The sequence below is a fragment of the Stenella coeruleoalba genome, assembly GCF_951394435.1.
Source record: "Stenella coeruleoalba genome assembly, chromosome: 12".
Lineage (NCBI taxonomy): Eukaryota > Metazoa > Chordata > Mammalia > Artiodactyla > Delphinidae > Stenella > Stenella coeruleoalba.
The window spans coordinates 74,567,160-74,626,880 of NC_137158.1; the positions used below are offsets into that span (position 1 = coordinate 74,567,160).

General features: G+C 39.3%; 2 protein-coding genes across 2 annotated transcripts; one reads left to right on the forward strand and one right to left on the reverse strand.

Moving 5' to 3' along the window:
* Window positions 1-3,053: 3,053 nt before the first annotated feature.
* On the forward strand, window positions 3,054-22,469 carry GINM1 (glycosylated integral membrane protein 1). Its single transcript, XM_079939889.1, has 8 exons — window positions 3,054-3,292; window positions 7,688-7,747; window positions 7,918-8,014; window positions 13,308-13,459; window positions 14,009-14,165; window positions 14,709-14,842; window positions 16,209-16,372; window positions 21,547-22,469. The coding sequence occupies exons 1-8, from the start codon at window positions 3,173-3,175 to the stop codon at window positions 21,656-21,658; spliced, it is 996 nt and encodes a 331-aa protein (XP_079796015.1). The 5' UTR covers window positions 3,054-3,172; the 3' UTR covers window positions 21,659-22,469.
* A 1,610-nt stretch (window positions 22,470-24,079) lies between these two features.
* On the reverse strand, window positions 24,080-59,113 carry KATNA1 (katanin catalytic subunit A1). The gene is made up of 11 exons (XM_079939129.1): window positions 58,975-59,113; window positions 52,943-53,117; window positions 51,425-51,582; window positions 45,456-45,636; window positions 33,913-34,034; window positions 32,163-32,268; window positions 30,793-30,951; window positions 25,867-25,993; window positions 25,221-25,355; window positions 24,720-24,846; window positions 24,080-24,280 (listed from the first exon to the last, which is right to left on the reverse strand). The coding sequence occupies exons 2-11, from the start codon at window positions 53,102-53,104 to the stop codon at window positions 24,082-24,084; spliced, it is 1,476 nt and encodes a 491-aa protein (XP_079795255.1). The 5' UTR covers window positions 53,105-53,117; window positions 58,975-59,113; the 3' UTR covers window positions 24,080-24,081.
* Between the last annotated feature and the right edge of the window lie 608 nt (window positions 59,114-59,721).

Genomic DNA, 59,721 nt, shown 5'->3' on the forward strand with positions numbered 1-59,721 from the left:
GAAAATAAAGACGTATTTTTTATACCTCATATAGTTATCTATGTATCAAATTTTTTAAACAATATCTTCTGCTATACGAAAGATTATCTTCAAGAAACATAAAGCAGGGGGCTTCCCTGGTGGCGCAGTGGTTGGGAGTCCGCCTGCCGATGCAAGGGACGCGGGTTCGTGCCCCCGTCTGGGAGGATCCCACCTGCCGCGGAGCGGCTGGGCCCGTGAGCCACGGTCGCTGAGCCTGCGCGTCTGGAGCCTGCGCGTCTGGAGCCTGTGCTCCGCAGCGGGAGAGGCCACAGCAGTGAGAGGCCTGCATACCGCAAAAAGAAAAAAAGAAATGTCTTTTTTTTAAAAAAAAGAAAGAAACATAAAGCATGTAATGCACACAGAAATACATTGGGTTTCTATAGGCAAACTGAACTCTTCTGGAGACGAACAAGTGTAAGAATAATGGATGGTCAGAAAAAGGGGAGGGCTCTGTGAGTGACATACAGACTATGTCACTCACCTTCCCCAACTACTCTTTCTTTCAAATGTATTTTGGAAACTTATACATATATTACTAATTCAAATTACACAGATCCACATATGTCATATGTTCTGACCATTAGATTCGATTTGGTTATTTATTTATTTATTTTGGCTGCACCAGGTCTTAGTTGTGGCATGCATGTGGGATCTAGTTCCACGACCAGGGATCGAACCCTGGCCCCCTGCATTGGGAGCACAGAAACTTACCCACTGGACTACCAGGGAAGTCCCAGATTCGATTTGTTTTTAATCCCAGAGGTCTGAAACAATGAAAAGGCCAGTGGTTGCAGTTGAAACCCACCAGTGGGTGAGGCTTCATTGCAGAAACCACTTGCCAGTTAATAATGTTGTTGGGTATCTCATCGTAGGCAAGAAATCAGTTGAATGACTGTAGTTTACCATACAACAATTTTGACCAAAGATTTTGTAGTTTACTCTAGCTAAAAACGCAGGCATGGGGGGAGGGGTTGATAAAAGAGGAAGAGGAGCTAAGAGAGAAACAGATTTCTTTTTCTTGTCAAAAGTTTTATTTTTTTTTTACTATTTTTTTTCAAAAGTTTTATTTTAAAGAAAGACTGTTTCTTACTCGCCCTGAATGGCAACATCTCCAAGTTCTTCTCAATCAATATGCAATCCTGTTAACCTGAAATATCTGAATTCTTGGCATTTTCTGTGTTAACCTTAAAAATAAGCCAGTTATTTTACCAGCAAAATGAGTCTATTCAGGACTAGCAGAGCAACTGCAGTAAGGGACATGAAAACTAGATGAACCATAGGTTAAGTTGGAGGACAAAGGAGAGGGACTTGCTCTTATAGAGAAAAGGGGGGAGGTTAAGAGGGACTGTTTTGAGTAGAAATCCATTGGAAGAGGGCAGACGTTCAAACTTCTCATTGGCTGAATGTGGCAGTTTCTCATTGGCAGGCTACTGCTGGGTAAAGATAAAATCTTCCTTCTGCTGGAGTATTTCAGTAAGCCTCTTCCTTCTGGACATGCATGGTACCTCTCTCTTTCTGTCTGGGGTCTGCAGACCAAGGAGTGATCATGCATGAGAGCTCCTCCAGTCCTTCCAGATTTCATTTTATTTTTAACTTTTTAATTTAATTTTGTCATTTTTCTTCCAATTTTATTGAGATATCATTGACATACAACACTGTATAAGTTTAAGGTATACAGCATACTGATCTGACTTACATACATCATGAAGTGATTATCACAATAAGTTTAATGAATATCCATCATCTCATATGTATACAAAATTAAAGAAATAGAAAAAAATTTTTCTTGTAATGAGAACTCCTCGGATTTACTCTCTTAACAACTTTCGTATATAACAGACAGCAGTGTTGCCTATATTTATCATGTTTTACATTACATCCCTAGTACTTATTTACCTTATAACTGGATGTTGTACCTTTTAACTGCCTACATCCTATTCTCCCTCCCTCCATCTCCCAGACTTTATTTTTCTTTTTTTAAAAAATTAATTTATTTTATTTATTTAATTTTGGCTGCGATGGGTCTTCGTTGCTGTGCGCATGCTTTCTCTAGTTGCAGCGAGCGGGGTCTACTCTTCGGAGCACGGGCTCTAGGCACGCGGGCTTCAGTAGTTGTGGCATGTGGGCTTCTAGCCTACTCTAGAGCGCAGGCTCAGTAGTTGTGGTGCACGGGCTTAGTTGCTCCGCGGCATGTGGGATCTTCCCGGACCAGGGCTCAAACCCATGTCCCCTGCATTGGCAGGCGGATTCTTAACCAGTGCGCCAGCAGGGACGCCCCAGACTTTATTTTAAATGGGGTTTCTTTCATTTCATTTCACATTTGCTTTAGAGGGTTTCATCAAAAAGAAAATTTTTTTTTACTCTTAAAGAGGGAAGAAAATCTATCATCTTCAATTTATAGATTTTAATAAGCTCACTAGAAAAGTCCTGAGAGCCCAGGTGGCCTGGCTTCCAGTGGAGTGTTGTTCCCTCGCGTCTCCAGCGATCCGCTGAGTGTTGAACTTAATGTGGGGTTGATCCTCAACCTTGTCACAGTAAATCACTGGGGAACTTTAAAAACTACCAGTGCCCAAGTAGCTGCCCAAAGTAAATCAGAAACTCAGGTGTCCCAGAAGATACCAGAATCAGTAATTTTTAAAAGTGCTCAGGCAATTACCAAGTGCAACCATGGTGAGAAGTACCGATTTAATAAATCTGCCCCTCTAAACGTGATATACCTTATTTTCTTGTACAACAGCGTTCTGATACATTACCACTATTTTCACTTTGTAGATATATGTAAATATATACACACAGAGACATACCTATGTACACATACAGTATATACTGATTCAAAAGTAATGGCAATGAAAATGTTTACACTCTTTTAGGTGAGGAAACTCTCTCCAAATCAGAGTGCCGGTCTAATGACGGAATCAGACCTTCTGTTGACTTGATTCCGCCCCGGAACGTTGCTCCGCGGCCCGGAGGCCTAGACCTCCGCAGCTCTCGGAGCCTTCCGGGTCCCGCCCCACCTTCTCCCCGCCCCCGCCCCGCCCCTCCAATCCCCTCCCCTCGTAAAGGCCCCGCCCCTCGGGCCAGCTTGGCCCTTGCCTCCCAGCCGCCCCCGAACCGCCCCCAACGCCAGCCGCCAGCCGCCGGCCTGTCCAAGATGGAGGGCGCTCCGCGGGCGCCGCTCGCCCTCCGGCTGCTCATCGTCGCGGCGCTGCCAGTCACCGGCTGGCTGACGACGGGCACCTTTGAGCCGACGCTGTTGCCCCGAGCCCCGAAGGTAGGTCACGGCGGACGCGGCTCTGCCGGGATCCTCAGGAGAAGCCGGGACCGGGGACGTGGGACTGCGGCGTCCCCATCGACGCCTCCCACCTCCGGCGGGCAGGCCGTGGTCTGGGGGCCGGGCCCCCAAAGCGGGAGTGGGGAGAAGCAGCCAAGGAAATGGAGGCGGCAGGGGATGGGGGAGGCGAGAGCGCAAAAGAGGCTCTTCAGTTTGAGGTTCAGCGCGGCGCAGCGAACCCGATTGTTGCGGCAGTCCAGGCAGTTGCAGTCCTGATGGGGGTGTGCCGTCGAAAGTAGCGGATCACTAGTGATCTCAGCCTTTTGTAATGGCGCCTAAAGAGCCGGGCTCTGGGGCGAGGCAGTGTTGAAGTGCTGGGGAAACGTGGAAGTTGCTCAGTTGAGAGCGAGCGCGAGCGTTTCCGGGCCACCTGTCTGCCCCGGCCGGCGGCGGGAAGGAATGCCTGCCTTCCCCCGGCGTGCAGGGCTCCGGGTGCACGCCAGCCGGGTCGCTGGGCCGGAGAGGGAGGGAGGCTGCAGGCCAACGCTGACCCCGACGTCGTCCCTTTGGCGGGAGTTGTTAGAGGAGTTGATCTTCGAGCGCGGTGGAACCAGCCGCACCAGCATCCCCTGGGAACCTGGCAGAAACGCGCTAATCAGAAGCTCTAGGGTGGGGACCCAGCGGTCTGTTGCAGCAAGCCCTCCAGGTGATCCCGAGGTCGGCTAAAGTTTAGGGACCACTGCATGCTTGTCCTGAAGGGTGGCTGGTTCTTACTGCTTTGGCCGGGTGGAATTAACCAGTATTTGCCTTTCATTAATTCAATGTGTGGTAGGGAAGCGTCTGAAGACTTTAAAATGCGATTTTCCCAGAATGAAAAGAAACGACATAGGTGCGCCTTTTCTTACTATATCAAGACTTGAATGCTCAAAATTCAGGGGTGAGGGTTACGACGTTACCCTTCCTGGGTAGAATAATAGCATATCATAGTTTCAGTTCTCTTGGGACATTCCAAGAAGCCACAGCATCCCAAGCTCTAAGAACCACTTATATCTGAAGTATGTGGACCACAGTTGCAGCTGTTCAGAAATATGGTTGTGAGATCAAGAGACCAAATAAAAATGAAATAATTCCTAGAGTTCTGGAAATAGAGACATTGTTTTTCCCTTTTCCAGATTTTAAAGATTCATCATAGTTATTTATGAACCCGAAAGACATTTGAGTCTGTTCCTATAATATGAAAAAAAATGCATTTAGACTGCAAGCTGAAAATACACCACACCGTGGGGCTCGTAGTGAGTTCATCATTTCAGTTCTCCTTATGACTTCTTTCTACTTTTGGAAGGTCCAGATCTACACTCAGAATTTCATAGGTTAAATGAATGGTGTGCAACTAGAAGGAGAATCTCATTCCTTGGAAAGGTGTATATGGGAAACTGAGGCCTCTTGATCTCACAAAGTTTTACTGTGAAAAATTTTTAATGTACAGAACATTTGAAAGAATTTTACAGTGGTCATGCATATTTGATAGGAGCTGTCCAGTTGACCTTTGTGCAGTGATGGTGTATGTCTGCTCTCCCCATTACAGTAGCCACTAGACTACTGTGGTTACTGAGTATTTGAAATGTGGCCAGTGTGATTGAGGAACTGAGTTTTTAAAATGTTATTTAGTTTTAATTAACTTAAACGTAAATAGCCACATGTGGTTAGTGGATACCGTATTGAATAATGCCAACTTAAACTACCATTTATGTTTTACTACACACATCTGTTCATTTGTTCATCTTTGTATCCAGCCTGACCTAACTGTAAGAAAACTGGTTGAAGTCAGAAAAATTCTCCTTGTATCTCTTCAGTGACTCATATTTATTGTGTTATAAGCATTTTTCTGTTGTGTTTTTTTTAAAATAAATTTATTTATTTATTTTTGGCTGCATTGGGTCTTCGTTGCTGAGCGCGGGCTTTCTCTTGTTGCGGTGAGCCGGGACTACTCTTCGTTGCAGTGCACGGGCTTTGCATTGCAGTGGCTTTTCTTGTTGTGGAGCACGGGCTCTAGGCACGCGGGCTTCAGTAGCTGTGGCACGCAGGGTCAGTAGTTGTGGCTCTCAGGCTCTAGAGTGCAGGCTCAGTAGTTGTGGTACATGGGCTTAGTTGCTCCGCAGCATGTGGGATCTTCCCAGACCAGGGCTCGAACCCGTGTCCCCTGCATTGGCAGGTGAATTCTTAACTACTGCGACGCCAGGGAAGTCCCGCATTTTATGTTTTGTTTACACATGTAGTTGTCAGAAGTTGAGGTTACACAGATTGTGAAATTTTAAAAAATTTGGGGAAAAGTTGTTACAAAGATTGTGAAATAAAAAAAAATTTACAGTACATTCTTCTAGTATTAAAATGACTTGGTCCCCAAAGAGAGGGAGGCATCCAGAGGACACTTATTTTCTTATATGTGTAAGTATTTCATGTATTTCCCTCAGACTTATTTTAAACCAGGTATCTATTACCTTTGTCCTTAGGAAGCCATTTTGTTCCAGATGGGCACTTGTGAGTGAAGGAATTAGAGGAGAATTGAAAATGAGTGGGGAGAAACTTCAGTTCTGCCACTCACTTTCTAAGCATACACTGCCCTGGCTGACAAGCCTGAACTTTCAGTTCAGTCAGAGGCTCTCAGGAAGAACAAGAAATATGCTGGCTCTGAACTTTGGGTCAGGAGGCAGTAAGGGATGAGAGTTTCCCCTGATATGAAATCATTCAAGAGGGTCAAAAGGAATTTAATTGAAGTTAGTTTTCTGGAAAATATAGTGCGCTATACAGTCTGCTAATTGTCTTTTACAAACCGCATATTTCTACTGGGCAAATGATGTATGTAAGTGCAATAAATTACTCACAATATAGTGTATGTTCTCTACTTGAAAGGCAGAAGCTATAAAAAGGTTTCTCATAACACCATGAGTGGACGGTTATCTCTGGGCTATTAGAAGAGCACTATAGTCTACAGTTTTCAAACAGATCCTCTAGTTTGAAAAGAGGAATGAATTCTTGGCTGGAATTTGGGCATAAAACAATATAGCCACCAACTTGATGATTTATTGAATGTTAGTTTGTTCTAGAGATGAGTTTATTTGTTCTAGCCCACACTTAATTCTAGATAAGCGTGGGCCAGGAGAAAGCCAGGCTGGATCTGAGGAATCACTAGTCCTAAAGCTTCCTGGGCTCCTATGGGAGTTGGGAAGTGTACCAAAGTCATCCTGAATAAATGGTATGAATTTACATGTTAGAATCCTGTTCCTCAGGTTGTCCCAGGAATCAAGCCAATCTCATAAAATCACTCAGTCTTGGTCTCTCATTTGTTAGAAATATATAAAGTATTGGAGTTGCGCACAGTGCCAAGAAATACACTTGTATATTGGTTTGATGTTTAGAATAATTTTTGTCTTTTCAAAATTAAGAATACCCTCACAAAAAAAGTATTTAAGAGGAGTCTTGTTTTCATTCTATGATAACAATGTCTGTCTGTGAATACATTTAGGAAAGAATTTGATTTACAGATAACAAATCATAGTTCCTGTGACCCTGATTACTTAGAATAATGCTTTCTTGTCTGTAGTAAGCATGTCATGAGTAAACTTAAATATTTGAGCAGAGTGCTTTTGAGCATACCTTGAGAGGCACTGAAGCTGTGCACTGAAAGACCTTGTCCTTGGGCACTAGGGGACACATGTAAGAAGGGTTAGAGAAACTTTGTATATGAAAACAATAGAGTTGGAAACATTTCAAATGTCCACTGACAGGGGACAGTTAAGTAAATCGGTAACAATTTGATGGCATATTACACAATGCTGTAAATAAATGTCTACAGCTGCATACATAACAGTTTTAAATGAAAGAAGTTCCAGAAGAATACATTATATTATTCCACTCATATAAACAACAATATGTTGTTTAGAGAGAGATAATACAGCTAGTTAAACTATAAAGAAAAGCAAGAAATGTTAACATAGAAGACAATATAGGGATTCCTTCTGAGGGGCATGAGGGGAATGTGACAGAAAAGGTCATGCAGGGGACTTCTAAGGTGTGGATGACATTCTAGTTTTTAAGCTAGGTAGTAAGTATGTGAGTGTTAATCTTTTCTTTTAAACTCTATATTTGCATTTTATATGCTCAGATATGTGATATATTTCACAATTAAGTGGAAAAGTATATAGTTTATAAAAAATTGGAATTGTGAAGGGTATTTAAAAGGCTGTAAGGATGAAATTGATGAGTTTTTAAAAGTGGTCTTTTAATGTTGCCTTAAGTGATCATACAATAAGTATAACTGAGGGGAGAAGAAAAAGAACTGAGTTATTCTCAGTTTGTGAAGCGCATACCTGCCCAATTTGTATATTTGTTTTGCAGGACAGCATCAGAATTAATGTAACTACCCTGAAAGATGATGGGGAGGTATCTAAAGAACAGGTTTGTCTCTTTTGGTTATGTTTTTATTATATCACTTAGCTAAGTATCATGCAGCCTATTTTATTTTTTATCTATATATCCAATTTAGTTAGATAATGTATTTTTGACATGAAGAGTTTGTCATCATTTGTAAACCATTGGAATTAATGTATATGCTGCTTTATTTTAAGGTTGTTCTTAACATAACCTATGAGAGTGGACAGGTATATGTAAATGACTTCCCTGTAAATAGTGGTGTAACCCGAATAAGCTGTCAGACTTTGATAGGTAAGTACTGCTAAATTACTTCCGTAATTGTTCTATTTTTAATAATACTAAATTAGTGAAACACAATTCTTTGATGTTAAATATTTCCATTTCAAATTAATACTACACATCATTACTAGAGTATATAATAACACTTGTGTGTACTCTTTTCCTACTTTATATTTATATTTCTGGCATATTCACATTTTCTCTGTCATGCGATTGGCATTGCTTGGAACTTCATGTCTGGTAGGTTGATAACAATGTAAGAATGTGCCTGGAGGTAGTAAACGGAGATTTACAAGCAAGAGACAAAATCTTCAGAGGAGTGCTTATCACAGTTGTAAAAAATAAAGAGAAAAGTGATTTGTCTTTCTGATTCTTCCACCTTTATGTCCATATAATGTTTTCCTTTTTAACCTTTTAAAATCTTGAGTTGTTTAAAAACAAGCAAATATGTTACATTGGAATGTGCCATTATTTGAATGAAATAAAGGATATGAAAAATTTGTATAGTATTCCTATTACCTGTTTTAATATATGCATTTGAGGCAGTAAATGTTTCTCTGAGCAGTTGTATCCCATACTTAATTCATTATATATCTTTATTATCATTCCATTCATGGTGTTTTCTAATTATTTGCTGTGATATTTCCTTATCCTGTGGGTCATTTTGAAGTATATTGCTTAATTTTCAAACATTTTGGGATTTTTTTTTTTTTTTTTTACTGATTCCACCTCTATCATCAGAGATATAATCTGTATAATTTTAACCCTTTGAAGTTAGAGACTTGCTGTATGGCTTAGCAGATGGTCAGTTTTAGTAAATGTTGTTTTCTGTGTGTACTTGAAAAAAAGTTAATTATGTAATTAGTTGGATATGATGTTCTATATATGTCAGGTCAGATTTGTTAATCGTGTTCAATCCTTTATGGAATTACTGATTCTTTTGTTTATTTCTTTCCTTGCCCTATCAGTTACTGAGAATGGTATGTTAAATCTCCACTATGTATATTTGTCTGTTCTTTCAGTTTTGTCAGTGTTTACTTTATATATTGTGACACAATATTACTAAATCCATACATATTTAGAGCTGTTATGTCTTCCTGGTGAATCCACTCATTTATCATTATAATATGTCCTTATTTATCTCTAGTGATGTTCTTGCCTTAAAATCAGCTTTATCTGTATTATTTTACTAATCACTGCTTTTTGGCCAGGCATGGGGGAGGGACGTGGATTGCTTTGTGGTATCTTTCCATCTTCTTGGAGTCTTCCTGGGTCCTTATAATTGAGGTGAATGTCTTACAAGCAGCATATACTTGTGGTTTCTTTCTTTTTTTTTTTTTAATCCAGGCTGTCAATCTGTCTTTAGTTGGAATTTTAATTTATTTACATTAATGTAGTAACTAATGTATTTGGATTTAGATCTTCTCTCTTAATTATTTGTTTCCTATTTGTGTCTCACCTGTTCTGTTTCTTTTTCTTCTCCTTTTTTGCCCTCTTCTGGGTTATTTACTTTTTGTTTCATCGTTCCCCTCTATCTTGTTGGTTTTTATATTATTTTACTATTCTTTTAATGGTTACCCTTGAGATCAGTAAACTAGTACTTTTATCATTTCCCAACCAATGTAGGACCCTTAGAAAATGTAAAGTCCATTGATTCCCTTTATGCTTTTTTAAATTTTATTTTTATTTTTTTGGCTGCGCCACGTGGCTTGCAAGATCTTAGTTCCCCGACCAGGAATTGAACCCAGGCCATGGCAGTGAAAGCACTGAATCCTAACCACTGGACCTCCAGGGAATTACCCCCTTTTTGCTTTTGTGTTGCTATTGTCATGCATTTTAACTCTTTGGGTTCTTAAGCACTAAGCAACATAATTATACTTAATGGTTTTCTGTAGTCCAGTATTCATTTATGTTCACCCTCACAGTTACCCTTTCCATTGTTCTTCATTCCTTCCTGAATATCAGTGCTCCCCTCTGGGGTTATTTTCCCTCTGCCTAAAGAATTCCCCTTAGTATTTTTTTAGTGCAGATTTGAGTGTCTGTTTGTGTGTTTATCTTTTTACATGTTTTCTAGTGGTTCTCAGTGAGAGACTTGGTGTGCTACAAGCTAGTCCATCATAGCTAGGAGAGGAAGAGCCATTCCTGGCTTGAAGAATATTCCACTGATGCTATATTTATTAGGAAGTTGCCGTGGAGTGCAGTCTGGCTGCTTTATTCGTTATAGTCATCTTTCTAGTCATCCCAGTTGCACAGGGTTTGTTTCCTTGAAAGTGGAAGTAAAAGCCTATCTTATCAGTTACAAGAATCTTTAAAACATTAAATGCAACTACAACAAAAAGTCTTCTATGCTTAATTCTTTAAAAAAAATTTCTTCTTTGTAGATACATTAGTTATACTGCTGTGTAACAATTTCACCCCCAAGTTAGTAGTCTTTGTCAGTATTATCTCCTAGTTCTTGCAGGGCAAGAATCTGAGCTTGGCCTAGCCGGGCTCTCTGGCTCTGGCACGACTGGCGAGGCCCGCTTCCTAGCGCACTCACATGGTTGTTGACAGGATGTAGTTGCTTGTGAACTGTTGGACTGAGGCCTCCGTTCCTCACAAGATGTTAGCTGGAGGCCTCCCCCATTTCCATGCCACATGGCCTCTCTGTAGAGTATCTCACAACATGGCAGCTGGCTTTATCAGTGAGAGTACGAGAGACAGTGTCAGGGAGAGAGCACCGGCAAGACACAAGTCAGAGTCTTTTATAATCTAATCACACAGGTGACGTTCCAGCACTTTTGCTGTATTCTGTTTGTTAGAAACAAGTTACTAGGTCCAGCCCACACTCGGCAGGGGGCAGTTACACAGGGGCGTGAACGTCAGAAGGCAAGGGTCATTGAGAGCCCTTTGGGAAAGCTGTCTACCTCAGTAGGGAAAGTCAGAATATGGAGGGCTTTTGTTCTTATTAGTTTTATTCTACGGCAGCAGTACCAGCTTTGGAGTCTGAAGGGTCCCTGCTTTGATGTATTTATATGACTGCATTTTCTCATGCATTGAATCTGTGTCCTCGTGCACTGGCCTTTGGGCATACAACTAGGCTGACGAGGAGCCCACTGTTCCATGAGGGAGGCTGATGGGTAAACAGTGAAAACACTGACATGGACCACGAGAGAAGGGACGTTTTCCAGTTAGGAGCCTCAGATGATGTGAGGGAAGTTAGGCAGACTAGAGAGAGGGCACACTGTAACGAGCCTGAAGAAGGAGGACCAGGCAGAGAACCACTAAAGAGGTCACGGGGGCGCTGCTGAAGGCGTTTGCACAAGGAGACTATAATCAAAACCATGTCATGGTAAGATTAATCTGGTGCTGTGGTGTGAATGGTTTGAAGGGGGGAGGGGTTACAGAAGGGGAGAATAGGTAAGTATCATAATAGTAAGTAGCTAATGAACTAGACATTGGGTGGGGAGGTAGGTGGAGATGGAAAGGACAAATATAGGAGATACTTTGGAATGGTCCAAAGGAAGCAACTGACTGGATACAGAGGATGAGGGTGAAGAAGTCAAAGGTAACCTAGTAATTCCTGTCCTTGGTAGGTTGGAGAAGGGTGGGTTTATTAACAGAAATAGAGAAGTCAAGGAAGATTGAGACCAAGGGTTAGGCCACTTGTTTCTCAATAAAAATATCTGTACCTGTTTAAAAAATTACAAATGTTAGTCTATACCCCCCAGAGATTTTGATTTATTAAGATTAGAGTGAGGCTCTGGCATCTATACTGTTCCCTGGTGATTCTGATGCATAGTTAGGATTTAGAACCACTCAACCAGGTGTCTGAACATTATTGACAATTTATGATAGGATATTTACTTTAAATTATGTATTTATAATTCTGGGTGGTATCACTGATTCACAAAGGCTGTAGAACAATAAACTTCATGCATTCTCTCAAAGAACTCAGCCTAGTTGAGGAGACAGGTTTCTAAACTAAGAGCTACACTACGAGAAAGTTAGTGCTTAAAAAAAAAGGCATGAACTCAGCATTGTAGGGATACGGTATCTAGAACTACCCAAGTAGGAGTTTATTAAAAATGTATGGGAGGAGAGTGAATAATGGAGAGCATTCTATAACATTTTTTAAAACTTTATTTAATTTATTTATTTATGTTTGGCTGTGTTGGGTCTTAGTTGCTGCGCGCGGGCTTCTCTCTAGTTGCGGTGAGCGGGGGCTCCTCTTGATTGCGGTGCGCGGGCTTCGCACTGCGGTGGTTTCTCTTGTTGCAGAGCACGGGCTGTAGGCGCCTGGGCTTCAGGAGTTGTGGCTCGTGGGCTCTGGAACGCAGGCTCAGTAGTTGTGGTGCACGGGCTTACTTGCTCCGCAGCATGTTGGATCTTCCCGGACCAGGGCTCGAACCCGTGTTCCCTGCATTGGCAGGCGGATTCTTAACCACTGCGCCACCAGGGAAGCCCATGGAGAGCATTCTAGATCAAGGGAACAGCTCTGCAAAGGCACAGCATCACTTTAAATAGCTGGATATGCATGCAGAATTTCCATCTGGGTTCCTTTCTGGCAAGTAATTCTCAGACAATAACATTTGAGGAACAGAAGCAAAATGCTTCTTTTGCGGCAGTTTCGTTGGTTTCTATTGATTTATCTTTTTCTATCTCTTTCACTTTCTTGGCTTTATAAGCCAGCTGCAACTGCTACACCCCGTCACTGCCAGGGTGGGGCGGGGATTCTGAGCTAGAGAGGAGCAGGGCCGGTAGCTGATCCTACCCCATCGTCCATTGGTGGAGAGTCATTAAGGGCTCTCCCACCCTCTTCCCCATTCCTGACCTCTCCAACAGTAACGAGTCGCTTACTGGAGACAGGATTGAGAAAAGCCTCAAGTGTCCTTACTGCTTGGGCCCCTTCTATCACTGGATTTTGTGAACGAATGACTGGATGGATGAACGTGCTCACTTTGCTAAAACATCGGATTGTCTGTGTCTTCTGGCCTGCTTTGTAAATAGTTAACGCCTTGTCGGTTCCTCATTGACAGTGTATATAAAAGAATAGGAAGGACGTGGCTAGTGTGGAGTTCGGTACAAAACCTAAAGGCCATCAAGCATTTTCCCCTTTTCAAATGAGTATAAAGATTGTAAGGATTTGTCAAGTTGTCTTTGTTTTCATAGATCTGAAGCATCAATATGAGGTCAGAGATGAAGAAAGGCAAAGATATTGGTATACAACCATCTCGTTCCATGTAAATGTCATCAAAATAATCAAATGCAGCAACTGACTTGGTGGCAACTTTTGTTCAGAGCTGTCACTACTTTTTTTTTATAGTGAAGAATGAAAATCTGGAAAATTTGGAGGAAAAAGGATATTTTGGAATTGTCAGTGTAAGGATTTTAGTTCATGAGTGGCCTATGACATCTGGTTCCAGTTTGCAACTAATTGTCGTTCAAGAAGAGGTAGTAGAGATTGATGGAAAACAAGTAAGATAGTATGCTTACTAATTGAGAATTAAATTATAAAGATTTGTGCTCGGTGTTATGCATGTGTTCAGTTATTTTACTATTTATTTCTGACTTAATAAGGAACAAAGTTACGTTAGTGTTGCGTGTATCCAGTCACTCAGAATTTTTTACTTGTTTAGCATTTGAAGTCTTAATTTTAAAAAAGATCATATTCATACATGTTTATTCATACATGTTTATATCACTTTAAAATATAGTAAATATCATTAAACAGAGCAAGTAAGTGAAGAGATTGAATTTGGTTCGTAGCTCTGCTGCCATTTCCTCTGGCTAAGTCTCTCTAAGTCAATGAAATGGAACTGAGAGCGAGCCTCTAATAGTGAGCACACAGGAGTGTGATTAAAGTTGCAAATTAAATGCCTTAAAGTGGGGGGGGGAAGAAAGAGGAATTGTGTGTGACTAGGACAAGGTTTTTAGTTTCAGAAATCAGGGAGGAAAATTCAGTCTTAGTTTCTTACCAGCTTGTGCCATTATTTAAAGTAAAGAGTTGCTTATATTTTCTCATAGGCTCAACAGAAGGACGTTACTGAAATAGATATTTTAGTTAAGAATCAGGGAATACTCAGACGTTCAAACTACACCCTGCCTTTGGAAGAAAGCATGCTGTACTCGATTTCCCGAGACAGTGACATTTTATTTACCCTTCCCAACCTCTCCAAAAAAGGTACTTTAGAATACCATTATTTAAAGTGTTAAGGTAATTATTTCTTTAGTTGGTAACTTTTTAATCATAATTAATATGTTTCGAAGTAAGCTTCTCTTAAAAATGCTTTGTAACATGTATTGCTTTATATATCCATTTGAGGACTTTGCAGAATGTGATCAATGCTGATTACAGAGTGACATTTTGCTGTAATCATCTATCTACTCTTACTCTGGGTAATCATCACAAAATACATAATAAGAATGTCATTCATTTAAGTTCATTTAGAGGAGGAAGTATCCATTTTTCCCACTGAAACACAGAACTTGAAAAAATTTGACTTTCTATGTGACAGAATCATAACTGCTGTAGCTCCCTGTTAACTGTCTAAATTTGGGGTTCCTTTCTGGCATTTAAAGCTAAACAATCAAATGTTTGTTTTTCTCCCCTGGAAAAATGTGTGTTCTTGCTATCTGAAATGTTACTGGTGTAGTAGTCTTAGGACTGGTGGGAGGGACACCAGCATATGCCTAGCATTTTGGTAACCTGGCTCTTCCTCCTCAGGAGAAAGTGTTAGTTCATTGCAGACCACCAGCCAGTATCTTATCAGGAATGTGGAAACCACTGTAAATGAAGATGCTTTACCTGGCAAATTACCTGAAACTCCTCTCAGAGCAGAGCCTCCGTCTTCGTATAAGGTAAATCGGGCGTTTGGGGTTCTCTTTATACATACTACAAGCATTTATGATTATGGTAAAGAAAATAAATGTCAGCATTTAAAATGAGGTGGAAACCATGAGGATTGGATCCATGGGATGTTGTTAATAATGAACTCAGCACTGTTTTACTGTGGTATTTTTAGGTATTCCTGTCTTCCTTTTCAAGTTTCACTTAGTAATGTAGTCAGATAATGATGATTAAGGCATTAGATTTCATTTTGTTTGGGATCTTCCGTTTCAGAGGCTTTCTCATGTCCCCATTTGTCTGTTAGTATTCTGTGACTTCTAACACAAACACACATGCATGGTCCCCTCAGGACCGTGTGCAGTGACTAAGCACACTTGGTTAAGAGTGTACTTTCTGGAATCAGACTGCCTAGGTTTGAATCCTGCTTCTGCCACTCACTAGTTGTGTCATCTTGGACAAGTTCCTAGCCTCTCTAACCTTTTCCTTTATCCGTACAACAAAGGTCCGTAAAGTGATGCCTTTCTCGTCAGGTTGTTGTGAGGACTGAAATAGGATGGGTGCAAATGTAAGTACGCGCTGGCACCGTTAGGGACTTGTATATTCTTAGTGACCTTATACTGCTGACTGGGAAGATATTCTGGGTTCAGAGAGAGTATCCTGGAATCTCTATGTTAGCTAGGCCCCTCACTCGGAATAATCTACATTTAAATGAGCAGGATCTGTGGTTAGTCAAAATGATTCTTTGAAGAGATTCTCACTGAAGGTTAGGAGTGCTTACGTGGGGTCACTTTGTGCTGCCTGAACTCTAGCGCCCTCACTGTCTGCCCCATCTCCTTCAGAGCAAGGAAGCCCAAGAACAGACTCTTCAAAGCCCATGCCGTCAAAGCACACCTGAGTTTCTTCTGTCACTGTTTAAGTACAGAAATAGGTTTTGTGCACAGTGAATGCCCCGTCTGTTTCAAAAGCGACTGATATGTTTCTCTGTCTCTCCGTCTCTTGTCCTCCAAATATTGGAAACACATAGATGACGGGTCCATTTTATGTAAGTGGACTAGCCTTCTTCTTGTCAATTAGCAATTATTTTCACTTGGTTTACAGTTAGACAGCAGTGTAAATAATTGTAAAGTATAGCAACATTTCTGTGCCTGTTTTGCATAATTGTTTAAATTGTAAATAACTGAGGTACATTTAAAAATAAAATGCACCCACTTAAAATGTACAGTTAGATAAGTTTTGACAGGTGTAGACGCCCATGTAACCACCACCACAGTCAAGGTATATAATGTTATCATCACCCAAAACTAGAACATAATTTTTAAAGTTTCTTAGAGCTCAAATGAAACTTGCATATCTAATCAAAACCCTTTTTTTTTAAAGGTGATGTGTCAGTGGATGGAAAAGTTCAGAAAAGATCTGTGCAGGTTCTGGTGTAGTGTTTTCCCAGTATTCTTTATGTTTTTGAATGTCATGGTGGTTGGAATTATAGGAGCAGTTATAGTAATAACCATCTTAAAGGTGCTTTTCCCAGTTTGTGAATACAAGTAAGTATTTCTTATTTTGGATCAATTTCAGTATTTTTAATGATTAAAAAGTAGTTGTATTTACTCTATTTCAGAGTGGAAAATATAAACATTAGGAAGGATAAGAGAATTGGGAGGGAAAATAACATCGTTTTTTGTTCTAGCCCATCTTTCAACGTTAGCAAAATTAAAAGACATTTATTAGATACCTATTATGGTCAAGACACTTGTCTTGGGAATTCATATGTGGATAGGACAAACTCTGCTGTGTAAGAACTTAGTTTATTAGAGAGAGAAAGGAAACAAATCTCTATAATGGAAAATGGCAATGTGTATAATAAGAAAGAAATGAAACGAGGGCTTCACTATTTTCAACCCCAAAGTATCAATTTAAAATGAAGTAAATTTTTGAAGACTAACAGGATATTCACGGCAGCACTGCTTGTAACAAAAAACAAAAGCAAAAGAGGAAACCTCTGAACTGTTTATAGGTGGAGGTTGATAGCTAATGGTTCACACATGCAGTGGGATTCTGTGTGGCTTATAAAAGGAAGAAGTCCAGGCTTCCCTGGTGGCGCAGTGGTTGAGAGTCCGCCTGCCGATGCAGGGGACACGAGTTCGTGTCCGGGAAGATCCCACATGCTGCGGAGCGGCTGGGCCTGTGAGCCATGGCCGCTGAGCCTGCACGTCCGGAGCCTGTGCTCCACAACGGGAGAGGCCACAGCAGTGAGAGGCCCGCGTACCGCAAATAAATAAATAAATAAAAGGAAGAAGTCCAAGATGTATTAGATGGGGAAAAAAGTTGCCTAATGGTATCATCCAATTTGGGTAAAAAAAAAGTACGTGTATATGTATATAAATGCACAGAAGATTTCCAGAATGACAAGGGAGATGTTATGTCTAATAAGTGAGAATGAGAGCAGGAGTGGAGAGAACCTTCCCTTTTTCCCCTTCTGTACAGCTTGATTTTTTTTTAACTGTAAGAAATTATTTTATGAATTTATTGTTGGCATTTTTACAAGTTAAATAGTCATTTTAGTCTTACTAGAAGTAAATCTCAATAGAGATGACAATTTTTTTTTAAATTTTTATTTATTTTATTTTTGGCTGCACTGGGTCTTCCTTGCTGCGCGCGAGCTGTTCTCTGGTTGCAGCGAGCGGGGGCCACTCCTTATTGCGGTGCGCAGCCTTCTCATTGCAGTGGCTTCTCTTGTTGCGGAGCACGGGCTCTAGGTGCGCGGTCTTCAGTAGTTGTGGCACACGGGTTCAGTAGTTGTGGCTTGCAGGCTCTAGAGCCCAGGCTCAGTAGTTGTGGCGCACGGGCTTATTTGTTCCGCGGCATGTGGGATCTTCCCGGACCAGTTATCGAACCCATGTCCCCTGCATTGGCAGGTGGATTCTTAACCACTACACCACCAGGGAAGCTTGATGACCACAATTTTTGGCTTAGCTAAATTACATTGGACTATGTGGAGAAGACCATAGGATTTATTTTTTTAAAAAAATAGACCCAGGGCTTCCCTGGTGGCGCAGTGGTTGAGAGTCCGCCTACTGATGCAGGGGACGCGGGTTCGTGCCCTGGTCCGGGAAGATCCCACGTGCCGCGGAGCAGCTGGGCTCCTGAGCCATGGCCGCTGAGCCTGCGCGTCCGGAGCCTGTGCTCCGCAACAGGAGAGGCCACAACAGTGAGAGGCCCGCGTACCGCAAAAAAAAAAAAAAAAAAAAAATAGACCCAATTTAAACATTTGCTTTTTTTCCACTTGCTTGTCAAGAGGTCTTCAAAATTTCCATTTCTTCATGTGTAACACTGAACTAATGCCTCCCTTAAAGGATTGTTAGAGGTCAAAGTCATAATACAAACAGAGCAAATGAGAGTAAAGAAATATTAGTGCCCCTCCCACCTTTTAGTTTGTGTTTCCCCTGGAGAATTCCCATTTCCCATTTCTTCCTGATAATGAAAATTCTATAACTTAATAGTTTCTTCCTTTTTCCTTTGACTGCCAGGAAGCTCAGGACTTTTTTTTTTATCTTTATTATGCAAATCTACATAGAAAACAGTGTTGTAAATTTTTAAATGGTTCTTTTACCAAATGTTTTATTTATCATGGGCTCCTCTGTGTGAAAAAATGCAATGTAAAATTAAAAACTAATTTTCAGTATACTCTATCATTGGCAATTGTACTGAGGATTCTTTCTGGTAGTAGAAATTTTATCAATACAGAAAGTTAAAAGTACCTTTTCACTTCCCTGTTCTTTAATTCTTGTATCTAGAGGTCGTAATTGTTAACTGTTTGGGTATGCATCTTTTATCCAAATTCTGTGTATTGATGTAATTGTATACTAGATACTTATAATTGTTTATCAATCTAGACTCTTAACTGTCCCACAAATTGTATTACTCACTTATAACAGAGGTTCCCAAACTTTCTTGGTTCATAGCACTCAAGTGTGCCAGGAATTTTTTCTTGGTGCCCTTAGCTAGGCCAGAAATAAAATTGAAAGAAAAAATATTTTTTGTTTCTTAACTTACCAATGGGATTGTGTACCTACAGGGCACTACACAATACTCATATCTTAGAATCAGATTGGACACTGCCACCCTCATTTCCCATTCAACATTAGTTTTTTTGTACTGTATTTGCTTTTTATCACAATAACTGTCCAAAATCCAGCTTTGCAAAGATGGGACCTCATTGAAAAAAGAATGTGTAGTACAATGTAATGTTAAAATCGTGAACTACCATCAAGCTAGTATTACACATAAAGTCTAGAATTTTCTTTTTTTTTCTTTTTTTTTTTTTTTTTTTGCGGTATGCGGGCCTCTCACTGTCGTGGCCTCGCCTGTTGCAGAGCACAGGCTCCGGACGCACAGGCCCAGCGACCATGGCTCACGGGCCCAGCCGCTCCGCGGCATGTGGGATCCTCCTAGACCGGGGCACGAACCTGTGTCCCCTGCATCGGCAGGCGGACTCTCAACCACTGCGCCACCAGGGAAGCCCTTGAATTTTTTTAACTTTTTTTTTTATATTGGAGTATAGCCGATTAACAATGTTGTGGTAGTTTCAGGTGCACAGCAAAGTGACTCAGCCATACATATACAGGTATCCATTCTCCCCAGACTCCCCTCCCATCCAGGCTGCCACATAGCATTGAGCAGAGTTCCCTGTGCTATACAGTAGGTCCTTGTTGGTTATTCTTTTTAAATATAGCCGTGTGTACATGTCAATCCCAAACTCCCTAACTGTGCCTTCCCTCCACCCTTCCCCTCCGGTAAGCATAAGTTCATTCTCTAAGTCTGTGAGTCCGTTTCTGTTTTGTAAATACGATCATTTGTATCATTTCTTTTAAGATTCTGCATATAAGCAATATCATACGATATTTCTCTTTCTCTGTTTGAAGAAGTCTTGAAATTTTTAAATATTCTGTAGCACCTCTGTGAGCCGTGCCAGGGGTCTCAGTGCAGTTTGGTAACCATGGGCTTAAGATCTTTTCCTATCAATACATATATGGACTTACTTTTTATTGCTGCATAGTGTTCACAGTATGGGTATGCCATAATATAACCATTCCTCCATTAGACATTTAGGTAATTTCCAATTTCATGTTACTTCCAATAATGCTCTAGTGTATATTCTTAAATGTTCATATGTCTCTTTGCACATGTATATTTATGTAGGATAGAGTCCTAAAAGGTGAAATTACTGGGTCAGAGTACATGTATTTAACATCTTCTCAACACCTGATAGCAATCTTTTTTGCTTTTTATACTGTGGACAAAAATCTCATTTTAATTTCCATTTTCTTCTTACTACCATCTTTACTAGTCTAGGTCTAGCTAAGTCTAGCATCTTTGTGATGCTTAGCTGTATATATTTCTCCTGTGACATGCCTGTTTAGAACCTTTGCCCATTTTTCAGTTGTATTGCCTTTTGTAATCATTAACATGTAGGACTCCTTTGTCTGTTATACATACATAATATGTATTGCAGATATATGTATATGTATATTTTTATTATTTTTTTTTTGCGGTACGCGGGCCTCTCACCGCCGCGGCCCCTCCCATTGCAGAGCACAGGCTCCGGACGTGCAGGCTCAGCAGCCATGGCTTATGGGCCCAGCCGCTCCGCGGCATGTGGGATCCTCCCGGACCGGGGCACGAACCCATGTCCCCTGCATCGGCAGGCAGACTCTCAACCACTGCGCCACCAGGGAAACTTTATGTATATTTTTAAATCCCAGACTATGATTTGTCTTTTGCTTTTATTTATGGTATTCCGTGTCATACAGAAATTTTAAATTTGGGGTCAGGGCAATTCATGTTTTCCCTTTATGGCTTCTAGGATTTAATTTTTTCTCAAATAGACCTTTCCCATCTTAAAATTACATTGTTTTCTTAAAACTTAGTTTTTACCATCACTTTTGTGTATTGTTTGAGCTAGTTGATTTTGCTTCCCAGAGAGGCCATTGTTCTATTGCCCATTGACTTGGAATATTACCTTATTATGAACTAAATTCCCATGTTTCTGGACTCTCTTCTTCCAATGATCTAGTCTATTCCTGTGCCAGTAGCATAGTTTTTTTTTTTTTTTTCAGTAGCATGGTATGGTTTTAATTTAATAAAGTGTTTTAATAAATTCTCTGCTAGCTGGTTAGGGCAACTGTCTCTTCTCTGCATTGTTCTTTTTAAAAAAAATGTGACAGCTATTCTTGCAGTTTCTCCCTTGTGAACTTCAGAATCAGCTTGTTCAGGTCTATAAACAACTTCTGTTTACATTCTAATTAGGGTAATACTGAGCTTGCAATACAGGGTTTTGGATCCAATCCAAAGATCTCCCTGGTCAGGTATTTTAGTAACAGAAGGAGAAATGCTGTCTAAAGATCTAAGGTTGCGTTCCACTGGAGTACTGGTTAGAAAGATGCTTGGGCCTAGTCTTTTTGCCCAACTTGTGCAAATCTAGGACTCTGTTTGCCTTGGAGATCTGTAACTTACCCTGTCATCTCCTACAGTACCAGGTAAAGAACTTCCTCTTATTCCTTTCTGTTCCCTCAATCAGTTTGGTTAAAGTGAACTTTGGACTTAGGATTTATATAACCATCATAAACTAAATGAAGCAAAATTACCTAACATCAGGTATATATTTAATTATAACCTCGAAGTAACCCTATCTTACTTTAATTTTAATTTTTTATTTCAGAGGAATTCTTCAGTTGGATAAAGTGAATGTTATGCCTGTGACAGCTGTCAACTTATATCCAGATGGTACTGAGAAAACAGCAGAAAACCCTGAAGATAAAACATGTGTTTAATACACCATCTCAAATCATGGACTCAGAATTAGTCTATTGGTTCAAATTTGCCACTCGAATATAATTTTCTTTAAATCGTTAGGAATCAGTTTGTACAGTAAAGAAATTGCTAAACTCCTAAAACTGCCTAAAACTTGACCTTTAAAGTGATAGTTAAAGTTCACCTTATTAATGGGGCTGGCTGTTCAGATGGTGAGTTATTAAAGAAAATTTAAATGAAATGGAAGAGAAGATGTGAAGAAACTTTGAAACTACCAAAAAAAAAAAAAAAGGCAAGACAAAATGCCATGTGCCAATACTTTTCAAGGTGCCTTTGTTAATGAAATTATATACACTTAATTGCTATAATATATAAGACTTTATGAAAAGCACTTTATGAAATTCTAATTTAAAAGCTCAAGAACTTAACACTTATTTTTTTATTGAGTACAATGTGCCTTAATATTAAGTATGTGACTCAGTATAAAATCACTGAAGTATATCATGATTTAATTGTATCCTGTACCAAGACTACTTACCTTGAATGAACCAGGATTTTAAAACAGTGACATGTTCTCACTCTAAAAATAAATTTTTTTGAAGAAAAAAGTACAATCTTTTTGGAATAAAAATTTTGCTCACGTGCGAGTTACTTATATATAATAGCTGCTTTCACATAACACTGGCTGAAACCAAGGCTCACATCAGTTAATGAGTCCATCAATATCAGGGAATTACAACATGCCTTTGCTCTTGTGGTTCTAAATATAATCTTATTTACCCTACAATAGTGTTTAACCATCACCCAAATTGACGTATATTTTACAATGTGATCTAGGACATATAATACTTATTAAAATTCTTCTTTTGATTGCAACCCATCATTTAAAACACATTACTCAAAAAAGAAATGACTCGTTTTTAAGACCAACCACCTTAGATTTTGGCTAAATGGAAGTATGTGTGGAGGAAAGATGAAGGCAGTAAAGGAGTGATGTTTCATTCTGCCTGTTTTTTTTTTTTTTAATATTTATTTTTGGCTGGGTTGGGTCTTCGTTGCCGCACGCAGGCTTTCTCTAGTTGCGGTCAGCGGGGGCTACTCTTCGTTGCGGGCTTCTCATTGTGGTGGCTTCTCTTGTTGCAGAGCATAGGCTCTAGGCGTGCGGGCAGTAATTATGGCACAGGGCTGCTGCTCCACAGCACGTGGGATCTTCCCAGACCAGGGCTCGAACCCGTGTCCCCTGCATTGGCAGGCGGATTCTTAACCACTGTGCCACCAGGCAAGTCCTGCCTAGGTGCTTTTAATAAGGAATAACAGCCCTGTAATGTGCTATCTACATATTATAGGCGAATAAATCATAGTATGCGGTTTACAATTTGATCCTCAAGTCACCCAGCTGGTAACACTTTATTTTTTTATGTCCTCCTCACTCTCTCAGTTGCTAGAAATCACCAGTTCTAACTTTAAGTGATGACAGGGTCTTATTTCATCCATTAAGCATAAGCTTGAAGATTGTAGTGAGGAGAACAATGTAGGAGGCTTTTGTTGGAGAGTGCAGACTTTGCAGTCAGCAATTCCCATCCTGACTTCTCTCCTTACCTGTGAGGCTTGGGACCACGGCAAGACACTCAGTCCTCTTGAGGCTCTGTTTTCTATGGTTGGGATGCCACAGTGTTTTTTACAAGTAATTATAAACAAAAATCTTACCTAAAATTTTATACCATTAACCTTTATTTCATTTATTAACTTTTACTTCCACCATTAACTATTACGTATTTTATTTATGCTTTGTGTCCATGAGTGATGGGTTAATGCGTTTCACTGGAATACAGTGAGCAGCACGGGCTGAAAAGTATCTACTCGCCTACAGTGCAGCCTCTTACACAGGCAGAATAAAGTCAGGCAGGCAAGGTTTTATATAGATGTATATATTTTTTCCTTTTAAATGCACAGTAAAATGAAGGGCCTTTAAAGCTCTCTCAGGACGAGGAGGGAAGTTACCATAACACCACGCAGGAAGGAAAGCACACTGGGTGTGGTCCATGCATCAAATGGCTACTTGTATAAAAATGTTCAGGAATTTTCAGCTATCCACTGGCACCTGTGGAGCTAGAGCCAGTCTTATTCTTTAGAAGGAACAGCAGCCGCAGGCAGTGGAAGAGAAGATAGTATACTTAGATGTACATATAAGACAGTTTTCCAAGCTAAGTAATGGCATCTGTGCCGCAACATTTGTTGTCAGTGAAAGAGAAATACAGTAATGCTAAAGTAAAACATATTTGCTTGTAACTTTTAAAAATTTCCTTTATTCAGAATCATACTTTTTTTTCACTCTTACCATTATGAAAATTTAAAAAAATATAGCGCTTGGTGCAATGACATACTACTTTTAATTATTATTCAAACACTTAATGCAGGTTTCTCACAGTTTACATGTGAGAATTTAGCATGATCCAAACTCAAATATCCACTTCTCATATCTTTCAATGTCTGCAGCAGATACTGACTTAGAAACCTTTTTTAAAGCCATTTCAAAATCCTCCATAGTTGTAGGCATGTGCATTTCTTCTCTTGAAAGATTTCTGATTTCTTCTGGGGTCAAGCCTTCAATACGCCTTCTCATTGCCATCAAGGATGCATCCCTAGGTTTTAAAAACGTGTAAACAAAAAAATGTTTCAGTGCATATGTTATTCTGTAATTATCTTATTACATATACATATGTAGTACTGCATAGAATCCAGTACTGGACTATAAGGCCTGTTTTTGACTTGTTTTTTTAGCAGTTGAATCTGAGCAAAAAGCCCAAGAAGAATTAAAAGGATATAATAAGATAGCAATTCAATTTTATTAAAAGTGTACCATAATATAAAGAATAAGCATCACAGAGACAGGAGAGAGGCTGTTAGCTAACACTAACGTAATACCAAAACTTGTGTCTCTGACTAGATTATAATGTGGGTCTTTATTCTTCATCTGTCTTAATTCAGCATAAAAACTTCATAATAGAAGCTTATACCCACAAAAACCTATGCTTCAAAAAAAAAGAAAAAAAACACCTATGCTTCCAAAATAATTCATACCTGCACACGTTGGTAATGTCCGCACCTGAATAACCTTCCATGTTTTCTGCTATACTTGCAAGGTCAACATCATCAGCCAATTCCAGCTCACGTAGACTTATTCGTAATAGCTCCTCCCTGCCTTTTGCTATTGGTAGAAACAAATTTAAAAATGTAAGCCTTCAACATAAACAATGTTTTATTTTTCTCCAGTCTACTTTGAGAAGTTGTTTTCCAATTCTTCGAGCTCATTTGCTTAAAAAATTTAAGACCTATTCCTTACTGAATTTACTGCATTTATTTTAAAATTTTAATTAATTTTTATTTTTTAAAATTGAAGTATTTCATTGAATTTTAAATTTCCTAGTATCAAGGCTTTAGGCTCCAAATATAGCCAAACCAGTTAAAATAAGGAAAGACATCCTACGTTTGTCTTGGAAAGTTAATTAATACGAAATTTTAAAATTTCTAAGCAAAACTACCTAAGAGTTAACATGACCTTTCTGATTCAAATAAAGATACCTGATGGCAATGGAATATAGATTCTTTTTTCAAGACGTCGTCTTAAAGCCTCATCAATATCCCAGGGAAAATTAGTAGCTGCCAGAACCATAACCATTTTGGAAGGGTCGTCATTTTCAGAAGCACCTCCAACACCTTTAGGAAGGATAAGAACACAGTAAAAAAATAAAAAGCAAAGCTCAACTACTTAAAGATCATCAGATACTTAGCACAACATTAAAAGCAGGGTAATCGTCAAGCCTCCCTAAGACTTACAAAGCTAACTGGTATGTATGTGAATTTGTGGTGCAAGAAAAATGAGTTTTTGCAGTGTGCAAAAAATAGGACTCAAAATAGATTTGATCAAAAGACTAGTTCAGCACAACTACATAGCAATTTAGAAATTCTTCAAAACCATACATATCCCTCTCTAAGGCCAATTAATCGGCATTTGTTTCAGTTTCATGGCTAAAAATGAGATCAGTGTGTATGACAGAGGGTGTCCTGTGAATAAACAGCCATAATTGCTGGTGTGTCGCCACTGTCAGTGCACCCAGTTTACCGCTGGCGATCTCCAGGACCGACTGGCCAGCCCCGCGTCCCTGGGGCTGTGTGGGTCAGCACTATGAGTGGGGCTTGCTCAGCTCACGCAGAGACACAGGCATACCGTCCATCTGAATCAGCAGCTCGGCTTTCACCCTTCTGCTTGCCTCGTGCTCTTCGGAAGTCCCTCTGCGGCTACAAATGGAATCTATCTCATCAATAAATATGGTGGCTGGAGAGTAAAATCGAGCCTGAAGGGAGAAAGCGTGCAACACCAGGTTTTTATTTCATTGAAAAGTCATCCATAGTTTAGCAATTAGAAAAGAGCTGTGGAGCCTGCCACCCTGTGCATCTCTCCCTCTTTGCCTAATACTGGGGAGAGAGGATAGAACTGGAACAGCTAAAATACAGCTTCTAATATAGACCTATCATATACTTAAATCTTACATGGCCATTTTTTATACTATTCAATACTATAACTGATTATCTTCAACATGTATTTGTTTATGAGTCATATAAATACAGGATTATCCTGTACACTACAATAAAATGGACAACAATGGTGGGAAGACATTTACAGATACTGACGTGTTCTAAAGTTCTAGAAAAATTTTTGTTAAAGAGAACCATTACCTTAAATAAAATCACATAGATTCCCTCTAAGGGATTCTAATTTAATTGCCATTTTTCATTTGACTAATACAAGTACACCTGACCCTTGAACAACTCGGGTTTGAACTGCATGGGTCCACTCATATGTGGATAGTTTTCCATAGTAAATACTACGGTACTACACAGTCTGCGGTTGGTTGAACCAAAGGATGTGGAAGAACCGTGGATACAGAGGGCTCACTATAAGTTATATGCAGATTAACCTTCACGTTGTTCAAGGGTCAACTGATTTTTATCCTCTTAAGTTGTCAATTAGAGGTCAATTTAAATGGCCTTAGTTTTTTTTTTTTGAGATAAAATTCATATACCATAAAATTCACCATTTAAACCATTTTAAAGTGACAATTCAGTATTTAGTATATTAACAATGTTGTGCAACCATCATCACTATCAAATTCCAGAACATTTTCACTGCCTCCAAAAATAACATACTTCCCTGCCCCTAGCCCCTGGTAATCACAAATCTATTTTCTGTCTTTCTGCATTTACCTATTCTGGACATTTCAAATAAATGGGATCATACAATATGTGGCCCTTTGTGTCTGCCTTCTTTCATTTAGCATGTTTTCAATGTTTATCTATATTGTAGCATGTACAGTACTTCACTCTTTTTTTTGTCTGCATTGGGTCTTCGTTGCTGTGTGCAGGCTTTCTCTAGTTGCGGACAGCGGGGTCTATTCTTCGTTGCGGTGTGCGGGCTTCTCATTGCAGTCGCTTCTCTTGTTGCAGAGCATGGGCTCTAGGCACGCAGGTTTCAGTAGTTGTGGCATGCAGGCTCAGTAGTTGTGGCGCACGGGCTTAGTTGCTCCATGGCATGTGGGATCTTCCCGGACCAGGGATCAAACCCGTGTCCCCTGCATTGGCAGGCGGATTCTTAACCACTGAGCCACCAGGAAGTCTCAGCACTTCATTCTTTTTTATGACTGAATAATATCCCCCAAGTTTATTTTTGTACCTTAAATGCATTTCTTCCCCAAACCAAAGAACAGGGAAGATTGATCCCTTAACTAATAGATCTAGTCAAGTATTATCTAGTAAACAGCTGTGTAAGACTCAATAGTATCACCTGTTTCTTAAGGAGACTGAAGAGGCATTTAATTTTATTTACTTATTTTTTTTTGTTTTTAGTAGACTTTTTAAAATTGGAGTATAGTTGATAAGAAGCATTTTATTATAGTAACTAATGTTTATCGTTAATCATTTTTTAAACAAAATATCCAAACTTACAGAATCACTGCACAAGAAAGCTTGAACGTAAAATGCAAGTCCACAATGGCAAGTGAACATTACAGATTTGAACACGCAATTGTACTGGGTTCATCAATTCTTTGGACCATGAGGTTATAATTCAGTATCCTCTAAGAGGCGATTGTGTTGAAAGCACAGTGCTTCCAAAGTATAGATTTAGTTTTAGTCTGTTCACTTGGGAAATCCTAATAGTTAAATCTCACTTTCTTTTCTAGTTAAAAACTTGAATTCTAAGTCATCTACTGCCTCCAAAGGGATAGTAAGATAATAATAATAATTTTAAATTTTATTTATTTATTTTTGGCTGTGTTTGGTCTTTGTTGCAGTGTGCGGGCTTATTGTGGTGGCTTCTCTTGTTGCAGAGCACGGGATCTAGGCACACAGCCTTCATTAGTTGTGGCATGCAGGCTCAGTAGTTGTGGCTCGCAGGCTCTAGAGTGCAGGCTCAGTAGTTGTGGCGCAAGGGCTTAGTTGCTCCGTGGCATGTGGGATCCTTCCGGACCAGGGATTGAACCCGTGTCCCCTGCACTGGCAGGCAGATTCTTAACCAAGAGCCCTAATAATACATTTTTAATAAGGTATCCTTACTTGGATCTTAGGTACTGTGTACAAACATTTTTGTACTTTCTTTTCAAGAAACAGAGGGAGAAAAATAAACTGGATGGAGGGAAAGAAAGAAAAAAGCAAACATGCAAGAAAATTTATAATTGAAATTCTAGCTAGCAACCATCTACCAACAGAACCAACAACAAAAATTAAATTTCAAGCAAAAATTACTAGATTGAGTCTTCCCAAATACTGAGGGTGTGCAGAAAGGTCTGACTTAAAGCAGAGGCTATGTGGCACATTTAAAATTGGCTTTGGATGACCTGAGAAAGTAATGTAGAGAGACTTGGAGAGGAAACCAATTGTTTCTGCCCGCACAGCATGGCTCCTTATGATAAGAGAAGCTCTCTTTCTCATTTGTAAATCATCTCTCTCTCATTCTTATTCCATTACTTCAAGAGAGGCCAACTCTGCTGGAGTCCCAGGAGGGTCCAGGCATACGCATGTGACTGAAAAGAGACCAAACATTAATCTCTGGAATTTTGCTGCAACAACTGAGATTGTTGTTCACTTGATTAGGTTTCTGACACTTGAAAATGAAAGTTCCTGACAATACAACAAAAACTATACAATTAAGTTTTTATATGTGTTTGTTACCATGTCATGTGAAAAACCCTGGACAGACTTTTATAATATTTAAGTGGCCTTATTCAAAATACAGGCCCTGAGGAATGCTCACTTTGAGAGGTCCAGGGGGAGGGGCACTCAAGAGAGAGGCAGTCATCTGTAGAGCAGTCAAAACCAAAATATGAGAGGCAGTACAATTTTACTCGAGAGAGTCCATATGAACAGAAGCAAATCAAGGTGGTTTCAAATGAGCCCTAACCGAAATGCAGAAAGGCAGAAGCTCCCATCTGCAGGCACTGGTTTGTGACTGAGCCCCTGCTCAAGTGGGCAACTCAAAGTAGCTCGCTCCAGATAAGCAAGGACTTGTTTAAAGATGGTTAAGATTCTCCTGGGCAATACCAGGGAAGCAGTAAAAAATAAGTTGTTTGATATGTCTTTATAAACCGCAGTATACAAAAATATTGCAAATTACTACTTTGTAAGAGGCTTTCCCTCATAGAAGAAAATAGTCCTTTTTCCTTAATATAAAACCCTACATTAAAAAAAAATCAGATAACTCTTAAACAGTAACAGTTAATATTTATGAGTCCTTATGAGTCAGGCTCTGTATTAAGCAGTTTACATGTATTGGCTGATTTCACCCTCCAAACATTACAGAGGTAGGTCCTAAATTACTGTCCTCCTCTTATAGATAAAGCAACTGAGGGACAGGAGAGGAATTTTCCCACAGTTAGCCATCTAGGAAAGTGACAGAAGTGGGGTCTTAACCCAGGCCACTGGACTCTAAAGACGCCACACTTAGCCATTCACCCTATTTACTTTTTTTTTTTTCTTTTTTGGCATGCGGGATATCTTAGTTCCCCAACCAGAGTTTGAACCTGTGCACCCCGCAGTGGGAGCGTGGAGTCTTAACCACTGGACCACCAGGGAAGTCCCCTAGCTTACATTTTTAAAAGGCCTAGTTATTCTGGAATACTGACAATATAATTTTTCCCCTGAAGCAAATAGCAAGCTAATTTTTCAAAAGGATCTAAGAGGTTCTCCATTAGATTCCTATTGTGGGATGGACTATTAATAATCCATAAGAACTTGTCAGAATTTACATCCTGCCTTATGAATTATCGAAGTTGAAGGAGAAAGAAAATGGGAACCGAAACAGGAAGAAGCCTTTACAGAAAACAGATAACATGAAATTGTGAGGGTTTTGTTTGTTTATTCTCAGCCTAGGAAGGAAGATCTGGTATAATATTAGCATGGTCATCTAAGGTTTTGTCCACCACGACCAGGAATGTAAATCTTTTTCACTATCTATATAATAAACATAACTCTGTCCTCATGCATATAACTACACAATTTCTTAAATGAGGTAAGACGGAAACAGTACGTGAAACAAAGTCTGAAGTCTAAAAAGCTGTTGAATTCAACCTAAACACTCAAGCAGAACTTGTTGAATTACATTTCTTCTACTGATACTCAGATGAGTGGCAGTGGAAGAAGGAAAAAGAAACTCAAAGAAGCGAAGAACTTAATCTAAAGACTGGGTCATTAAACTCAGGGTATTTGATATAGTTAATAGATTGGAGGTAATCTCAGTTCCATATCTACTTATGATTTTCACCTTTTCTCATTTTTGTTCTAATACTGCATTTACGATAACTAAGCCTGATTTAAAAACCGTAATAATTTCACATTCCTATAGCAGATCAGTAATGCAGATCCCGTAACATGAGCATGTCCATAAGCTAACAGAGACAGCCTTTCATCCAGAGAAAAGGAGTCAAAGAGAAATGCAAGTTATTCATGTTAGTATTGAATAAAAATTTTCTACCTTCAAGAGCACAGGAATCACACTCTGGGCACAAAAGCATCCTGCCTAGCGATTCTACATGCTGTAGTTACAACTCACTTTCTCCCCTTCTAGAGGTAAAGAATCATTAGAGTTAGCTCAAGCACTCACCATTTCGAACAGAAGACGAACAAGCTTCTCAGACTCTCCTCTGTATTTGGAAGTCAGAGTTGATGAAGAGACATTGAAGAATGTTGTCTTGCATTCAGTAGCTACTGCTTTAGCAAGGAGGGTCTTTCCTGTGCCAGGTGGGCCAACCATCAACACTCCCTGTTGGGAATATAATAGCATCAGCAAAGGATTTATGTGCCATTGTTCTAATTCACAAGAATTCCGTTACTAAGGATCAATTTTCAACCAACTTACACATAATATTAAGACAAGTAAAAGACAAAGATAAACAGAAGGATACTTTATCACAAATTTACTTTTTCCATTACAAAAGTAGGGGAACTACACACTATTAAAAAATTGGAACTAAGAGATGAGAAATAATATAATCAATATTATAGTACTGATATAATATCATACCCTAACACAGGTACCATTAGTATCTGGATATATTTCCTGCTAGTCTTTTTGCTCAAATTAGTTTTTTTTTTTTACATAGCTGTATGTCCATAATTTGTATCTTGCTTATCACTTAACCTTTCAAGAATTTTAAAAAATAAGTACAGAGTTAGCCATTAGCACATTTCCCAAATCCAAGAGTTTTTTGGACAGTCTCTTTTCATATCAGCACATGACTTTTAAAAAGTACTCATTAGATACAGATATATCTTATTAGTTTCTTAAGAACAATTCCAAGAAATATAGATGTAAGTTCTGCAACACAACACGTAAAATGGAGTATTTTTGCATTAGGTGACCTGTTCATATTTGCGAATGTAAGCTCATTATAAATCTGCTATGTGTCCAACTTTCCAAATATTCACATTGTACCTATTCCTTTTTTTTTTAGTAAATTTATTTATTCATTCATTCATTCATTCATTCATTTATTTATGCTGCATTGGGTCTTCGTTGCTGTGCATGGGCTTTCTCTAGTTGCGGTGAGCAGGGGCTACTCTTCGTTGCAGTGCGCGTGCTTCTCATTTGTGGTGGCTTCTCTTGTTGCAGAGCACGGGCTCTAGGTGCGCAGGCTTCCATGGTGGGCTCAGTAGTTGTGGCACATGGGCTTAGCTGCTCCACAGCAAGTGGGACCTTCTTGGACCAGGGCTCGAACCCATGTCCCCTGCATTGGCAGGTGGAGTCTTAACCGCTGTGCCACCAGGGAAGTCCTGTACCTATTTCTTATTCTGGAAACCTTGCAGTAGCTCTTGGTCTAAACAAAGTTCTGAATGACACAACATAGTTTAAAATAATTTTCTTTACCTGCTCTATTTTCTCCTCCCACTTCCCCCAACACAGATAAATACTGGCTTTCTATAGCAATGCACTTGCCATTTGCTTTGACAATGCCGTTACAGTAATACACTTACTTTCCATGGTCTCCTAATGCCTTTGAAGAATTCTGGCATCCACATTGGTAACACCACAGCTTCCTTAAGCAACTTTTTAGCTTCTACTAAATCAGCAATATCATCCCTGAAAGAGAAGATATTTTATCAACAACCTTGTAGTTGTTGACAAACTAACTACAACAACCTAACTCTATGTAGTCATTCTTGAGAATCACTGAAAGCACATGATTTTACGTTGCTGACAGAATGCTAAGCTTCTTCCTAGGCACTAGTGAACTAACACACTGTGACGAGGCCTGCCACACCAACCAGTATATAGAAAGAGCACAATCTGAATCTTCGATTCTTTTTTAATTTTTTAAAATATTTATTTATTTGGCCGCATCAGGTCTTAGTTGCAGCACGTGGGATCTTCGTTGCCGTGTGGGGAATCTTCAGTTGTAGTGTGTGGGATCCGGTTCCCTGACCAGGGATCGAACTCGAGCCCCCTGCATTAGGAGCGCAGAGTCTTACCCACTGGACCACCAGGGAAGTCCCTGAATCTTCAATTCTTGGGAGTAATGATTTTCAGCTTGGTGAATGAGAACACAGGTCTATAGGCCTACAATTTAAGTATTATGCCATTTCATTTTAAAGTTCTGCTCTTAAAATGCTCATTCCATAAATTCCATGATTTAGAAATAATGAGCCCATTAAAAAAACCCATAAAGAATAAAAAGGGCATAAAGCAGATACAGCTTGCAAAACTGCTGTTTTGCCCCCAACCCTATCAAGAGATAGACACCAAGATTAAAGAGTATCATAGAAAAAAAATTAAAAATAAAAAAATAAAAAATAAATAAAGAGTATCATAGAGATTGCCGTGAAGTCATCTCCAACCACTAGAACACAACTACTACTACAACAACCGGTACACGTGGCATGATAATATATTATGATATATGACATGATAATATATTTGAAAATACCCCTCAAAACTATACCTAAAAATAATTAAAGTTTTAACAAAAAACGTATAACAGAATGTACCTAACTTTGTGGGAAAGGGAGATTTATAACTCACTGTGATAAATTACAGTTCTTTGATTAGATATAATATTTATTTTTTTAATTGAAGTATAGTTGATTTACACTTTTGTATTAGTTTCAGGTGTACAGCAGGGTGATTCAGTTAGACATACAACTACATCTATTTTTTTTTTTTCAGTCTTTTCCCTTAGGTTATTCCAAAGGGATTCTTTTCCCTTTAGGTTATTACAAAATATTAAGTATAGTTCCCTATGCTATATAGTAGGTCCTTGTTGGTTACCTATTTTATATATAGCAGTGTGTGTATGTTAATCCCAAACTCCTAACTTATCCCTTAGATATAACAGGAATAAAGTTGAGAACCACTGCTCTAATAGGATATAAAAGCAACATATATTGTATAAACCTAAAGATAACAAGCAATACACACGCATAGAATCACTGCCATTTTACCACTGGAGAATGTCCCCAAAAGATGTAATTTCTGTGATCTTGTTCCCATTCTGTATGTAGAATTTTTAATTTAATAAGAATTTTATTATTATTTCATTAAATTAAAAAATCTCAGACAAAAACTGGTACAGCCTGAACCAAAGTCAAGTTTTTCATTACGTGTCATGCTCACATTGTATGTCCTCAGGTTCTATCCTCAAGGACTGATCTTCAGTACATGCCCACATTTGTTCCATTTTCTGTTCCAAAAAGCAACACCCAATTATTTTGTTGTGATATAACTTACCATCGAACATTGGGATTCTGAGAAATTATATCTCTTTCCAAAGCTTCTACTAAGTCCTTATCGTATCCAGTACTATCAAATTTATTTGTCTCTGGTTCTGTAACTGCAGCAGGTGATTTGTTCTACACAAACAGAGAGAAAAAACAAGAGCTTTTGATTGACTCAAAAATTATATTTTGTTTCTATGAGTCAGAAACAAAGATTGGACTTAGGTGACATTTTTTAAAAAGCTAATGTAATAGTACCAAGTAATAAGGACAGAATCAAAGACTACAAGTCATCCTTCTACATCAACATCAGAGTTTCATACAGAATTTTTATTTTTACATAAAAAGTATGACAACGGTATTAAAGAAAAATAAAAATATTATGCATATGAACTGACAATAGTAAAAATTAATATTGAGATAAACTGTAGTCCGTAGTGAATATTAGATATGTATAGCATTTATCTCAAAACTTTAGAAGAGATAAGGTTATAGACAGATGGTTTATTTAGCTAAGATTATGGGTCAATCTTTAACATGTACTCAGTCCCCATTGATGCTCCCAAAACATCCCTTTTCACTATTCCCACATCCCTCCAAAAGACACCTCAGTCCTTCGGAGAGATTTTCCCTCCCACCCTCTGTGATGACAGTCATTAGGGCCGCAAGATGCACACTAAAGCACTCCAAGGCACAACAGTGAACTCACAGGGCGCTGCAGGATTTTTCAGATTTTTGAGGGAAATACAAAAACACCTGTTTGAACATTGGGTGAACTACCGGCTCGAGGTAGTTCAGTTTCTCCGTGAAGACTGCTGCATTCCTTTCAATAATCCCGTATTTTTTGTGAGGCTGGATTTTTGGCAGTTGCTGTGATAAAACATATACCGGGAAAAATCAATGTGGAAGAGGAATGACAGTGGAATGTCCACTGTGACTCCAAGGTCTGAGAAACTGTACAGTGTCCAAAAGGTGTTGTTGGGACATAAAGAGTTGTTTTAACCAAATTTCAAATGGATGGGTATTCTTTTTGTCCTAGAGGTGCTATGAAAAAACTGCTGAGACAGTCGTGAATTTTATAAGCCAAGAAAATTTATGAAACTTTATATTGGTGTAAATAATCATTTACTTGGTCTTGTACTAGGATTGTTACCCCCATCTCCAAAATCCATAACATTTTTTTGCCCATAACATGATGACTTCTTTGTCACTGGTGCTGTCTAAAGTCAGTACTAATGTCTAGACTTAACCAATATTTATGACGTTCAAAGTCTTACACTAGATGACCAAATAAGTGCCTGTCTCACAATTTACATATTTAGTATCCAATAGGAACATTAAAGATTCAAGGGAGGTGTTGTATAACATTTAAAAGAGGAGGTTATCTTTTCTTCTAAGTATTTATGAAGTTGTTATTCATTCACAGATACTAATCTATTCTGTACGAGCAGCTGCGGGGGATAGAAAGAAGACACTGTTCCTATTAGAAACTTAAACTGCAAGCCTGAGGGAATGTTTGCAGACAAAGCAAAACAAATTTCAGACAGGCAGAAAGGAGAAATAATTCTATAATAGGTCGGCCAAGGGGAGCTATGGAATTTCAAATTTTGACATTTCTAAGGGAAAATACTAACAACTACCAGGAGGTAAAAGAAAGCAGTAGAGGTTAAAAAGAATGTAGACTCCTTTTTGGTGCTCAAAATAAATTTGACATAAATTTGACAACTTCGACAAAATGGATCACTATTTGAAAAACACAAACTACTACAACTCAACTATTATGAAAAAGATCATTTAAACAGCCCTTCAACTTCTAGGGAAATTGAATTCATAATTTAAAAACTTCCAAAAAAGATATCCAAGCCCAGATGGTTTCATTGGAAAATTTTATCAAACATTTAAACAAGAACTACCAATTCTACACAATCTCTTCCAGAAGAATGAACATTTTTCAATTCATTTTATGAAGTTACTATTACTGTGATACCAAAATCAAAGAGAATTAAAAAACAAAACAAAAAGATTATAGACCAATATCCCTTATAAATGCAAAAATCCTTAACAAAATATTACCAAATAGAATTCAGTAAGATATAAAGAGAATTATATACCATGACCAAGTGAGGTTTATTCCAAGGATGCAAGGCTAGTTCAAAATTCAAACAATAAATAAATCAATATAATCCACATATTAACAGGCAAAGAAGGAAAACTACATGATCATGCAACAGATGCCAAAAAGCACGTGACAGAACTCAACATCCATTCGTGGTAAAGACGAATTTCTTCAACTTGGTAAGAAGCACACACAAAAATTATTCAGCGGGCTTCCCTGGTGGCGCAGTGGTTGAGAGTCCGCCTGCCGATGCAGGGCACGCGGGTTCGTGCCCCGGTCCGGGAAGATCCCACATGCCGCGGAGCGGCTGGGCCCGTGAGCCATGGCCGCTGAGCCTGCGCATCTGGAGCCTGTGCTCCGCAACGGGAGAGGCCACAGCAGTGAGAGGTCCGCGTACCAAAAAAAAAAAAAAAAAAAAAAAAAAAAAAATTCTACAGCTAACATTATATTTAATGATGAAACACTGAATGCTTTCCCCACTAAGATCAGGATGTCCACTTTCATCACACTTATTCAACATAGTGCTAGAAGTTGTAGCCAGTGTAACAGAGCAAGAAAAGGACACATACACATACAAATCCAAAAGGAAGAAATAAAACTGTTCTATTTCAGATGGCATGATGTTTACCCAGAGAATTCCAAGGAATCTACAAAAATTCTCCTAGAATTAATAAATGACTTCAGCAAGGTGGCAGGATACTAAATATACGTAAAAAGTCAATTTTATCATTAGGGAAATGCAAATCAAAACCTCGGTGAGATACTAGTTCACACCATTTGGATGGCTATTACAAAACTATTACAAAACTAGAACAAACTAACTAACTAACTAAAAAAACCACACACAGAAAATAACAAGTGTTGGCAGGGACTTCCCTGGTGGGTTAAGAGTCTGCCTGCCAATGCAGGAGACACGGATTCAATCCCTGGTCTGGGAAGATCCCACATGCCATGGGGCAACTGAGCCTGCACTCTAGAGCCCACGAGCCACAAATACTGAGCCCACGTGCCACAAATACTGAGCCCACGTGCCACAACTACTGAAGCCCACGCGCCTAGAGCCCATGCTCCGCAACAAGAGAAGCCACTGCAATGAGAAGCCCGCACACCACAACAAAGAGTAACCCCTGCTCACTGCAACTAGAGAAAGCCCGCGCACAGCAACGAAGACCCAATGTAGCCATAAATAAATAAATAAATAAATAAATTTATTTTTTAAAAAAAGAAAATAACAAGTGTTGGCAAAGATGTGGAGAAATTGGAACATTGTGCACTGTTAGTAGAAATGTGAAATGATGCAGCCACTGTGGAAACGTTTGGTGATTCCTCAAAAAATTAAAAACAGAATTATACACGAATACTTCTGTATATGAATATATATATATATATATATATATCTCCAAAAGACTTGAAAGCAGGGTCTTGAAGAGACATTTATATACCCGTGACATAGAAGCATTATTTACAATAGCCAAAAGGTGGAAGCAACCGAAGTGTCCTTTGATGGATGACTGGATAAACAAAATATGGTATATACATGCAATGGAATATGAGCCTAAAAAGGAATGACATTCTGACACATGCTATCAAATGGATGAACCCTGAAGACATTATGCTAAGTAGGAAAAGCCAGTCACAAAAGAACAAATACTGTATGATTCCACTCATGTGAGGTACTTAGAGGAATCAAACTCATAGAGACAGAAAGTAGAATAGTGGTTGCCAGGGCCTGTGGGCAGGGGGAAGGAACAGGGAATGCAATATTATGATTTATAACGAGAAATACATACTTAGTTTTAGTCCTATTCCTGGCATATAACTCCTAAAACCCTTATGATTTCCTAACTGATAAGAGCAATGGAAGCATCTTTTGTTATAATATGCAGTTTTTGTTCCCAGCTCCTGAAATAGATCCAGAGCAGTAAAGGTGAAAGAGGTGTTTTTTGATACTCATAACAAGCCCCTTCAACTCAACCTGAGTTTACGTTAATGAGGTGATTTTTGGAAAGCCCCTAGTTAATCACAGGATGGGGACTGTTGTCAGGGGAACCAAACTTGTGATTAGAGGGTTGGAACTCACAGTGCTACCACACAACCTCTGGGGAGAAAGAGAGGTTGGAGGTTCAATGAATCACCAATGGCCAATGATTTAATCCATCATACCCACGTAATGAAGCCTCCACAAAACCCCAAAAGGATAGGGTATGGTGAACATGCGGAGGTGCTAGGAGGGTGGCGTATCTGGAGAAGGCATGGAAGCTCTGCGTCCCTTCCCACGTACCTTGCCCTGGGCTTCTCTTCCATCTAGCTGTTGCTGAATTGCATCCTTTGTAATAAACTGGTAAATCTAGTAAGAAAACTGTTTTCCTGAGTTCTGTGAGCTGCTCTAACAAATTATCAAACCCAAGGGGGTTGTTTTGGTAACCTCTGATTTATACCAGTTGGTCAGAAGCACAGGTGACAAGCTGGACTTGCAACTGGCATGTGATGTGGAGGCACCCTGTGCAACTGAACTCTTAACCTGTGGATCTGATGCCAGTTGAGTTAGACTGTAGGACACACAACTGGTGTCAAAGAATTGCTTGATATGGAAAAAAAATCCTACACATTTGGAGTACAGAAGTGTTTTGCAAGTAGCAAGCAGAAAGAAAAAGAGAGTTTTCCTTATCAGGGAGTTATTGTTTAACGGGCACAGAGTTTCAGTTTTGCAAAATTAAAAACGTTCTGTGGATGTATGGTGGTGATAGTTCCACAGCAATGTGAATGTACTCAATTGCACTTTAAGAAATGCATACTTAGGGCTTCCCTGGTGGCGCAGTGGTTGAGAGTCCACCTGCCGATGCAGGGGACACGGTTTCGTGCCCCGGTCCAGGAAGATCCCACATGCTGTGGAGCGGCTGGGCCCGTGAGCCGTGGCTGCTGAGCCTGTGAGTCCAGAGCCTGTGCTCCGCAACGGGAGAGGCCACAACAATGAGAGGCCCGCATACCGCAAAAAAAAAAAAAAAAAAAAAAAATGGAAAGAAATGCATACTTAAAAATGGCTAAAATGGTAAATTTTACGTTATACATATTTAAACCACAATTTAAAAGAATTTTTTTTTCTTTTTTTTTTTTTGCGGTACGCGGGCCTCTTACTGTTGTGGGCTTTTTGCGGAGCGCTCCAGATGTGCAGGCTCAGCGGCCATGGCTCACGGGCCCAGCCACTCCGTGGCATGTGGGATCTTCCCGGACCGGGGCACGAACCCGCGTCCCCTGCATCGGCAGGCGGACTCTCAACCACTGCGCCACCAGGGAAGCCCTAAAAGAATTTTTTAAGTCACTTGTATTTCTATATACTAGCAATAAATATGTGGATACTGAAATAAAAAATACAATACCACTGATACAATCACTTAGAAAAGTGAAATACTTAGGTTTAAAATCTAACAAAATATATGCAAGACCTGTATGCTGAAAACTACACAATGCTGATGAAAGAAATCAAAGATCTAAAGGAGATAACATGTTCATGGATTGGAAGACTCAATGTAACAAAGATCTTAATTTCCCCCAAACTGATACATAGGTTTAACATAATTCCTATCAGAATATCAGCAAGATTCTTTGTAGATGTAGAAAAGCTGATTCCAAAATTTACATGAAAAAAAAGGAACTAGAATAGCTAAAATAACTTTGAAAAGGAAGAATAAAATGGGATGAATTAGTCTACTCAATTTCAAGCTTACTATGTACATAACACAGTATATAACTATAGTAACCAAGACTGTGTGGAGTATTGGTTGAGAGACAGATACATGTATCAATGAAATGTAATAGAGAGCCCATAGACAGACCCACACAAATATGCCCAAATAATTTTTGACCAAGGTGTAAAAAATTTATTTTATTGAAGTATATTTACAATGTTGTATTAATTTCTGCTGTACAGTACAGTGACTCAGTTATATATATATATATATATACATGTATATTCTTTTTCATATTTTTTCCATATAGTTTATTACAGGATATTGAATGTAGTTCTCTGTGCTATAACAAATCCTTTTCAACAAAAGGTGCTGGAGCAATTGAACATGTATAGGCAAAAAATGAACCTTGACCTAAGTCTCACACGTTACACAAAAATCAACTCAAAACAGATCATGGACTTAGATGTAAAACATAAAATTATAAAACTTTTAAGAAAAAAATTAAAAAATTTTGGGATCTAGGGCTAGGCAAAGAATTACAAACTTGACACCAAAAGCATAATTTATAAAAAGGAAATGTTGGACTTTACCAAAATTAAAATCTTTTGCCTTGTGAAAGATCCTGCTAAAACAATGAAAAGACAAGCTACACACTTAAAGAAACTATCTGCAAAATACATAACTGACAAAGGACTAGTCTCTAGACTATATAAAGAGCTCTCAAAACTCAAGACTAAAAAAAAACTCATTTGCATAATGGGCAATAGACTTAAGAGAGACATTTTACTGAAGACACTTGTTTCTGTGCTCTTATTTCCTTTTCTTTAGTCATTTGTACAGCTACTATTTAGAGGAATAGACCAACTCAACATAGAAAGACTGTTAGGATACATTGATAATCAAAAAGAACAGGCTACTTTATGATTCCGGTTACGGTTAAAAAAAAAAAATCACGCAATAGAAAAGCATTAAAAGCATATGCCATGAGATTAACAGAACTCTGGGTGGGTAAGAATGTGAGTCTGAGTTTTCTTTTTTCATTTGCTCTATTTTCTGATTTTCTAAGTGAATAGGTAACAAAAGGTTTTAAATAGGAAAAAAAAATTTATTCATTCTGTATGACTTAATGGCTTTGTCTCTTCCATGAAGCTTTCTCACTACTACCAACTCCTTCTAAGAATTCTGCTATTTTTAGTCACTAGCTACCACCAGTTTAACATCTAATTGTTCTATAATTGTTTGAAATATATTATTCTGATCTCCCCAAATGTAAGTTTCTCAACACTGGGCATATATTACCAACAAAGACACACTGGCTGATTTGGGAAGAAAATCTATTCTATACACTTGTTCTTTGGCTGTCAAGTCCTGAGGATTTTAGCACGTAAGTCATGTCTACACTCAGCAAAGACACAGATAAGATCTCCTCTTTTTTTTTTGCAGTACGCGGGCCTCTCACTGTTCTGGCCTCTCCCGTTGCGGAGCACAGGCTCCGGACGCGCAGGCTCAGCGGCCATGGCTCACAGGCCTAGCCGCTCCGCGGCACGTGGGATCTTCCCAGACCGGGGCACGAACCCGTGTCCCCTGCATCGGCAGGCGGACTCTCAACCACTGCGCCACCAGGGAAGCCCCTAAGATCTCCTCTTAATGTAGCTGATTTTATGTTTATTTATTATACTTTGTCCTCTTGCCCTATTCTTGAAACAGTAGAGAATCAAAGGGTGATAGAAACACTATTTGTTTTAAACTGAAGGCTAAAATACTTCCATTGGTAAATAAGAACTTTTTTTCAAAGTGAGCCTCCTTCTGGGGAATTTATTTTTATCCTACTTTTAACCTAATAATTCTACTTTTGCATTTAGATAAATTAAAGAGCATTTTGAATGTAGTCATCAACCTCTAAGATATTTCATTAAAATTTTAAAAAATGCAATGGTGAAACTGTTCAAGTCAATAGCATATGTAACAAAAATCTCAGTTACCTGGAATGTTTGGGAAATAATAGCTAACATTTATTGAGCACACACTAGGTAGAAAAAAAAGTTATCTTGGGGCTTCCCTGGCGGCGCAGTGGTTAAGAATCCGCCTGCCAATTCCGGGGACATGGGTTCGAGCCCTGGGCCAGGAAGATCCCACATGCCGCGGAGCAACTAAGCCCATGCGCCACAACTACTGCGCCTGTGCTCTAGAGCCCACGAGCCACAACTACTGAGCCCGTGTGCCTACAGCCCATGCTCCACAACAAGAGAAGTCACCGCAATGAGGAAGCCCGCGCACCACAACGAAGAGCAGCCCCCGCTCAACGCAACTAGGGAAAGCCCGTGTACAGCAACGAAGACCCAACGCAACCAAAAATAAATAAAATAAATTTTTTTAAAAAAAGTTATTTTATTTATCCTACAAAAACTCTATAAGACAGGCGTTAAAGTAATTTTATATATGAGGGGATAAAATTTAGAAAGCCCAAGTAGCTTATCGTAATACATCCAGAAACAGCAGGGATGGTGCTGAAATACAAGTCTACATGATTCCAAAGCCCATACTCTTAATCACCATGCTATATTTTTGAAAAGCTTTATATCTTCCTGTTTTAACAAGCAAATCATATTAATTCAATTTAATTTATACAACTGATTTGCTGATTATAGTACCTCAGGTTCTACACATCATTTCTCAGGGTATAAAAGTATAGATATAAAGTGAAAAAGGTATAGGACATTGAGCTCTAACAAACCACAGATGGTTAAAAGGCTTACAACCCACACCCTAGATGATAGGCAAGGGCAACCTTCGTATTGATAATACTGCCTAAGGCCAGAGGCATTAGCCACCTTCCGCATACCCTTCCTTGTTTCAGGAACTACAATAGCACTGCTGTTGCTGAAAGTACAGAAATACAGGACTATGGAACGATGGTGAGAGGGACTCAAGGGAACTGACTATCCAGATGTACAAGGGCAAATGACCTCCAGAAATGGGGAGGACGGGGAATAAAGGTGATGACACAAAATCAAGAGCTAAAAGCACATCTGTATCTATACCAACAAGGAAGGTTATATTTAAAGGTGTGGCTTGGCTGGTTACTGGATGAGGTTCTCAAGCAGAATTACAAAGTTAGACTGCAAATTTAGGAAAAAGATCTTGAAGTACGGGCTGATATGATGGTTTTTTTTTTTTTTTTGCGGTACGCGGGCCTCTCACTGTTGTGGCCTCTCCCGTTGTGGAGCACAGGCTCCGGACGCGCAGGCTCAGCGGCCATGGCTCACGGGCCCAGCTGCTCTGCGGCATGTGGGATATTCCTGGACCAGGGCACGAACCCGTGTCCCCTGCATCGGCAGGCGGACTCTCAACCACTGCGCCACCAGGGAAGCCCATGATATGATGTTTTGAAAAGGACTGAATGGGCAGCACTGGGGGCTTTACATTTGCTTAACCCAGTTTTCACTTTGCCCAGGTGGTGTGGAGGGGTCCTTTTGGTACAACAAGCCAAGAAGTGAGCCTGTACTTTACCATTTCATAGACTAGGTATGTGCCTGGGGCAAGGGACTGGGGAGGTGGAAGTAGAGAGGACAGAAACTAGGTTCTCAGAGTCCCATATATTTCTTACTGTAAGAGAGCACAGGCCCTCAAATAATAATTGGTACTGAAATCTTGGTTTATAAATCTCATTCCTCACTAATAGGAACCAGGGTTTCTTGGAGAAATGGGGTAAATACACGAAGAGCCTGGAACATCCTATTTTGCCAGAAAATGAGGAAATGCTCAGAGAATGGTGAGTATGTGTCAAAAAGACTTAAGACCCAGCTTCAAGGGTCTCCCACTCCTCAACTCTTGGACAATTTAAGCATCAAAAAGATAGTAATAGATTTTAATTCACTGAATAAAATAAGAGTCCACCAGTCCATACTGATAAAATTAAATAAAGGGGAAGAGATAGAGTTTTTTTCTTACAGTTCAATGTCAAGTAATTAATGTAGAAGAGATAATAGCATTAGAAAATGATTTTTCAATTATCAGAGGAATAACTGCTTCAGGCAAGAATCACTGGATGCTAAAGCAAGTAACTGAAACTTTAATGAGAAATACAATATTTATATAACCTCAAAGTATCTCCCCACAAACTACTATAAAGGGAAAAAGAGTAACTGTATAGTGGAGGGACTTGGCAGGCACCACCCTAACCAAGTGATCCAATTTATCACAAGTAACAGAACAAATAAACATCCTGTGCCTCCTTATATGATACACTGAGAAGAACAAAACTTCACTTCAGTGGTATTCCTGCCAAAAATGCACAACCTTAAATCTAATCATGAGGAAACATCAGGCAAATCCAAACCGAGGAACATTCTACAAAATAACTCTTAAAAAAGTCAGGCCAAAAAAGATAAAGGCAGAGGAAATGTTCACATTAAAAGAGACTAAAGAGGGCTTCCCTGGTGGCACAGTGGTAAGAATCCGCCTGTCAATGCAGGGGACACAGGTTCGAGCCCCAGTCCAGGAAGATCCCACATGCTGCTGAGCAACTAAGCCCGTGCGTCACAACTACTAAGCCTGCGCTCTAGAGCCCGCGAGCCACAACTATTGAGCCCGCATGCCACAACTACCGAGCCTGCACGTAGAGCCCGTGCTCCACAACAAGAGAAGCCACCGCAATGAGAAGCCTGCGCACTGCAACGAAGAGTAGCTCCTGCTCACTGCAACTAGAGAAAACCCTCAGGCAACAAAGAAGACCCAATGCAGCCAAAAATAAATAAATTAAAAAAATAAAATAAAAAAAGATAAAAGAGACTAAAGAAACATGACAACCAAATGCAATGTATGCTTCTATATTGGGTCCTGGCACGGGGGGCAGGGGGAGCTATAAATGACATTATTGGGATAACTGGCAAAATTTTCTAAAGGTCTATGTATTAGATAACAGTACCGTATCAATGCAAAATTTATGAATTTTGATCACTACATTGTTTTCATGTGAAACAATGTCCTAGTATTTAGGAAATTGACTCTAAAACATCTAAGGGTAAAAGGGCATGATTTCATTTCTACAACTTACTCTCAATGCTTCAGGAAAAATAAAGTATATACAGAGAGTAAATGATAAAGCAAAAGGGACATAATATTAATAACTGGTAAAACTGGGGAAAGAATATATGGAAGTTCTTTTTTTTTTCTTTTATTTATTTTTTTATACAGCAGGTTCTTATTAGTCATCCATTTTATACACATCAGTGTATACATGTCAATCTCAATCTCCCAATTCACCACACTGGAAGTTCTTTATACCATTCTTGTAACTTGTTTGCAAGTCTGAAATTGTATCAAGATAGAAAGTTACAAAAAACAACCAAAATAGGGCTTCCCTGGTGGTGCAGTGGTTGAGAGTCCTCCTGCCGATGCAGGGGACATGGGTTCGTGCCCAGGTCCGGGAAGATCCCACATGCCGCAGAGCGGCTGGGCCCATGAGCCATGGCCGCTGAGCCTGCGTGTCCGGAGCCTGTGCTCCGCAACGGGAGAGGCCACAGCAGTGAGAGGCCCACGTACCGCAAAACAACAACAACAACAAAACAAACAAAAAAAACAAAATTATTTGTTGAATAGTGAGTAGGAAAAATCCTAGCCTAGGTGGAGTGTGACTATGGTTTTATTATAGTAGCAGATTTAATTACTAAAAATTATTAAAATTTGTACAGTCTTCATTTTTAAGGTTAATAAATAACTTTTTCATTTATGAATATCAGTAACATTTACCTTTTCCTCTCTTCCTTTATTCTGTTCTTTCTTTTCCCGACAACGAACAGCTTTCCCTCTGTCATTGTGAACACTGTGTGCGGATGGACGGTGAACTCTGACAGTTGTACTTGAACGGTTACCCTGTGGTTTAGGGTCACTGTACTGAGACGACTGGCGTTTTCTAGGTCCTGGTGAGGGTCTAATCAAATACAAGATCATGAAAATCATACTCAACTCTTGGAGTTGGTCCATATATAGATGAACACACATAGTGTGTAAGTTAGTTTATGAACTAAAGAAGCAAAGGCATAACTGAACACAAGATAAAACAAACTTGAGGTCACTGAAATCTAAGGTCTAGCATTTAAACTGGGCATAGCTGTCTGTGGTGCACTATGGTTTTATGGTAGAAATAATAGAAGTCAACTGATCATCACCTCTCTTTTAAAAGGAAATAGCTATTGTATATCGGATTAGATGAAAAATTAGTCTGATTCTTGGAAACTGAGAAGAGAACAATAATCAGAGAAGGGAGTTTTATCGAAAAAGCAAGAACAAAGCACAGGTGTAGACTTCACACTTATGTACTGATATATGTGCAATTTGGTACCATTTTATTTAGAATGTATCACAGTTCTGTTTTAATTAATAAAATTTAATCATTTTCCCATTAAAAAAACCTGACATAAGCACTGGCTATGGACAGTTACAAGAACTCATGTACAGTGCTTTACCTCTATGTAGATCACTTCATCTTTATTTCTGTGGCAGGATTTAGACCTCTCAAATACTTATTAGGCTCCTACTACACTTCTAGACTTGGTTGGGGCCAGTAAAATAAGCAATAAAAAAAGGCAGGGGAGTCCTACCCTCAAATACCTCAAGTATAGTTAAGAAAGAAGAAGATACATAAGACTAGGCAAGTATACTAGAAAGTGTGAAAGAGATCTAGTACTGTGGCAATGGGAGTGGCCTCTTAAAGACAAAGTAAATTGGACCTGGAAACACAGAAGTTGACCTAAACAAGATGGTACAATTGCAGACAAGAAAATCAGTGAAGAAAAGCAAAGAAAGCAAGATGAGCTTAATCTACGTAAAGGTTATAAAGTTACTAACCGTGAAGACAATGGTAAACATTAAAACATGATACTGAACAGATAAGGTGGTTCAGTAAGTAGATCTAAACACTGCCAGTTCAAGAGGCTTGGTTTTTAGCTGGCGGCCACTGAAAAGGTTTTAGAAAGATCAGTCTAATAATAAGATACACTGATGAAGGAAACAGAAAAAGCAGGGAGATGTTATCAAGGCATGAGATGAGGGCCTAGCTCAAGGAGTAATGATAAAAATCTAAGAGACACTATGAAAAAAGATACTCTTAGATGTGAAAGGTTGAGAATGAGAATTTGGGAGGATGATAAAGCCAAACCAATATATATGTGAAAGGAATGATGAGGGTTCAATTTTGGATTTAGAAACTTGGATAGCCAAGTAGGGATTCTGCTTTAAAATATATATTTATTTTTCCTCTTAAGGAAAATAATATAAAATAGACACTGAATTATAATAAAGTATAAAGAATTTGAAAAAGTCACCTTAACCCCACTATCCAGAGTTAACCACTTAACATATTAGTTTATTTTCTTACGGTTGCCTTTCATTTAAACAAAATTGGAACCATTATATACACATATGCTCTTATTTTTCTCTACTCATTATATCATGAGGCATTGCCGGTATTCTTTCCTCTATCATCACCTCATAAATGACTTTTAATGGCTAGCTGGCAGTCAGTCACATAAAATGTGGCACACTTTATCCACTTCTTTTTTTTTTTTTTTTTGGCCGCGCCTTGTGGTTTGCACAATTTTAGTTCCCTGACCAGCAGTGGAAGCATGGAATCCTAACCACTGGACTGCCAGGGAAGTCCCTTTATCCACTTCTTACTGCTATTCATTTATCCGAAAAATAATTTACTGAACTATTACTACTGACAGGCACTACTCTGCATTTAAAGTAAAAAAATTTTTAAAATAACTTTAATAAAAGCCTTTACTCTCACAGGCTCACATTCAAGTGTGTGTGTGGGCAGAGGGGGTTTCAATGAAGAAATAAACAGTACATCAGATGACGCTAAATGCTATCTAAGAAAATAAAGAATGGTAGGGTCTACGGAATGATATAGGTAGGGTGATCAGAGATGGCCTTTCTGAGGTGATATTTAAGTAGAGACCTGAAGGAAGTGAGAGAACAAGCCATCAAACATCTGAGTTGAAGGAAAGGCAAGTGCAGAGAACTGAAGCATTTGTGTTTGACTTGTTCAAGAAGGCTGAGGGAGAGAACTGTAAGAACTTAGGTCACAGAGGCGGCAGGGAACCAGATCTCACAGGGTGGCACTGAGGGACATACTGAAAACTTTGGGTTTTATTCAGTGAGACGAGAAGATGTTTGAGGGACATCAGCTGACTTTTAAAAGACATTTTAAAAGAATCATACCAAAAAGTTTTATTCTATTTCTAATCTTTCCTCTAAAAGGCTTCAATGAACCTCCTGTACAAACATATTTGTGCACAGCACCAGAATGCTGGATCAGTTAAATCTGTTCTTCAAATGGGATTAAAATTTAGGCAATGTCAAGGTTAGAATCACCATGGGAGTTGAAAGAATAAGCGCTCTTAAGCATGAGTACAGATTAAGACCAACAGAAAAATAAAGAGTTTTGAGGGATATTCAGTTGAGGAAGCAAGTAAAATAAATTACAGAAAGAAATAGAAAGATGCAGCAAATAAAGTCAAAGAGGAGAACTTTGTAGTTAATAGTAATCCAGGGCATTTAAAATCAGAGACAGAAAAAAATATTGAAGAAAAGCCAGAAGCAATAAGGAGGGACACTAGGGTTCATCATCATAGACTTTTCAAGATGAAAGACTCATTTAACTCAACTTTCCATTACCCCTAAGAGAGAAGCCTCCTGCCTCCACATATTAGATTGTGGCAACCAAACAGTTCATTAAATTTGAAATCAACTGAATAATCACTGGGCACATCTATTCACTGGAAAGTTCTTACCAGTAATTGATAAAGGAGTTACAGGGCTGTTATAGACTGAATGTTTGTACCCCTCCAAAATTCATTATGTTGAATTCCTAAACCCCAATGTGATCATTTGAAGTAAGGAAGTAATTAAAGGTAAATAAGGGGCTTCCCTGGTGGCGCAGTGGTTGAGAGTCTGCCTCCCAATGCAGGGGACGTGGGTTCGTGCCCCGGTCCGGGAAGATCCCACATACCGTGGAGTGGCTGGGCCCGTGAGCCATGGCCGCTGAGCCTGCGCGTACGGAGCCTGTGCTCCGCAATGGGAGAGGCCACAACAGTGAGAGGCCCGTGTACCGCAAAAAAAAAAAAAAAAAAGAAAAAAAAAGGTAAATAAGATCAAAAGGGTGGGGCCGATCTCAGAATTAGTATCCTTATTAAGAGACACCAGAAAGCTTGCTGTTCCCTCTGCCATGTGAGGACACAAGTTCCTGTTGCTTAAGCCACCCAGTCTGTGGTATTTTGTTATGGCAGCCAGAGTAGACTAATACAAGGGCCAAATGATGATTCTCCAGAAGGAGGGAAAAAAAAGAAAGTAGGAGTAAGACATATTCATAGGTAAAATAAAATAAAAACACAACTTGACTCATCTATTATTAGTTCTACTTTTGAAATTAAGAAAAAGTGATCATAAATGTGGAAAAATATTCACTTTATTTATAACAACAAAAAAGGGGAGGATTTCCCTGGTGGCGCAGTGGTTAAGAATCCGCCTGCCAATGCAGGGGACACAGGTGTGATCTCTGGTCTGGGAAGATCCCACATGCCGCGGAGCAACTAGGCCTGTGCGCCACAACTACTGAGCCCGCGTGCCCTAGGGCCCGTTCTCCACAACAACAGAAACACCGTAATGAGAAGTCCACACGCCGCAACTAGAGAAAGCCTGTGTGCAGCAATGAAGATCCAACGTGGCCAAAAATAAATAAAATTAAAAAAAAAAAGAGGAAACAATGAATAAGAGCATGATTAACTACGTAGGTTATATCCCTCAAAAGAGTAGCAAACAACCCTTTAAAAGTAGCAGAGAATAAGGTCTAAGATGGCTTATAAATTATCAACGTATACAATATGAAGAGCAAATTACTTAACCTATCTAAGCTTAAGTGTCCTTATCAGAAATTGGGGCTACAAGTTTAGTACCTACCTTCTAAGACTGTTTTGAGAATTAAGTAATATATGTAATATATGTAAAGCAATTAACACGGTATTTGGTAAGTGTATGATAACTGTTGTCTACTTTTAGGATTTTTTTAAAAAAACAGGGTACAAGGTTCTATATTATGGATATAGCACAACTACAACTATGAAATAAACAATGCATAAAAGACTAGAAGTTGCACTAGGATGACTCTATGATCTCCCCCCTACTTTTATGCATTTTCCTATTTTTCTTTAATGAGCCTATCGCTGTACTTTTTTTTAAATTTTTAGTGAATTCTAAAATAAAACAGAAAATATACATAAAAGTACTTAGAGTAAGGGTAAAATTTAGTAAATATTCAGAAGGTATCAGAGTCAATAATAGAACATTAGTACTTTTATCTGGAGCTGAAGAAAATCAAAGTGGCTAAGAAACAATCAATATCCATCAGTTAATTTTAAACTGGAGGGGGAACACTTTGGTATGGTACTTCTCGAAGTGTGATCCATTGACCACCTGTATCAGAATCACCTGAAGACTTCTGGGCTCCACCTGCTATTACACCAGATTCTCTGGGAGTGAAGCCCCAGCATCCACATTCTGAATGAGTATCCCAGGAGATCTTTATGTATGCTAGAGTTTGGGAATGACTGGTATGGCAGAGTGCCAGCCTTGTAATCAAACACATCTGGATTCGAATCCTAGCTCCACCAGTTATTACCTCTGTGATAACTGGAAAAAGTTACTTAACTTCCCTCTACCTCAGCTATCTTACCTGAAACACAGAAAAAATATGACTTATTTGGAAGGCTTATTGTAAGAAATAAATAAAATAACACATGTATCCCATATTAGTGCTCAGAACTCCGTGAGCACTCAATATCTAGCACCTATCATAAAATACAATTGAGAATTAACAGTTATAATGATAGAATCTTAAACACCTGAAAAACACCTGAGCAACGTTTTAATGCAAGGTTCTCAAACTGGTTAAGGGACAAAGAACCTGAAAGTCAGTGTTTTTTGTACAATGCTATTTTACACTAATGTATTTAAACCCACAATATAAACTAGGAAATCTATTATGTGAGTAAAATAGATAAATGACACCCACTTGCACACTCGTCAGTTAAAAAATATGCAGTGGAACTAAGCATAATTGGCTCTTTTGCATTTCAGTAAATATCAACTTTCACTAATTGTTCATTTGCTGGCACCAGGTAAGAGGAAACTGGGGATAAAAATACCAAAGAAAAAAACCTATAATTGAGAACATTTTATCTTTTCTTTTTTTCTGTGAACTAAAAAGCCCATTTTTAAATTTTAGCAGCAGTATAGCTTGATAAATAGCAGTATTCTGTGATAGCTTTTTGAGAACCACTGTTTTAGTCTAATTCCCTCACTTTACATAACAAAAAGCTGAGCTCTAGAAAGGTTACTGATTTTCCCAGAGCTACAAATAATGATACAGACCTAGAGCCCAGATACTTCAATCTCCATCCCCATGTTCCTTCCATAAGATAACAGTGCCTCCACTACTTTAAGCTCATTCACAAAAGCATATTTTTGGTCTATGTCTACCTAAATTTAACTTACTGAAATGAGGCAGAGTTACATGATGTACAATTTAAGAGTTACAAAAGGTATTCAGTAAAAAACCCTCTCCCATTCCCGTCTCTCAGTCCCCAGTTCTCTTCCTAGGTAGAACCAATGCTATCAGTTTTCCGTGCCAGTGTGTTTCTTAAAGGGTCTCCACTTACCTTCGTTCAACAGGCACAGGCAGGGACCAGACTTCTCCCTCGGATGCTGGAAGCTCATGCTGTGCAGCTTTTAATGGAGTGCTGTCTAGTTTAAAGCTTTCTAGTGTTTTCATGATATCCTTAACGTGTTTAGCTTCCACATTTATTTCCTGCCAAACCTGATTTCAAAGGAGAATATGGCGCTTTAAATTTCTATAACTAATAAATTACTGCCAAGATTAAGTTGGGCCATTTATTAAAGATGTCAGAAGCCTCCATTTTGACATCAGATATCCAGGAAACCATACCAAAATATTCTGTTGAAATTTTAATAATGGTTCATGAATTCTTTATTTCTAATTGCAAAATTAATTCTGATAAAATGAATTAAGTATCCTGGCTAATGAAGCCATCATGACTGACTTATGGTTCTTATTCAAAATGCATAACAAATTTAAAAGTTAGCTGTAACTTCAAAGTTTGGCAAAAACAATACTTTTGCAAGTTGCGCTTTGATGGTTCTTATGCTACTTAATTGACTTTAAAAATGCTGATCAGAATCCACTAATTTCATAACTGCATCCCACAGTTTGAAAAATAAAGCTTCAGAGGATAAATGGCTCAATCCACACACAACCAATATATTTTTTTTAAAAGCAGCCTTGACTCAATTTTAAAACTATACACACACACACACACACATACATGAAACACTGAAATGAAGTTAGTAATATTTGGTTTTAAAACTAAATGATTTAAATATCCTTATAAAAAAGCTCAGACTTTTTAAGTAAAAGCTGCTGGCCTAAGAACAAAAGGTCTTAGAAGTCTTTCAGTGACAAATTTAAGACTCTTTATGAAATAAAGTGTTTTCCCCTTCTAATGTAAAATACGCAGAGGCAGACTTAAGGAAAGAGGTTAAGTTCAAAGAGGTAGAGTATTTCTCTCTTTTAAAGAAATTTAGGACAAATATGGAATACTATGAAAAAAGCAGTTTAGTAGAATCTGAGGGATAATACTCTACCTAAAAGACCAGCACAAAAAGACTATTAATTTCTATAATATTTCTCTCCTGTGACATTGTTGAACCCTATTATAAATGCCATATTCAACTGGACCTGTTTATAGTTTCTACCTATAAACTTCTACTGGTCCTCAGTGACTGAAGTTCCTCAAGTGGGATGCAAGTATGGTCTGCTTTATGATGTTCTATAGAGAATATGGTACTTGTGAGATTCAGGTGTCATCCGCAGTTTCAATAATGGCTTAATAAAGTCAATTCTAATTTTACCAGGTAAAAATGCGATCTAGAAAAAAATGCCAAAACCATTACTATTAGATTCCAAAAATTAGAATAACTGAGAACTCATCATACTGATGATGGCGAATATGGACTAATATAATAATCAAGTTTTAAGAAACATTATATACAAATCCATGTAATAAATTATACACTCTTAACGTAAAGCTGCAAAAGCACTACCTATTTACATCTGAGTATTTTAAACTATTAAAACAAACATCAGTCATGTTTCTTACCTGTTGCCATTTCTGCTGGAGGTATGTATCTTTGACTGAGTATAGATACTTGTTCATTTGATCAAGAACTCCCTGATAATAGACCACTGCAGAGTCATAATTTCCCAGCAATGCATATTCACGGGCCAATTTTACATTCTCACTAATCATAAGAAGACTCATGCTCAATTATAAGCTAAAAAAGAAAGAAACATTTAATATTACCTCTTAAAAATAAGTACTACAAGGAGTTTTTTAAAAGTATACTTTCCAAGGATCCCTGAAGACACTCACAATGTACTTTCCATCTCTATACATTTGTTCATGCTAATTTCCACTCCTTCAAAGAAATTTCTCAGGTTCCCACAGTCAAACCCTACCTATGTGTCAAAACCCCACTCAGATGGCAATTCTCCCAGTATGTCAACCTTCTGAACTTCCCAGTTCAAAATAAGCCCTCCCCCTTCTAAAGTCCCCTGGCACTTTACTGGGGCCTTCATCTCAAGGCACTTGTCTACCTTGAATCTCTAAGTTCTTTTAGAGCAGGATTTACAGAGGAAAGGTCTGAGATGGTAACTTCAGTGCGTGACATACAAGTCTTATTGAACATCTGCAGAACAAATGTAGAATGTTAGATCATTTTTTGGAGGACACTGTGACACAGCAGAAAACACATGTGTTTTGAGGTTAGAAGAATCTTGGTTGGAACTGTAATTCTGCCACCTTTGTCAAGCCCCTTAACTTTAATGAGCCTTAGTTTTTAAATCCGTAATTGGGATAGTAACTATTTCCAAGAGTTGCACTAGAAGGAATAAATGGCTATTTAGAGTCCCTACCATAGTACTTGGCAAAGAGTAGGTCTTCAATAAATGCTGAATGCATCTTCCCTGAAACTTTCCATATACAAGAACTAAGCATAGTCTTTGTACTTAGTAGGATGTGGATATACGGATATGGGGTTTTTATAGGTGGGTTTTTACCTACCCTCTAGACAGAAGCTAATTCCAATTACATAAAAATTGGCCCAGAAAACAAGGGGAAAACTGATCAACTTTTTATGAGGTGAGAATCGCCTCAATTTCAAAACTAATTAACAGCAATAAAAAGTCTATTTCACTTATGAACATGATGTGGTAATCTTAAATAAAAGATTAGCTAACTAAAAAAAAGAAAAAAACCGATTAGCTAACTAACAATGTATCAGCGCGCATACTCTCTCTCTCTCTCTCTCTCTCTCTCTCTCTCTCTCTCTCTCTCTCCATGACCAACACAGGAATGCAATTATAATCTAAGTTGAGAAAATCCATCCTTGTAATTCCTCACACTAACGGACAAAAGAACTTCACGCAAAATCATACAAAAATGGGTAGCGGGCTTCCCTGGTGGTGCAGTGGTTGAGAATCTGCCTGCCAATGCAGGGGACACAGGTTCGAGCCCTGGTCTGGGAAGATCCCACATGCCGCGGAGCAACTAGGCCCGTGAGCCACAATTACTAAGCCTATGCGTCTGGAGGCTGTGCTCCGCAATGAGAGGCCATGATAGTGAGAGGCCCCGCGCACCACGATGAAGAGTGGCCCCCACTTGCCGCAACTGGAGAAAGCTCTCGCACAGAAACGAAGACCCAACACATAAATAAATAAATAAATAAAATTTTTAAAAAATGGGTAGCACAGAAAGGCATAAAGCGTAATTCATGGAAGGGAAATCCCAAATGGTTACAAGTACAGATACTAGTAATAGAAGAATGCAATGAGAGACTCCTTTTACATTTACCAGATTAAAAAAATTAATAAATCCAATAATACTAAGTATTGGCAATTATTTGGGAAAAAGGACATTCTCACATACAATGTGTGGGCAGAAACTGGTATAATCATTTTGGAGAGCAATCTGGCAGTACTTAGAGAAATTCTGTATGCATATATCCTACGACCCTGCAACCCTACTTTTCTGTAAATATTCCAGAGGAAATTTCACACAGATCCACAAAGGGACTTGTTTTTGGATGTTAATGACAGAACTGTTTGAGAAATCAATAGCTGGAGGTAATCTATCTATTCCCTGCTAAGAAAATAGATAAGGAAATATGGTGGATGCACCCTATGGAATACTACGTAGCAGATGGAAGCAATGAACAAAATATGCAAATAGCAACATGGATAGATCATCAAAATACAGGGTTAGGTGTAAAAAATACTTAGACATAGAACAAGGTCTAAGTGCCAAGATCATTTTATAAACTTAAAATTATGCTATATTTATTGGGCTGGCCAAAAAGTTTTTCCATAAGATGTCATGGAAACGGTACGAACTTTTTGGCCAACCCAATATATATGGTGAATAAAACACTCTTTTTTTTTTTAAAGGACACATACACACCGAAGAACATATATTAAATATATTACAGTGTCTGTGGAGGGTGAGATAGGGAAATATGAATGAAGAAAGAGGATGGAGGGTAGGGGAGTAACCAAAAATAAATACAACAAAAGAAGGGCCTTATATCCATCAATAATCACAGAGACCCTGTAAGGTGGCTCTCAATGACCTCTGCTTCCTAGTGTCCATACCCTTATGTAATCATCTCCCCTTGAATGTGAGCTTGTAACAAACAGAATATACAAAAATAATGGAACATCATTTCTGAGATTAGACTGGGACTTCCACCTTGCTTACTATCTTTTGCTCTCTCGTTGGACTACTCTAAGGGAAAACCAGCTACCATGTTGTGAGTTGCCCAGTGCAGAGGCTCACATGGCAAAGAACTGATGGAGGCCCAAGGGCAACAGCCAGTGAGGAACTGAGGCCCCCAGTCCAACAGACCAGAGGAACTGAATCCTGCCAACAACCATGTCAGGGAGGCAGGAAGTTGGATCCTCCCTTAGCTGACCCTTGAGATAAATGCAGCCCTGATTGATACCTTGACTATAGCCTGTGCAAGACCCTGAATCAGAAGCACCTAGCCAAGTTATGCCCAGAGCCTGACCAAAGAAACCGTGAGACAATGAATGTTTATTGTTTTAAGCCATTAAGTTTTCTGGTAATTTGTCATGAAGCAATACAGCTAAGAACTAAGGTCTATAAGTAATTCAAGACTGAGCATCTGGGGTCCAAAAGAAAAGCAAAAAAAATCCCGTGACTGAAAAGTATGACCACTGATAATATTCCATCTTTTTTTTTTTTTTTTTTGCTGTACACGGGCCTCTTACTGTCGTGGCCTCTCCCGTTGTGGAGCACAGGCCCTGGACGCGCAGGCTCAGCGGCCATGGCTCACGGGCCCAGCCGTTCCGCGGCATGTGGGATCTTCCCGGGTCGGGGCACGAACCCGTGTCCCCTGCATCGGCAGGCGGACTCTCAACCACTGTGCCACCAGGGAAGCCCATAATATTCCATCTTAATAAGAGCTCTGTGGTCAGGGACCATGGCTCTCTGCTATTTTATGGATATATCCCCAGCATCTAGAACCATGCTTCCTTTCACACAGCAGATACTCAGTAAATCTTCGAATGAATGAATACTGTCAGGTTTTGTCTAACTACTAAGATTTCTTACTTTTGTCCAGTTTCTGACCCTCAGCACTCTCACACTACTTGATCCTCAAATCACCCCTACCAGAACTGTGCGACTGCTTTTGCTCTGAAGCTATATATGCCCTACAGTGACGCCTAGTCTGAGCAATAATGTTATAAGGGTACAGCTGGAGCTGGCTGCTGGCAGTATATCGCTGATCTGGATAAGCACAGATAGCAAGACTCCAACGTCTCTTCCTTCTCTCTCTCTTTTCCTTAACAGGCTCCCTCCAGATCTTTCTTCCCTTTCCCCAACTAAAAAAAAAAAAATCTAAATTGTTACTTATATATAGGTTGTCCCTTTGTATTTCTGAGGGCCAGGGCTCAATGTTCCAAAATTCACAGAAGTCACTCCAGGCCTTCTCTGAAGGTTCCGTGTTATGGATACTTCTTTCTAGTCAGATAAAATTCCTGAGGAGCCAATGAATCGACATTTTCTAACAAACAAATGTAAAGTCAATCCAAGGCCACATTAAAAATGACCTGAAAAATTCTTGGTTATCAAAGAAATGATGTGTTTACTGAAAATGTATCAAAATACCATGCAATGAATAAATGTTAGACAAAAAACAAATTTTCCTATTCTTAGTATCACACATTCTTCTTCTCAAATGAAGGTCAACACTGTAAATTTATGAGATTCTTCAATTTTCAAGAATATATCCTTATCATTGCCAAAATTACACTTTAGGAAGACAGAATTTGGGTCTACCTGACACAATATCTGGCAGTACTTGAAGAAATGAATATATGTGAAGAAAAGTCTGTAGACCAAAGTTTAACCACAGTGAACTGTAAACACTACCTGTTGGTTCAATTAATAGAAAATGAGATTATAAAATTATAAAAACTGAGACTGTCCAAAAACACACTGTTGGTTTTTAAAGAGATTATTAAAGAGAAAAATAAACATAAGCATAGGTGATGCATGCTTTATCTCACAGCAAGCTTTTCCTTTACATGATCCTTCCTATCAGAACCACCCTTTTGCTTAAGTGTACTGAGTATTTATCTTAATGACTAAATTCATTTATTTAAACTAAGTAAGATGCAACATGAAATTTTAATTCAAATAACAGTCAAAATTTTTTAAACACTAAAAACTCAATATTACAGCAAAATTTCTAGCAAACTTAATGTGATGCTGTGTGGTCCACAAAGAGTATCTTTTTAGGCAGTCAAACAGCTAAAAAACAAACAATCCAGAACGATTGTTGTAAACAGAAATTCAACATTGTTTTTAATACAGTAAATTCTACAAGATTCTCTAATCCTTAGTATTTGTCAGAATTGTGATACCAGTTTCAAAATAAGATGCAGAATCCGTTGTAGACTATATAATATGCCTAATACTGAATCTATAAAATGTAAAAAGGTCTTGAATAACCAATGCCATAAAGGAGCTTTATATAACTTTTCATAGTCTAAGAATGCTGGAAAGTCGATTGGCACTGCCTTTTTTTTTTTTAAGATATGAAACAAGTCACAAGTTATTAATACTAATACAAGACAAAGAGTTTTGCCACTATTTCTTTGTGTGAGAACTCAATGATTACAAAAACCATCTCCTTTGGAAAAGAAAATAAGGCTGCACACTGAGATATTTAGGCCTGTATGAACATCACAAGAATCTTTCAATACCTTGGTGTTCTAGCATTGTGACTATGGGGCAAAGATTTATCGCACACATTCTAAAACGTTAGGAATGTCCTCAGCAGTATCTAAAGGTCTGATTTCAAAGAGGAAGACAAATGAGTGCTTTCAAGAGAGGAGCTATGTTAGTAACTGATATAAATGTTAGTAACTGATATAAAAATGGCACTTCGCAGTTAAAAGAGAAAATTATTTTTGAGTAAATAAGGGCCTGAGACTATCCACTGCAAAGCATTAAGGACCCACGTTCATCGCTAACTTCATCACCGTATAATATACAGTATGAAACAAAGTTTCGAGGGATACGTTTTGTAAAAGGTACCGACTCTAAACAAAAAGGGCCATAGCCTCCCAGAGGACGCCCGGCTCCAGAATAAACTAAATAAGAAAGAACATCCTCAACAATAGCACACCTACCTAACAAAACATAAGAAAGGAAGCTGCATCCCCAAAGTCAAGGCTTTTGGTGTTTTTTTTAGGGTAGAGGGTTTCGGGCGGGGGCGTGGACGAATTCGGGAGAGGACCCGTCAAAAAAGCGAGGAAATAAAAACAGGTTGTCTCGGCCGGAGACTTCTCTAAGGAGACAGGCCTAGAGTGGGATCGGCAGGAGCCCTCAGAAGTCTCCGGCCGGACAAGACTCCTCCGGTAGGGGGAACCGTCATCCGAGCCACAGGTGTCAGCGACAACAGCAAGAACCTAGGACCTCGGCGCAGGCACCGGCAAGTTCACAGCAGAATGCGCAGCGGGATCGCATCACAGGCTCCCGAATCCCTCGCCGACCCGGCCACGTGGGTCGGGGATTCCCAGGAGACCTAGAGAGCCAACACTCACCTGTGTCTCCGAGGCTCCTCGGGAAACCGCCCAGCGGCAGGCGGAGCGGGAGGGCCGAGCGGGGCACCGGGCAGCGATGAAGGACGGCCCTGCCCTGTCCTGTCCCAACCACCCTGTTTTGTGCTCACGGACCCAGCACTGCCTGGTCACCAGTCTCGGGGCGCTGCTTCCACTCTCCGAGAATTTGAAGGCAAACCCGCCAGGGTCACTTCCGGCGTTGAGGGGAACCTCGGTGACTCCGGCGCAAGCTGGGCTACGCCCCGGGAGCGAGGACGCCGGGCGGCGTGCGCGCGCCTGGCGCCGGTTGGGCGGGGTCGACAGAAGTGGGGCGGGGCCGACGAAGGTGGGGTGGGGCCGACGGGGAGCGCCTGCGCAGTCCCGCGCCACAGCCTCCCGCGCGGACTGGGCAGGGGCGGGTAGTAATGACCCAAACTAGAGCTACCGTCTCGTGTTCCTCAATATGTTTTTCGCGGTGCTTCCTCACTTTTCCTCCCGCTTGATTTTCATCACTCTCTTCAGAGGTTAGGAGGTCAGAGTGTCTATTTTACAGGTGAGTGTCAAGGGTCAAACAATTCGTTTGTGACAAATCCTGTTCTAGAACCAAATACTCAGAATTTGGCTGAGGCGCTTGTCACGACATAACATGAATAAAATAGAGAATGGGTAAACAAAGGTATTCGGACACAATGATGGTGGAATTTTATATTCTTGATTTTTTTGGTCAACGTATTAATGCAACCAGACAAC

Coding starts and splice junctions, on each gene's coding strand:
- GINM1 (XM_079939889.1), top strand. CDS start 3,173: ATGGAGGGCGCTCCGCGGGCGCCGCTCGCCCTCCGGCTGCTCATCGTC. Junction 7,748..7,917: donor GGGAGGTATCTAAAGAACAG/GTTTGTCTCTTT, acceptor CTTTATTTTAAG/GTTGTTCTTAACATAACCTA. Junction 13,460..14,008: donor TAGAGATTGATGGAAAACAA/GTAAGATAGTAT, acceptor ATTTTCTCATAG/GCTCAACAGAAGGACGTTAC.
- KATNA1 (XM_079939129.1), bottom strand. CDS start 53,104: ATGAGTCTTCTTATGATTAGTGAGAATGTAAAATTGGCCCGTGAATAT. Junction 34,035..45,455: donor ATAAAGGAAGAGAGGAAAAG/GTAAATGTTACT, acceptor CTGTTTGTGTAG/AACAAATCACCTGCTGCAGT. Junction 24,847..25,220: donor CTATATTCCATTGCCATCAG/GTATCTTTATTT, acceptor TTCTACCAATAG/CAAAAGGCAGGGAGGAGCTA.